Source organism: Sorex araneus, chromosome 3 (genome assembly GCF_027595985.1).
Source record: "Sorex araneus isolate mSorAra2 chromosome 3, mSorAra2.pri, whole genome shotgun sequence".
Taxonomy (NCBI): Eukaryota; Metazoa; Chordata; class Mammalia; order Eulipotyphla; family Soricidae; genus Sorex; species Sorex araneus.
This window is the reverse complement of record NC_073304.1, coordinates 7,206,505-7,278,040: the sequence shown is the minus strand read 5'-3', so window position 1 is coordinate 7,278,040 and position 71,536 is coordinate 7,206,505. Positions and strand designations below refer to the sequence as shown.

The following is a 71,536-nucleotide window of genomic DNA, read 5'->3' as shown; positions in this document are numbered from 1 at the left end:
GACCAAGTTGATATTTTTTTATAAAGTTATTCATCATGATGTAGTACATTCAATATTCCCAACACCAATCGCACCACCATTGTTACCTTCCCTCTACCATTACTTTCAATTTTCCCAACCACCCCTCAAGCCTGCCCCTATAGCAGGCCCTGAATAATTTATTTTATTTTGCTTGTAATAAATAATTCACTAAAAAATTAAAAAATAAAATAAAATAAAATGTTTCCCTCTAAACGGACATGTTCTCCCGTTAAAGCCCACTTGCCAGTGCCTAAAATCTGGTTCACAGTGTTATCAACTTGTTTTGTGTGTTTTAATTCTAGTAAATTTCTCAATCTCTTCTCTCCACCAAAATTTAAATTGTACATATTGAGAATTTTCTAATACTGCCTTTGCAAGAGTTTGCCAATCAAGAGGAATTACAGTATTAGCTTCTGCAAAATTTTCAAGAAGGGCTAGCACATAGTTAGAAGTAACACCATAGGTGGTCACCGCTTGCTTAATTGAGAAAAGAAACTTAAAAGGAACAGGCTCATATTCCCCTGCCTGTCTTTTTCTTTGCACATCAAGATTACAAACGACTGGAAAAGCCACAAACTGACAGGCTGTTGGTTCAATTTTGCTTTATATAAAGGAGCTTCAGATTTTTGCATCAGAGAATGCAACTCAGGAGTAAACATAAAATGGCAACACAGAGATTCCTCTTCCCTATTCTTACATAAGCAAGGGGAAGGAAGTGCCAAAGGGTCAGGATCAGTGATACCCTGTAGAGCAGGCATTATCCTTCTTTCAGAAGGGTGGTGCATCTCAAGGTCCTTCATTTGTCTAATTTATCTAATTTTTTGTTAACTTTTCTCAATTCTTGGGCGCTTACAACCTCTTTTGAAACTGAATTTTCTGTGTCTGACTTGACGCTGTCAGACTCAGACCGGGCAGGTGAATCATCAATTTGATATGAATCACCATATCAGATGCTGTGCTAAGCCAACAGCAATACAGATGCTGTTGGCTTAGCACAAAATTTTGGCAATATCAAAGATTCTTCCCCACTCTTCTCCTCTAACACAGGAGGTTTCTCTGTAAGTTGCTTTGAAAACCTGTGCATGATGCAACTTTTCCCCTATTCTTTCCATAGTTTTAAATTAAATTGTTCTCTGTCTTTTGACTTAAACCAATGGCAATACCTTTTTACCCTCTCAAGGAGGAGTGGCTTTATCTGTTCCTTTAAAGGCAGACCAGCTGCTTTTGTTTTGTGTCAACATAGGCATCCTGCTGAGACTTTACAGAATTACCCTTTTTCCTTTTTTTCTTCCATTATTTATTCTTTATTTCTTTCTCCCTTTCTTTCTCCTTTTCTTCTTTTCCCTTTCTTTCTTACTATATTTCTTTATTTCCTTTCTTTCTTTTTCTTCTTCCTTTATTTCTATTTCTTTTCTTCTTTCTTTTCTTCCTTTCTTTCTTTTTTCTTTCTTTACTTCTTTCTTTCTATATTTCTTCTTTCTCCCTTTCTCTTTTTCTTCTTTCTATCTATATTTCTTTATTCCCTTTCTTTCTCTTTTTCTTCTTCTTTCCTTCCTTCCTTTCTATCTATATGTTTTTATTTCTTTCTCTTTCTTCTCTCTCTTTCTATTTATTTCTTTCTCCCTTTCTCTTTTTCTTTTTCCTTCTTTCTTTCTGTATATATTTCTTTGCTCCCTTTTTCTTCCTCCTTCCTTCCTTTCTATCTCTTACTTTATCTTCTTTTTTCTTCTTTCTCTCTCTCTTTCTCTCTTCTTTCTTTCTCTCTTCTTTCTTTCTTTCTTTCTATCTTTCTTTCTTTCTTTCTTTCTTTCTTTCTTTTTTTCTAGCTCTCTTTATTCTCTTTGTTTACCTCTCCCTTTCTCTATTTCTTCCATACCAGGTCTTTATCTTGGAGCCTCCCATTGGGCGCCATATTTTGCAACATATGTTGCAGTAAGGTTTGGTTAGACAGTCTGTGGCATTAAAATATGCACCGTAGAAGTACTTTTCTGGGAGGATCACATAACTGTCTCTGGAGTTGTTGCTGTGGCATGCCGGAGAGCAGCCTGTTCAGTCCCCTTTTATTAACTAGCTTGATGTTCTAACCAATGATATTCAGCCACATAGGCAGAATATGCAAATTAACTTAGTCAACCGAAACAGTATCAAAGTCAGTTACATAACCGGAAGTATAGTCCGTTAAAGTAAGAGTAACAGAAAAACAATATTTACATCTAAGCCTAGCTAGACCTGAGATTATGGGATGTTGTACACCAACAATACATATATATATAAGAGATTTCTGATTGCATGCTGCATGATTGTAAAGTTCTAACTTGAGTTGTTTTTAGCCAATCAGATATTGTCTATAAATAATGCTGTTCTGGAATACATTATGTGATTCTCACAATTTTTACTTAGTAGAATAATGAACAGATGCAGTTCTTCAGTGACCTAAAAATAATATTTTTTTGTTTGTCAGGTGATTTTACTAAGAACTGAATGTCTCAAACATGACATTCCATTGACTGTAAGTTTCAAATTACAGTGAAGAGAAGTCTGGGTTTGTTTATTTATTTGTCTTTCACACCCTAAGGTGCTAAGGACTATATCATGGAGCATTATGCATGGTGTCCCCAGATTGTGGCTCTAGAAATTGGCTAATTGGCTGACATATGTAGAAGTAAAGAACTAGAGATGATAAGTTACATATTCATCCACATAAATGGAAATTTCTGATCATGATGACAGTATCTGAGTGCAGAAATTATGGAAATTGTGTCACATTTTCAATAAGTTAGTAAATATTACAAAAAAGACTTATTATCGGAATTATTGCAGTGACTTGAAGTGCTGATATAACAACTAGTGATTGGCATAATTATTTTTTAGAGGGAATGAGAGTAAATTTTTGAGGCTTTTAGATGACGTGTATCCCTAGTATTTTCCCCACCTGCCTTAGAGAGAAAATAACCAAGCATGGAGGATGGTCAATAAAACTTTATAAGAAACAGGTGGCACCTTTACTTTCAGCTGAAATAGATGGACCTTGCTGTTCCCTTTTACTATTTTCCCAGGAACATATGAATATCATTCAACTCCCAAGTAAAACTTTCATCTTGACTTCAAGTAAACCGTGTGCTTTGTTTAGATTAATTTGGCATCTGGGCTCAATGCCAACACCCTGATGGTGCTGGTAAATTCTATCTACATCCATGGTGGGGGTCAACTGCTGATGCTTTATCTCCTCTCTCCCATAAACATGATGGCTAATTAAATTAAGGAAAGGGACATGCATGAATTAGATCAGTTTGGGAATTTTGGGGGGCATTTGGGCCACACCCAGTGATACTCAGGGTATATTTTGGATAGGCACCCAGGAATAACTCCTGGCTGTGATCAGGGGATCATGGGATGCCAGAGATCAAACCCAGATCAGCGTATGCATGGCAAACTCTATACTGTACTATCTCTCTGGACCCATGCAGAGATCAGATTCAACAGGCACTGGGCATCATCTGAATATGTAATGTTAGCCTGTCAGAAGAGTGGACAGTTGAGTTAGGTTCCCATTATTTTGCCCCTTAGACATATTTTCTTTCTTTTTCTTTTTTTAAAGTACTAAGTTATTTATTTTATTTATTTATTTGGCTTTGGGGTCACACCTTACTATGCTCAGGAGTTACTCCTAGTTCTGCAATCATAAATTACTCTTGGTGGTGCTTGGGAGACCGGGGATATAGGATGCCGGGGATCAAACCCTGGTCAGCCGTGTGCAAGGCAAACACCCTACCAGCAATATGATCGTTCTGACCCCTAGACATATTTTCTGACTGATCTCTTTTTTTTTCTTTTTGGGTCACACCCAGCGATGCACAGGGGTTACTCCTGGCTCTGCACTCAGGAATTACTCCCGGCGGTGCTCAGGGGACCATATGGGATGCTGGGATTTGAACCCGGGTCGGCCGCGTGCAAGGCAAACGCCCTACCCGCTGTGCTATCGCTCCAGCCCCCTTCTGACTGATCTCTGAATGTGTGAGTGCAATGAAGTATATGATAGTTTGATCTCATGATTATCACAAGGATTCCTGGATTTGTCTCCAAGCTCTGCCACCAGCAGTGTAAACAAAGCAGACTGTTTGCTAAAACAGGGCAGATTGTTTAAAGTCAGGATGACTGTTTTGTTGAGAGTAATGCAATATTTGTATTTATAGAAAGGTAAAAGGGAACAGAAAGTTTGACCTATTCCAGCTAAAAGCCAAGAGACCAACTTTTACTTGTAAATAAAGTTTTATTGACACACAGCCTTGCCCAATCCCCTGTGTTTAGTTACCTTAGCTCCAAGGCAGGTGGGGTAGTTATTAGGGACAAGATGACAACTTCAATCCTTAAACACTCACTCTCTGTTCCTTCGCAAACGAAGTTTGCCAATCCCCTTTTATTATAGTTACACTTGATAATTAGTCATTGCTACGATCCCAATGATAACCTTTATTCTTTTATTTGAAGACATTTTAAAAAATATGTAACAAATACAAGAGTGGCAATAGAGATTTCCCATCATCCTACAACCTCAAGGCAACCAGTATAACAGAGATTACATTTCTTATGTAAGATAAATATTATTTAATTTATGGAAAGAAATATAAATTGTATTTTTCTAAGAATCCTTATTAATTTTATTATAGCACCGTGATTTAGAAAGCTGTTCATAATACAATTATTCCAGGTATTGAATGTTCCAACATCAGTCCCAACACCAGTGTGAAATCTTCACCAATGTTTCCAGTTTCCTATTCACCTTCCAATCCTACCCTCCTTAGCAGACCAAACTTACTTCATATTATTTGCACAACAAAATGGCAAATGGAATTATCAAACCATTGATCAATAAAAAAATTATTTTAGATCATTTTATATGTCACTATGGTGTTACTAAAGTCATCATCAGAAAATTCACTGAGCTGGTCGGTGCTAGTTGATCCTTTTGTGTTATTATTTTCACCGATTGACCTTAGTGGGCTTTTACACAAATTTCCCATCAAATTTGCTGTGCCCCAACTGGGGCATGAAATTTGTACTACAAAATTTGACTGGATATCAGTCAATGTTCCAACACCTGTCCCTTCACAAGTATACCTTTATCACCACCAATGTCCCATCCCGTCCCCACCCCATACTGTCTTCCTCTATGGCAGGCATGTTTTCTCCTTCTCCTCCTCCTCCTCATCATCATCATCATCTCTCTCTCTCTGTCTCTGTCTCTCTCTCCCTCCTCCCTTTTGGGCACTATCGTTGGCAATACAGATACTGAAAGGCCATCATGACTAACTCTTTACCTACTTTCAACACTCAGTTCTTGTCCAGAGTGATCATTTCCAACTATTATCGTCCTATTGGTCCCTTCTCTATCCTAACACCCTTGAGGCAGGCTTCCAACCATTGACTAGTCCTCTTGGGTCCTGTTTTCCCTGGCCTTGGACATTGGTCTCATAGTATTTCTCATATACCACAAATGAATGCAGTCTTTCTATGTCTAGCCCTCTATTTCTGACTCATTTCACTCTCCATGTCCATGTATTTATAAGAAATTTCATGACTTTATTTTTCTAACAGCTGCATAATATTCTACTGTGTAGATGTATCATAGTTTCTTTATCCAGTTATCTGTTCTCAGGGACTTGGATTGTTTCCAGATTCTGGCTATGGTGAACACCCACAATCCGCAATGAACATAGGAGTGCAGATGGTGATTCTGATGTGTGTTTTTGGGTCCCCAGAGTATATTCCCAAGAGTACTGCTGGGTCAAGTGGGAGCTTAATTTCTAGTTTTTTTGAGGAATGTCCATGTTGTTTTCCATAAAGCAACTGGACCAGTTAGCATTCCCACCAACAAAGAAAGAAAATCCCTTTCTCCCTGCATCTGTGTCACCACTGGTTGCTCTTGTTCTTTTGGATGTATGCCAGTCTCTGTGGTATAAGATGATACCTTATTGCTGTTTTTATTCACACCTACCTGATAATAAGTGATGTAAAGAAATTTTTTAATGATTATGTGGAGCAGGAAACCCACGGGAAAATCAAAGAGATGGTCAAGGACCCGGATGCACAGACCAGGATTGTCTTGGTCAACTGTCTCTTCTTCAAAGGTGAGGCAATGTGTGTGGGAGGGAAACGGGCGTGAGCTCTGAGCCTTTGGGCTGCTTCTGCCCTGCGCAGCCTGCTATGACATCAGTAGCCCATGCCGAAACTCAGGACTTGCCTGGAGACCAGGGTCCGAGATGGAGCCCCGAGTGGGGCCGGAAGGAGCTGTAGGGTCCCCACCTGGGCGTGGGGGCAGTTGATTGGTCTGGGAGTATCCAGAGCTCATGGGGTCCAAGAGGCAGGGGAGGGTCTGAGAGAGGACAGCAGAATGGTTATGCAGAGAATGGGACAGAAAAGAGCAGAGAACAGAGTTCCTAACCAGGGACTGGGGAGCTGAGGGGCAGGAACAGGTGGACGGGCCTGGAGACTGTGACCAGCGGGCCTCAGTCAGCTCCAAGATCTGTGTGAGAGGCAGCTATGCTGGCCTGGGGCCCAGAAATATCAGCTTTGGGTCCTGGGTGCAGAACCCACAGACGGTCCCCATCCCCGACCCTGTGCATCTGGGACCAGTCTCCCTGGAAAGGCTGGGTGATGCCACGCAAGACCCAGGGGCAGAAGTCAGTTCCCTCTGCTCTGAAGTCAGCTTCTCCAGGATAAGATCCTGGCCTGCCTGCCTGTACGGGTCCCTTGTGCTCTGTCCTGTGTCCCTGAGCTCTGCCTCTGCCCACTCACATCTCTTCCCACTTGCCCATGTGTGATTCCCATCTGCCAGGTCAGGTAAGCTCATCGCATTCCTCCTCCTACACCAGCCCCTCCTCGAGTCATTTAGGGGGACAGCAGACGTGGGTTTCCAGAGAGTTATCCCTGTGTCCCCATCCTATGATGGGGTGACAGCCCATTATTCATCCTAGGGTTCACAGGTTCCCATCTTCCCTGGCTGTGCCTGCTGCTAGCACCAAGGCTCCCCTTTCCCTGACCCCCTTCTCCCTGTACTTCCCGAGTCCCATTGGTTCTCATTCAGCATATCAGCCAGCTCTTGGCTAACTTTTATCCCATCCTACATTGTGGCGTCTCCCCATTCTTTTTTTTTAATTAATTTTATTTATTTATTTATTTTAATTTATTTTATTGAATCACCAAGTGGAAAGTTACAAAGTTCTCAGGCTTATATCTCAGTTATACAATGCTCAAACACCCATCCCTTCACCAGTGCCCATATTCCACCACCAATAAAAACAAAAACAAAACAAAAACAAAAAAAACAGTATACATCCCATCTCTCACACCCCAACCCCCCCCCCCGTGCGTGAGTGATAATTTCACTTCCTTTTCTCTTTACCTTGATTACATTCCAGATTTAAACACACAACTCACTATTGTTGTTGGAGTTTCAAAACTGACTCACTATTTTTGTTGGAATTTATCCCCCAAGAATACAGCTCTATTAACAAGGAAATATTTGATAATAAGTTTTCCACTGATGAGAATGAAGAGATAAAATTGTTTTTATCTCTTTTACAATTTCTGTATTATAGTAATTAAGTCCGTGGAGATTTAAGTTGGAAAATGAATCATTTCCCTTCCTGGAACAGCATGTAGCAAAAGTTTAGTTCACAGTCTCCATACACGGTTGCAAGCACTTGCTGGAACCCCAAATCCTAAAGCTGTCTCTGGTTCCCGCTCGTTCCACATCCACGGCTGTGCAGAGGCATGGGCACCGGGTCGAAACTCGGCCGGAGCCGAGCACCGGTCCCGGCTGGGACTGCCCCGGTATCCCATGGCTGTTTCCTCCCCATTCTTTTTTTTTTAATTTATTTATTTTTAATTAGTGAATCACCATGAGGGTACAGTTACAGATTTATACACTTTTGTGCTTATACTTCCCTCATACAAAGTTCGGGAACCCATCCCTTCATCAGTGCCCATTCTCCACCACCAGTAAACCCAGCATCCCTCCCACCCTCTCCAATCCCATCTCCCTCCCACCCCACCCTGCCACTGTGGCAGGGCATTCCCTTCTGTTCTCTCTCTATTTAGCTGCTATGGCCCGCAATAAAGGTGTTGAGTGGCCACTGTGCTCAGTCTCTAGCCCTCATTCAGCCCGCAACTCCCTTCCCCCACATGGCCTTCGACTACATTATAGTTGGTGATCCCTTTTCTGAGTTGCCCTCTCCCCAGAATGTGAGGCCAGCCTCCAAGCCATGGAGTCAACCTCCTGGTATTTATTTCTACAATTCTTGGGTGTTAGTCTCCCACTCTGTTATTCTATATACCATAGATGAGTGCAATCTTTCTATGTCTGTCTCTCTCTTTCTGACTCATTTCACTCAGCATGAAACTTTTCATGCCGATCCACTTAAATACAAAATTCATGACCTCCTTTTTTTCTGACAGCTGCATAGTATTCCATTGTATAGATGTACCAAAGTTTCCTCAACCAGTCATCCGTTCTGGGGCATTTGGGTTTTTTCCAGATTCTGGCTATTGTAAACAGTGCTGTGATGAACATACACGTGCAGATGTCGTTTCGATTATACTTTTTTGCCTCTCTGGGATATATTCCCAGCAGTGGTATTGCTGGGTCAAATGGGAGTTCAATATCTAATTTTTTGAGAATCGTCCATATTGTTTTCCAGAAGGGCTGAACCAGTCGGCATTCCCACCAGCAGTGTAGAAGGGTCCCTTTCTCCCCACATCCTCTCCAACAGCGGTTGCTTTTGTTCTTTTGAATGTGTGCTAGTCTCTGTGGTGTGAGGTGGTATCTCGTGGTTGTTTTGATCTGCATCTCTCTGATGATTAGTGAGGTAGAGCACTTTTTCATGTGCCTTTTGGCCATTCGTATTTCTTCCTTGGTAAAGTTTCTGTTCATTTCTTCGCCCCATTTTTTGATGGGGTTGGATGTTTTCTTCTTGTAGAGTTCAACCAGTGCTTTATATACCATTGATATCAACCCCTTATCTGATGGGTATTGGGTGAATATCCTTTCCCATTCTGCAGATAGTCTTTGGATTCTGGTCACTGTATCTTTTGCGGTGCAGAAGCTTTTTAGTTTAATGTAGTCCCATTTGTTGATCTCTGTTTTTACTAGATTGCTTAGTTCCGTGTCACCTTTGAAGATACCTTTATCTTCATTATCGTGGAGGGTTTTGCCGACCTTGTCTTCAATGTACCTTATGGTTTGTGGTCTAATGTTGAGGTCTTTAATCCATTTTGATCTGACTTTTGTGCACGGTGTCAGGTCAAGGTCTAAGCCCATTTTTTTTGCATGTGGTTGTCCAGTTGTGCCAGCACCATTTGTTAAAGAGGCTTTCCTTGCTCCACTTCACATCTCTTGCTCCCTTATCAAAGATTAGATGATCATACATTTGGGGTTGTGTGTAGGGATATTCCACCCTGTTTCATTGGCCTACAGCTCTGCCTTTGTTCCAGTACCATGCTGTTTTAATTGTTACTGCTTTGTAGTAAAGTTTGAGGTTGGGTAGGGTGATGCCTCCCATAGTCTTTTTCCCAAGAATTGTTTTAGCTATCCTTGGACGTTTGTTGTTCCATATGAATTTTAGGATTGCTTGATCCATTTCTTTGAAGAATGTCATGAGTATCCTTATAGGGATCGCGTTGAATCTGTATAATGCTTTGGGCGGTATTGCCATTTTGACAACATTGATTCTCCCTATCCACGAGCAGGGTATATGTTTCCATTTCCTCATGTCCTCTTTTATTTCATGGAGTAGCGTTTTTTAGTTTTCTTTGTAGAGGTCTTTTACTTCCTTGGTTAAGCTGATTCCGAGGTACTTGATTTTCTGGGTCACGATTGTGAATGGGATTGCTTTTTTCATGTCCCTTTCTTCTGCCTCATTGTTTGCGTATATGAAGGCCATGGATTTTTGGGTATTGATTTTGTAGCCTGCAACTTTACTGTATAAGTCCATTGTTTCTAAGAGTTTCTTAGTAGAGGCTTTAGGCTTCTCTAGATATAGTATCATATCGTCTGCAAATAGTGAGAGTTTGATTTCTTCCTTTCCTATCTGGATGCCCTTAATCTCTTTTTCTTGTCTAATAGTTATCGCAAGTACTTCCAGTACTATATTGAAGAGGAGTGGTGAGAGTGGGCATCCTTTTCTTGTGCCTGATCTCAGAGGAAAGTCCCTTAGTTTTTCCCCGTTGAGGATAATGCTTGCCGTAGGCTTGTGATATATGGCTTCGACTATCTTGAGGAAAGTTCCTCCAAACCCCATTTTGGCGAGGGTTTTCATCATGAAATGATGTTGGATCTTGTCAAATGCTTTCTCTGCATCTATTGATATGATCATATGGTTTTTATCTTTTCCTCCCCATTCTTAAGATGCCTTCACACACCAACTTCCGGGGTAATGGGTTGAGCACGTTCGGGACCCAGGGAGACTGGGCAGGTGTCAGCATGGGCTACCTGGACCGGCCGCTTCACCATTCTCTCTGCCTCTAGCCAAGTGGAAGATGTCCTTTGACCCTGGTTACAACTTCAATTCAACTTTCTACTTGAGCACGACCAGGTCTGTGAATGTACTCATGATGAGAGCTGAGAACAAGAAGATATTCTACTTTTGGGATGGGAGGTACTCTCTCAATACTGTGCAGCGCCCACACGCGGATGGCCGTGCCAGCACATTCCTCATCCTCCCTGACAATGGCGCCATGCCCAAGCTGGAGGCTGCACTGAACATGGACATGATTCATTTCTGGAGGAACTTGATGAGGCTGAGGTTCTGCACCCCGTCTTTGCTGGGTACACTACCACGGTCCTCATCTCCCATTCTTATCCCCAAGGACTCCCCAACTCTGGAACAGCAACAGATAACGGGGGATCAACTAGGGTTGGGGTTCCTGACTCTGGGGTTTTTATCACTCTGGGGTACCAAGTGTACCAAGGACCAGCTACCAAGGATCAGGGTGTAGGGAGGGATTGGCTTTAATCCAGCACTAACCTGCCTGTCTCCAGCAACCTTCCTAGCGCCATACACACAGAGTAGTGCCAGGCAAGGAACCCCACAGAAGAGATGAACAGAGACAACTGGATATAGACAGGCCTGCAACGTCTTTGCCCTGGCTCATGATGAATTATTCATTCATTCATTCATCCACTCATCACTCATTCATTGACTCATTCACCAACTCAGTCATTCATTCAATGATTCATTTATTCTTTTTCCACACATGATCATTCACTGGCCCCCTCATTCACTTACTAACTCTTTCTACCACTCATCTACTCACTCATTCACGTCTTTATTCTTTGCTGCCTCATTTAATGACTCAGAGGATCAGTCATTCACTCGTTCACGCAGCAGCATGGGGGATGGTAACTGAGCACTGCCAGGTCCCAGCCTCCAATCATTGCTTGAGCGGGTCCTGCACAGCTCAGTCTGCTTTTGCCCCTAGGCAGATGAGAGTGTACGCGCCCAAGTCTCTCTCTCCAGGGGCTACAACCTGGAGCAAGTCCTGCCTAAGCTGGGCATCGCCAAGGTCTTCTCCCAGGAGGCTGATTTCTTAGACCTCACCACCGCCAGGAACTTGAGACTTTCCCAGGTGAGCTGGAGCTGCGATCTGTCATCTCTGAGGAAGATGCAGTGCGGGCAGCCGGGTGTCCAGGAGGGCCCTGGAGTTTGTCGTAGCTGTGTCTCCCCTGGCTTTCCTACACCTTCAGACTCCCGGGAGTGTTGGTGTGAGAGTTGGGGGGGGTCTCAGCCTCGCGGTGGAAAGTATTCTGAGATGGGACCCAATTGTCTGGCCCAGGGATCACCCACGCCTTCCAGCCACTGCCGGCCCACCATACAGTGGGAGCTTGTACTGGTCACAGCCCAGCAGAGACAGCAGGATGGAGCTCCAGGGGTAAAGGAACCCTGTAGGCTGTGCTGAGATGGACCTTACCCGGGGGTACCCCGCACCTGTCCCAACTCCCCAGATCATGAAAATTCACTCCTTCAAGGGTGGACGGGATGATCTGGCCTGGGAGCAGGCGGCCGGGGACAGGCAGAGACAGCGGGCACAGCCCAGCCGGGAGCCAGGGCTCTGCAGGGAGCAGGAGCCCAGGGCTGTCCACTCTGCTCCAGGCGCTGTGTCAGCAGCTGCCCCACCGCAGGGGCTTCATCTAGGAGCTAAGGAAAAGAGCCCGAATTGCCTCTTCCTGCTCCCAGAGTGCGTGCTGGGGACCTTGGACACTGCCCCGGGCAGAGCAGGACACCGAGGCCCCTCTCCAGTCTCTACCCTTTTGCTCACTCCTGCCCACGGCCTGTTTGACCATCTGCGCTCTTGACTGTGCTGGCTGGGCCTTGTGTTTTGGAGGGGCCATGACTGGGGAACCCCCAGGGCCAGGACAGCTGCCCCTCGAAGAGCTCGGGCAGGCTGGCTGCCTCCTGCTATCCTACCCAGTGGTGACTGCACTGTGTCCAACAGGTGGTCCACAAGGCTGTGTTGGCTGTGGCCGAGGAAGGCACTGAAGAAGCGCCTTCCCGGGGAAAGTCCAAACCTCCTACTCCAAGACCATTGGAGAGTCTGGACTTCTGCAGGCCCTTCATAGTGGCCGTCATCTCTGAGGACACACAGAACATCCTCTTCCTGGGCGAAGTGGTAAACCCCAAGCTGGCCTGAGCTCCTGATGGAATAATGGTGCCTATCGCAAGAAGCTGGCCCTGCCCAAGACGCTGTATGCACCATCCCACCTGGGTCACCTTCCTGGTGGCTGTGTCCAGTATGGGGGACTGCGTGAGAGCAATAAACATCTTCCTCACAACACCTGACTGGGCCATGACCCAGAGGTCCTTGAGGGGCCCTTTATCTGCCTTCATCTGCCCCTGGACCTGGACCTCAGCCTTTTCCTCAGCTCTGGGCCCTCCATGCTCAGAGGCTTTTTCTGAGCTCTAAACTGGTGATCCAGATACCCAGGCAGTGGGCATCAGGGTCCTGGTTGTGTCTGACCATTCTAGCCTCTTTGTCCTCAATTAGGATCCATTTTGCCCAGGGTCCAGATGTGCCCACCTGGACCACTCAGGACCCCTTAGTCAGTGCCATGTGCAAACAGGTCACCCTAAGCCTGTAGCTGAACTGGTGACCACTGGTTGACCACTGCCTTCGAGCCCAGCTTCCCAATCTGCAGAGAATCCTTCCAACCAGGTGCCAGATGCCTGAGTGTCACCTCCTTCCTGGACAAAGTCCCATGAACAAGGGCTAGAAGGGAGGGCGGGACATCTCTAGAGCCGCAGAGCTGCCCAAGCCTCATGCATGCACCAACATTCCACCTGGGTACCAAGGCCATTGTCTCTGGCTCCCGAGGCGTGATGAAGGGCAGAATCCCAACACCTCCTGCAGGCAGGCAGCTGAACTCTTCATGTGCTGTGACCCATTCCACCTTGCCTTTACCAAGTGAATCTTTGCTGTGATTAGCACCAGAAAATGGGACACTGGGAGGTTCAGTGATTTCCCCTCAAGGCCACTGAACTGCGTGTCATGAGAGCAATTGCCACGTTAGTGAGTATAGGGAAGCCCCACCAGGCCACCAAGCATTTCCACCACCACTAGGGAGTCCCAGAAATTTGCACCCCGGGCTGTTCCACCCACCTGCAGAGGGCATCAGAACGCAGAGGTGAGGGGTGCTGTGTCCCAGCACCACCCAGTGTCCAGATGCTAGTGTGACCCCGCTGTTACTGTGCTTCTGACCGAGCGCCTAGGAACTGGGGCTCTAAGATTCCCTCTATCCCCATCAATGTGCCAGAGCAGCTCAGTTGACTCAGGACCAAGTCCTCCTGGGGACCCAAGGGCCTCATCAAGGACAGAAGGCAGGAAGGGCAATTGGGCAAGGAGCCCAGAGCAGGACGAGGGAAGCCCAGAGCTTCTCATCCTTGAGGTAAGTCCCTGACCCAAATCTCCGAGTGTCCCCCAGCCTGAGATTGCCCACAGCCCTTTGGGATTCATGTGGTTTGTTCACCAGTGTGATGCGGAGATCTCTGGGGAGTAGGAAGGGCATCCCCATCCTCTCCCCACTATCCCCCTGGAAACAAATTATGGTCCTCTGGCAATCAGCCCACCATTCCTTCTACCCTTTGACCCCTGCAAGATACACAGGCCCCCTCCAGCCCTGGCCAGCACTTAGGAAATTCAGGGCTCCTGTGTGTGGTTAAACGGACACTGAGGACGAGGACCGAGGAGGCGTGAACAAGGCAGGTTGGTCATCTGCAAGATCAAATCCACATTCCTGACACATCCCAGCCTGACCCCAGTAATGGTCACAGGCAGCTGTTCTCACCTGCTGACCACAGTGACTCACCCTGAAGAGGCTCACAGGGATGGTCCATGGACTATCTGAAGGGCAAGATAGAGGGTGACAAAAATAATCACTGTCACTGTCACTGTCATCCCGTTGTTCATCGATTTGTTCGAGCGGGCACCAGTAATGTCTCTCATTGAGAGACTTATTGTTACTGTTTTTGGCATATCCAATACACACGGGTAGCTTGACAGGCTCTGCTGTGCGTGCAAGATACTCTCGGTATTTGCCGGGCTCTCCGAGAGGGGCAGAGGAATCGAACACCGGTCAGCAGCGTGGAAGGCAAACGCCTAACCGCTGGACAAAAATGATAATTTTATGTCACTGAAGCAGGTAGATAAGGAAGGGAGCAGAAATAGTAGTGGCTGAGAGCAGACTCTCAAAATTAAGCAAAGTAAAATTGAGTGTGAAGTTAGGGAAGACTTCCCTAAGAGGTGCTGTCAGAGGAAGCATGGTGAGCATGGTGGTGAGGGTGACTGCAGGACTAGAGAAGAGAATGTTCTGGCACCAAAGAGGGATGGAAACATTGGCAAGAAGCTGAAGGAATCGGGCAGGTCTGGAGCAGGAAGGAGGATTTGCAGACAGGAAGGGGTTATGGCTGAGCTCCTATTGCTGAGATCAGGAGCTGGGAAAGTGTCTAGAATGTTCTTTCAAGCCATCAGTGGCTCCACGAATTTTGTGCGTGTTCTTGGCACCAGATTTAAGCCTGAGAATGCTATGCTGGCGGTTTTTCTTCCAGGACAGGGTAGGTGGGAGAGAACGTGGAGTTCTGTATTCATATCTACCCACCACTCAGCAAGACATCATCTGCCCATACACCATCCATCTCGGTTTAATCGATACAAACTTCCATCCACCCAGACTTCATGTACTTCCTATCCTTCAAATATTCACCCATCAACCACCCATCTACCCTCCAACAAACTGTCTATGCACCCCAGTGTGTATCCATACATCATGTCCCGACCATCCACCCAGCCAACCATAAACCCATAATCCATCCATTCTATGTTTATCATCCATCCATCCATGCATCCATCATTCATCATTCATCTTCCTTCCCACACCAACTCAATCACTACCGTCTACCATCCAACCGATAATGATCCAAGCGTCAATCCATCTCCATCATCCATCCACCCATCTCCTATCTATGAATCTTCAATTTACTAAAAAATATCATCATGCATCCATCAACAAGCCACTATTGTCCAACCACCTATACACAGATTGTTCTTACAATAGTCTATCACTATTCATTCTCCTACTCAACAATCATTCATGGTCATTATTCATTTATCCATCCATCCTTCTACCCATCTACCCATCCATCCATCCCTGCATCCATCTATGCATGCATGCATGCCTCCATCCATCCATCTATGCATGCCTCCATCCATTCATGCATGCATGCCTCCAAATAGCATGCATCCATCCATCTTGTGGTGCTCTCAGGATTTACTTACAAGGGATGTTTTCCCTTCTAATCTTGGTCATCTCAGAAGTAGAAGGGCAGTGATGGGCAGGGAAGACTGAGGACAGATAGGCAAGTAAGGTGGTTCCCAGTCAATGGCTGGAATGGCAGCCCAGGCCAAGAGGGAAGTACGCTGTTTCCTGGTCCAGCTCCAGTTCACAAGACTCCCTGTGCTCTTGTCTGAGAGCCTTTCTGGGGGAGTAGCTGCAGATGATATGGGCTATAGCACAGTGGATTCTTTAGCCTCATGCCTACTACATGATTAGCCCTGCCCGAGCTGGTGGGGGCATCCACGCAGGAAGGAGTCAGTGGGGAGACACAGTTGAGCTTCTGCATGGCCTTGAAGAATCCAGTAGGCAACTCCCAGGGGATCACAGAGGAGGTCATTGTGGGATTCCCAGAGCCTGTTCCCAATCATGCCACAGATGGTGGTGCTGGAGGCAGGAGAGATGGTGACTGAGACCCAGGAGAGGGCACAGGGCCCCTGGAGTGTTGGTGTGGAAAGCAGAGCCTGTATGGGGGTATGATAGGCCTTGAGCCCATCTGTACTACAGTGGACAAGAGTCTCAGGGTCTCAGAGCCTAATGCCCCAGTGAGGAAGAGCTGGGAGAGTGTGGGTGAGTGTAGGTAGTGTAAGTGACTGTGAGTGTGAGTGTGTGCGAGTGTATGGTGAGTGTTGGGTGAGTGTTGGGTGAGTGTAAGGTGAGTGGGGGTGAGTGTAGGTGAGTGAAAGGTGAGTGTGGGGATAGCCTGTGGGTGATTGTGGTGTGAGTGTGGGGGTGAGTGTGGGTGAGTATGGGTGAGTGGGGTGACTATGGGGTAAGTGTAGGGTGAGTGTGGGGTAAACGTATGTGAATTTCACAGAATGTGGGTAAGTGTGGGGTGAGTGGAGGTGTTAGTGTGGGGTGAGTGTGGGTTAGTGTGTGTGATTGTGGATGTTAGTCGGAGTAAGTTTAGGTGAGTGTGGGTTGACTGTGGTGTGAGTGTAGATGAGGTTAGTTGATTATGAGTGAGTGTGGGTGAGTGTGGAGTGAGTGTGGGAAGTGTAATGATGAGGGTGGGTGAGTGTAGGTGAGTATGGGGGTGATTGTGGGGTGAATATGGGTGAGTGTGGGTGAGTGTGGGTGAGTATGTGGTAAGTGTGGGTTAAATATGGAAGTGAGTGTAAGGGTGAGTATGGAGTGAGTGTGTATTCTTGTATTCATTTATTTACTCATGTGATCATTCACTGACACACTCATTCACTTATTAACTCATTCAGTCACTCATTTACTCATTCACTCCTTTTTTCTTTTTCTTTTTAATGTAGGAGTATTGCTATTTACTCAGCCATTGATAAAGCTGATTAAATTGGGCATGAACTCCACATTACTTTTCTCTTTTTCTCCTTTTCTTTTAGTGCACTACGGTTTGCAATACAGGTGCTAAGAGATTATGGTGTTTGTTCAGGGCATTTGGTATTTTTATGGGTACCATAAGACTGGAGTAGCTTACCTTCAAAAAAATGAACTCTGACCTCTGTCTAATGACAGGCACAAAAGTCAGATCACAGTGGATTAAAGACCTCAATATCAGACATGAATCTATAAGGTTCATAGAAGAAAATGACATTTTCTTATGTCATTTCAGTTCTTATGTCATTATGTCATTCAATGTTATTTAGCTCCATGACATTGAAGCTAAAAGCACCTTTAAGGATGAAACAGCACTGACCATGCAAGTGGAAGCAAACATAAACAAATGGGACTACATAAAACTAAGAAGCGTCTGCACTTCAAAAGAAACAGTGACTAAAATACAGAAAAAGCCCACAGAATGGGAAAGAATATTTACCCAAAACCCATCTGATAAGGGATTAATGTCCAGGATATACAAGACACTAGTAGAATTGTATAAGAAAAAAACCTCCAACCCCATCAAAAAATGGGGAGAAGAAATGAACAGAAATTTCCTCAGAAAAGAAATACAAATGGCCAAAAGGCACATGATAAAATGCTCCACATCGCTAGTCATCAGGGAGATGCAAATCAAAACAACAATGAGATATTATCTCACACCATAGAGACTGGCACACATTCAAAAGAACAAAAGCAACTATGTGGGGAAAAGGGATGCTCCTTCACTGTTTGTGGGAATGCCGACTAGTCCAGCCTTTCTGGAAAACAATATAAACAGTCCTTCAAAAACTAGAAATTGAGTTTCCATATGACCCCGCAATACCACTTCTGGGAATATATCCCAGGATGTAAAAAAGCACAGTAGAAATGACATCTGTACCTATATATTCATTACAGCACTGTTCTCAATGGCCAAAATCTGGAAACAGCCCGAGTGCCCTAAAATAGATAACTGGTTAAAGAAACTTTGGTACATCTACACAATAGAATGCTACGCAGCGGTTAGGAGAGATGAAGTCATGAAATTTGATTATAAATGGAGAGTATCATGCTAAGTGAAATGAGTCAGAAAGAGAGGGACAGACCTCATTTGTGGAGTATAAAATAGCATCACATGAGGCTGACACCCAAGGACAGTAGATACAAGGGCCAGGGGAATTGCCCCATAACTCGAAGCTGCTTCATGAGTGGAGGAGAGAAGGTAGATGGAATAGAGAAGGGATCACTAAGAAAATGATAGCTGGAGAAACCATTTGGGATGGGAGATGCGTGCCGAAAGTAGATAATGGACCAAATATGATGCCTCTCAGTGTCTGTGTTGCAGGCTGTAATGATCCAAAGTAGAGAGAATGGGGAATATCATCTGCCATAGAGGCAGGGGGAGGGTTGGAAAGGGGGGCATACCTGGGATATTGGTTGTGGGGAATGTGTACTGGTGGAGGGATGAGTGTTTGATCATTGTGCAATTGTAACCCAAACATGAAAGCTTGTAACTATCTCACAGTGATTCAATAAAATCTAAAAAATTGAAAAAGAAAAGACTGGAGTAGCTTTTCAATTGGGTGGCTGCTTTGGGGTGTGGATGTGACTGCCAAGGCTACCAGAAATACAGGGAAGTGGGGTGAGGTAGCCCATCCTGATCCTGAGAGAGCCTGGACATTTCAGTCACAAAACCCGCAAACCAGAATTTTTAGCAGATTATATCTTGGTGAGGTCCATCCTGAGACGGAGGAGTGAGGCCAGATTATGGCAGCTATTTTGGATTGTGGAAGCAAGCAGCTGCTGGGGGCTCTGTTTGGGCGGGCCACCAGGACAATCAGCCCTCCTCTGATTCACTCTGGTCTGTTCAGGCATGCACGGGTCTGAGCTTAACTACGGCTTTTGATCTCTTTCAAGATTTATCTATGGGTCCTGAAATAAGGCCAAAAATTAGCTTGTATAGCTGAGCTGGAGGTGGTTTGTGAGCATTGCTTCCACATACCTAACTTTTGGCTATTTAATTTCTTGGTAAACTTGGTCCCAAGTTGTTGGGGTCTGGTTAAAGTCACAGAAGCAATTTTGGGGTATCAGGAAGTCTGAAGGCACCATCACGCTGCTGATGCACCCGCCCCACAGGTAGAGGTTGACCTGCTGGCGGCACCATACCCCCTTTACTGACTCATTTATTCACTCCCAGGGTGATCACTCACTCATTCACTCACCAGCATGGGGATTGGTAACTGAAAGCTATAAGGTCCCAGGCTCCAATTCATGGATACTCCACCACCCATGGCTTCCTTCTGCTCTCACAAAGACAAGCCAGGACCTGCCCAAATCTTTCATCTCCGGGGCTCTGACCTGGAGCAAGCCCTGCCTGAGCTGGGCATCAGCGAGGTCTTCTCCCAGCAGGCAGATCTCTCAGGCCTCACCAACCACCACGAACCTAAGCCTGGCCCAGGGGAGCCTGATCGGGACCTGGGAAACAGTGCATCAGCGGGGTGGGCTGTTGTATCTGACGCCCATCACTTTGCCCCTTAGACACATTTTCTGACTGGTCTCTGAACGTGTATGAGATGTGTGTGCGGTGATGTATGTGATCAGTCTCGTGATCACCACGAGGATCCTTGGATTCGTCTCTAAGCTGTGTCACTCGCCAACCGTGTAATCTAGGCAGATTGTTTGCCTGAAGTCAGGGTGACATTTGGTTTTGGAAGTGGAATGATATTTGCATGTCCCAAAGCACAAGGGCAAAGGGAGTAGTAATGCCCATCTATCCCAACGCAAAGCCAAAAGACCACCTGTTTCACGTAAATGAAGTTTTATTGGTACGCACCCTTGTGCATAACCTGTGTTGGTTACCTTCCCTCCAAGCAGAGCAGGGCCAGGCAACATTAGAGAAAGGACAACAAATGAAAACCTCAAATATTTATTCTGTCTTGTGCAGAAGAAATTTGCCAATCCCCGATTGTTACACCAATACTCAATAATTTGAGTCATTGGAAGAGTGCCCATGATGTGCTTCTACTGACAAATAAAACAAAAAAATGTCTTATATGAAGACATTTTAATATTCAGAAAAGACATTTTTGAAGACATTTTATTTTTTGAACAATTTCAAATACATAAAAAATTACAAAAGAGTTTGAAACTTGGTTGCTAACTGTGTAAGTTTAAGTTCCACTGACCCATAAAAAGAGTCGGTGGGGGAGTGAGAGAAAAGGAAGCTGATTTGGGGTGGGGGAGAAACAGGGACACTGGTGAAGACTGTGGTGCTTTTTAGATACTATTATTAATAGTATCATAAAGCAAATGATAAATACAAAGGGAACAAGAGAAATAGCGCAGCATCCCACCACCTTTAGGTGATCAGGGTTCACTTTTGAACCCGATGCCTCCTAGTCTTGTGAGCACTGTCCTGTGAGAGCACAACTGGAGCAGAACTCAGTGCTGAGACAAGTTTGTCCTAATGATCCATCAGGTTCTGTCACAGGACAGAGCCTCCGTGAGTGTTCAGGGAAAGAACAAGAACTGGAGTTAGACCATGAGCAGCTGTGGGAGGAACTGGGCAAGTCAAGGTCTGGAGGGAGAGGGACTGGGAAAGGCCCAGCGCAGGGGGATGGTCAGGCTGCTCAGGAGCCCTTCCCCAAGCATGTGCTGTCCCCATAGGCTGGCTGTAGGGGGCGCTGTGGAGAGGCAGGTGCTGAGCACCTGTGGCTGGTGGTTGAGGGGTGGGCATGGGTGGGACTGGAGTGGGCTGGGAACTGGGGGAGAACAGGGGTGGGGGAGCAGCAGGCCCTGCCTCTCCTACCTGGTCCTCGTTCTCTGTGCCTGTGACGACCTCAGCGAGGGATGGCGCCTCCAGTGTAAGCCCCGGTCATGGCACCAGCTTGGAGCCAGATGGAAAGACAGAAGCAGCTTCCGGAAGCTCTGAGAGGAATGGATTAGCCGAGCTGTCACGCTGTGTCCTTGACGCGTCTTTTCACTTACCCTAGAAAACGTTTCTAAAAGATCCTACTACTTGTTGACAACTATAATTCCCAGGAGTTGCCTGTCAGATCCAAGGCCCTTTCCCCCGCCCCCTGGGGAGCGTCTGGTGGCCCTGCAGGAACAGACCCAGGAGAGTGACATGGACCACACTGGCCAGCAGGTTCCCGTGGTGCCACTGTCACCTGTGCTCTTGGCTGTGTGAGGGAGTGTGTGTCATTCTAGATGATGAACCCTGTTGTTTAGAGCTCCTTGGCCCTGTCTGTCTCGATTCCATGGAAGGAACATGAAAATATATTTTATGTCATTATAGTCCCAAGCCTCATCATCATCATCATCTCGTTGATTATCGAATTTCTCTAATGGTCTCAGTAACGTCTCCATTCGTCCTAGCCCTGAGATTTTAGAAGCCTCTCTTTACTCGTCCTTCCCAATGATGCCGCATTCGAGGCTATTTCAGGGTCAGGGGAATGAGACCCAGCATTGTTACTGGTTTTGGCATATGAACACACCATGGGGAATTTGAGAGGCTCTCCCATGTGGGCAGGAAACTCTTGGTAGCTTGCCAAGTTCTCCCAGAGGGAGAAGTAGGTGATAAGATGTTGCATGTTGCGCGGCTGCATTGCGGGAGCTTGGTTTTAAGTCTCTGGCCGTTGGTGGCATTACACGGCGCTGGGGGAAGTCCCTGAGTGTGACCGCCTAGCTACTGGAAAATGGGAAGTCTGGGAGGAAGAGGCCTGGTCCCGATCCGAGCATGCTTGGAGGTCTCAGCCCCAGTTCCCAGTCCCAAGCCTGGTCAGTAATAACGTGCTCCTTCCTTAGAGAGGTTGGTCTCTGGCTACTGTTTCATTTATTATATATTTTCTCACTTTTTAAAAAATACCATGGTTTATAAAGTTGAGCATAATGATTTGTCACACGCATTCAATATTCCAACTCCAACCCTCCACCACAGTCACCTTCTCTCTGCCATTGCCTCCATATTCCCAGCCACCCCTCAAGCCTGCAGTGTAAGAGGCACACAACAATTTATTTTATCGCCCTCGGTTCAGATAAGATCCGGAGCTGCTACTCGCGAAACAGACCCTCTGCTCCTAAAGACGATGATCCAAGAGGTCTTCTAACCCATTTTGGCACCCAGAGTAGCTTCTTACAGAAATGCATCTAGACTGTGAACTGAACTAAAATATCAGAAATCCAAAACCACGCGGCCGCAAGAGTGACAGCGGCCGCATGAGCTCATAGAATCTTCATACTCAGCAATAAAAAGAAATTATTAAATGATGCCTTTTCAGCAGGCCTGATTGTTGGGGGAAAATTCCAAACAATAATAGTGAGTTCTCTATTGAAATATTGAATGTATTCAAAGTACAGAGAATAAAATGAAGATCATTAGCTACTTAGGTGGGGGCTGGGTGGGAGGGGGGTATATTGGGGTTCTTGGTGGTGGAACATGTGCACTGGTGAAGGGATGGGGTTTCAATTATGATATGACTGAGACTTATACCTGAAAGCTTTGTATTTTTTCACGGTGATTCCATATAATAAAATAAAATTTAAATAATAATAATAATTTATTTTATATTGAAAATTACCACCAAATCGCAAATGGGATGATCAAAAGATATTTATGTATAAGAGAATTTAATCAGTTTAAACATCCACCTCCTATGTTAGGGGTGGCAGATCTCTGCCCAGGGGAGGCTCGGAGAAACAAAAGAACAAAACCAAGACAACTCTTTCTGCAAACGCATACCAATATAGCTATATCGCGACCTTCAACTGTGCCTGAAAAGCGGCAAAGCCAAAGGCCCCGAACTCAAAAAGCGAGCTGCTTTTATACCCTTGTGGGGGAGAAAAGTGAATCACACATATTACATCAAAGGGAAATTACACCTATTACATCAAAGGAAATCACACCTATTGGATCAAAGGGGATCACACATAGGTCACTTAATTTGCTTATCTCAACATTTGTTGACTGTTAACTGTTTCCCTGCAAATGTTTGCTTACAGTTCCTAGGGCAGTTTGTGTGGCCCATTTGGTGACAGTTTCCTGCCCAGCAGTAGGTCGAGAAAACATCTTTCAAAGCAGCCAACCAGTTACAAAGGCAATTTTAACCCTTAACCTGCCCTCCTCTTCACCTATTCATCCATACACACTTCCATCCATCCAGAATTCATATACTCCCCTCCTTCAATTATTCACCCATCAACCACCCATCTACCTTTCAACAAACTGTCTAAACACCCAAGTGCATGTCCATACATGTCCCAACCATCCACCCAACTAACTATAAACCCATCATCTATCCATTCTACATACATTTATCATTCGTCTGTCCATCCATGCATCCATCCATCCATGCATCCATCCATCTTTCATCTTCCTTCCAACACCAGCTCAATCACCACCATCCACCATCCAATTGAAAATGATCCTACCATCGATCCCTCCATCATCCATCCACCTAACTCCTATCTATGCATCTTCAATTTATTAAAAACAATCCATCACCTATCCATCAGCAGGGCACTATTGTACAACCATCCCTACACTCATCCATCTTACTACCGTCCATCATTTTTCATCCTCCTACCCAACCAGCCTCCATAGTCATCAATCATCTTTCCTTCCATCCACTCCCCATCCATCCATCCCTGCATGCATGGATGCCTATATCAATTCATCTATGCATGCCTCCATCCATCAATCTGTGCATGCCTCCATGTAGCCATGCATGCATCCTGTGGTGCAGGTGCTCTCAGAATTTACTTCACTGTATTGGGACGGACTGAGCTATCAGGGCAAGCCCATGTAGACTGTACCACATACAGGAACGTTTTCCCCCTTCAAGCTGCCTTCAGAAAATAAATCCAGTATCTTGTAAGGGGCAGTTTTCCTTTTCTCACAGAAGCCTGGCTGGTCTTTGACATGCAGATCTCAGGTGCTAGCCAGGCCTGATCTTTGACATTTGTAGATAGCAGGCTCTTGCCCAGCCTAGTCTTTGGGATGTAGATTTCAGGTGCTGCCTAGTTTGTAATTGAAATGTAGATTTCATGTGCAGCCTAGCCTTGTCTTTGGGATGTATATCCAAGTGCTTGTAGCCCAATAAAGGTTTCGGTTTGGGTTTTGTATCTTCTTTCTGGAGGCCAAAATTCCTGGCCTGAAGATGCAAGGAAACAATGCATGTTTTGCTGCCTCAATGTTCTTCCTGTAATGTCTTTTAATGCCTTTGGTGACGTCACTGTATTGTGCCCTTTAGAGGTACCATGACCAGTAAAGGAGGTGGGGGGGCTCTCTACCTTCGTCTAGGAGTCAGAGAGATCCTAGACCCTCCATGAAATACATTTCTTCCACGTTCCTTGTCTCAGCGCCTCTGACCACACGAATATTCACGCAACATCACTGTATCACTCTCATCCCGTTCATCAATTTGCTCAAACGGGCATCAGTAATGTCTCCATTGTAAGACTTGTTGTTACTGTTTTTGCCATATTGAATACGCCACGGGTAGCTTGCCAGGTTCTGCTGTGGGGGCAAGATACTCTCGGTAGCTTGCCGGGCTCTCCGAGAGGGGTGAAGGAATCAAACCCGGGTCGACTGCATGCAAGGCGAATGCCCTACCCGCTGCACTACCACTCCAGTCCGAAAATAGTGAGTGGTCACAAGGTCAACCTAAAGTCAACCTGCAGCAAACTATAAACTAAACTCCGAGATTTACTTATAAGGGAATTATTTTCCTTCAATCTGCTTATCTCAGGAGTAGAAGGCCAGTGAAGGGCAGTGATGGGCAGGGAAGACTGAGGCCAGGTAGGCAAGTAAGGTGGGTGGCAGCCAAGGGCTGGATGGCAGCCCAGGCCAAGGGGGAAGTACGCTGCTTCCTGGTCCAGCTCCAGATCGTAAGACTCCCTGTGCTCTTGTCTGAGAGCCTTTCTCGAGGAGTAGCTGCAGCTGATCTGGGCTGTAGCACAATGGATTCTGTAGCCACAAGCCTGCTAAACGATGGCCCTGCCTGAGCAGGTGAGGGCATCCATGTAGAAAGGAGGCAGTGTGGGGAATGCAGATGAGCCCCTACATCGTCTTGAAGTATCCGGGAGGCAGCTCCCAGGGGATTGCAGAGGAGGGTCAGTGTGGGATGCCCAGAGTCTGTTTCCAATCATGCCACAGGTGCGGTGCTGGAGGAAGGAGAGATGTTGGCTGAGACCCAGAAGAGGGTTCAGGGAGCCTCAGGTGCAGGTGAGTGGGACAGACCCCCTGTGAGGGTGTGAGAGGCCCTGAACCCATCTGTACCACAGTGAATAAGGGTCTCCAGCTCTCAGAGCCTGATACCCCAGTGAGGCAGAGCCTGAAGAGTGTGGGTGAGTGTGGTATGAGTCTGGGTGAGTGTATGTGAGTGTTTTTAAGGGTTATGTGAGTTTGGTGGGAGCAGGGGTGAGTGTGTGTGAGTGTGGGGTGAATGTGAATGAGTGTGAGTGAGTTTGGTGTGTTGGGGATGAATGAGGGTGAATGAGGGTGAGTGGGAATGAGTGGGGGTGAGAGGAGGTGAGTTTGGGTGAAGGTAGGTGAGTGTAGAGGGTGTGTGCTGAGAGTGGGGGAGAGTGTGGGTGAGTGTGACTGGGTGACTTTGGGATGTGGGTGCAGAGCAGCGGGTGTCGTGGGGGGCCAAGGTAAGGGTGCAGGAGTGAAGGGTGTGCTGGCAGTGTCTTCTCTAGAAGCCTCATTCCTGTGCTCAAGAGACCCTGGAATCTCGAATCTGGGCTTATTTTCCTCAGGGTTTCCCACTGGATGAGACAGGAAGCAGCTGATTCCAGCATCCTGGGGCAATGAACAGGGTCAGCAGAGTTATGGGGCCTTCCGTGTGGCCGGGCTTGTGTCATCACAGGCGGTACAGATACTAGGAAGTAAGTGACTTGGGGGATCAAATTGGGCTTCCAGAAAAGTATCCCTGAAAACATGCTCTAGGGACCTAGCAAACCTGCACCAACAGGAGTTGCTTTGAGTGCGGGTGGCAACACAGGGGTGGGGTCTGGGTGGCAAAGTGGCACCCACAGGTCACACATGTCCTATCTGGGCTTCCATGACCAGACGCCCCCAGACTGAGGGCACCAGCCACTGGGCAAGACACAAACAAAGGACTAGGGTAGGATAGGGGCATTGAATGTACCCAACTGGTCCCATCCCACAACAGGCAGTAGGGGGTTGGACTGAGCCCTGGAACGAATCACGACTGGTTGCCATCAGGGTAGAGGGAACACTTTGGGGTCCAGGTGTTCAAGGCGGAGAGAGGTGGAGAGGAGGGTCTGGGGTGATGGCTGGAATGGAAGAGCGAGGTCTCAGCAGTGGAGGAGATTCGGGGGAGGAGGAGCATACAATTCTGCAGTGGGGAGACAGCGCGCCTGCTGGGGGGAGCAGGAGGGGAGAGCCCTCTGCTGGGAAAACGGAAGTAGGAGGCGAGCGCACCTGCTGGGGAAAGGGAAGCAGGAGTGCCCTCTGCCTGGGAAAGGGAAAGGGGAGGGGAGTGCACATGCAGGGAAAAGGGAAGCAGGAGATGAGCGCCTCCTGCTGGGAAAAGGGAAGCAGGTGGGGAGCGCCCTCTGTTGGGGGGAGGTGGAAAGAAGGGTGCTTCCCTGCAAGGGAAAGGGAAGCCTGAAGCTAGTGCCCTCTGCTGGAGAAAGAGAAGCAGGTAGTGTCCCCTGCTGGGGAAAGGGAAGCAGAAGGGGAGTGCCCCTGCAGGGGGAAAGCAGAAGGGGAGTGCCCCCAGCTGGGGGGAGGGGGAGGAGGGGAGCCCCCTTACTGGAAGGAGAATAGAAGTGGTGCTGATGTGACTGGGCAGAAACAGATTCTTATGCTCAAGGTGAGAACAAGTTCAGGGTTCCACAGACACTGACTGGAAACCACCTCTTCCGGGTCCAGGGTCTCTCCGTGTGTCTGTGCCTCATCTGCTCTCCCTGCGGGTTCCCGCCACTAGGAAAGGCCCCCCATGCCCTCAGTTTTCCTCAGAGACACAGAGACCTGAGGGCCCTGGTCCATCCTGAGATTTAGGGCTTCATGTCACTGGACCTTTGGCCCCATCAGACCGTCTTAGGGCAGAGGGGGATGGGGGCTCTGGGCACAGAGAGACCCGTGTGGAAGGCCTAGAGCAACCTACGGGCACCAAGCATGATGGGGTGTGTGTGCTGGGAATCGGGGGACCCAATAACCAACACACAGGTGTTTCCAATGTCTGCTGCAGGTGAGGGGTCCCAGAGTTTAGCCCATATCTGAATTAAAGTTCCCAGTTACAGTTCCCAAGAAGCTTGCAAGCAGTTCTGGGTCAAAGTGAGACAGAGGCCAAACAGGGAACAGGCTCCAGTCTTAGCACCATGGACACGATGACAGAGGACAAGGAGGGGACACTCCCACCCCAGTAAAGGATCCCTAGGGGGGTCTTCCCTGGAGCCCTGTTTCCACTTCCGGTCTGTATCTCTTTCTCTCCCTGTTGTAGTTATCCCTTCTGGAACGTGTCCTGAGCCCTTACACCCGAAAGCTTTCCCAATCTCAGCAGGGGCACACAACATGATGTTGCCTTGGGGTGTGGGGTGTCTTGCGTGTGGTGTGTCTTGCGTGTGGGGTGTCTCTGGGCAGGTTGCTCTGCCCTCAGTCCGTTAACCCCTAGTACCATGGGTCTCTGGATCCTCCTGGGCCTGGCGCTCCTGTGCAGTGGCTCTGCGCCCTCCTTCCCTCCTGGAGGGAGAAAAAGAGTAAGACAGAGCCTGTCCCTGCAAGTGTCCCTCTTCCTAGAACACACTCTCATGTAACTACAATTCATTCACATTCATTTGCCCAATCATGTTCCTTCATCAACTAGCTTGACTTTAAGACAGAATTTTCTTTCTACTCTCCCAACACTTTTGTGCATACCTCATTGCACCATTATCTGCCCTACTTAAACAGGATAACCTCTCAGTATCTGCATTTCAAATCATAATTCCCAAAAGTAGAGAGAGTGTGGGGAATATCATCTGCCATGCAGGCAGTGGGAGGGTGGAAAAAGTGGGGTATTTTGGAGATATTGGTGGTGGGGAATGTGTACTGGGGGAGGGATGGGTGAACAGCTCCTAACAGACTTCAAAGAGGACATCACTGACAACACAATAGTAGTCGGAGACTTCAATGGTGCCTTACCACCTCTAGATAAACCGACAAGAACAAAACTCAGCAAGGATACACCGACTCTGAAAGAAGAAATTGAAGAGAGAGGCCTAATAGACCTATACAGGGCTTTACACCCCAAGAAAGAAAGAATACATATTCTTTTCCAGTGCACACGGAATATTTTCTAAAATAGATCATGTACTGGGCCCCACAACATACCTCAATAGAATCGGAAAAATAGAAATTGTATCAACCATCTTTTCAGACCACGATGCGCTGAAGATAGAAGCTAACCACTCACCGACACGGAGAACCAAATCAAACACCTCGAAATTAAACAACTCAATGTTGAACAATGAGTGAGTCAGGAAGGTAATCAAGGAAGAAATCAAAAGATACTTAGAAACAAATGAGAATGAAGACACGAGCTACCAAAACCTATGGGACGCAGCTAAAGCTGTGTTAAGGGGAAAATTTATAGCTCTCCAAGCATTCCTCAGGAAGGAAGAAAGGGCCCACACAGAGAGCTTGACTTCACGGCTAAAGACCTTAGAAAAGGACCAGAAAAAGAAACCCAAACCAGACCGAAGGAAAGAAATAATAAAAATTAGAGCAGAAATTAATGACATCGAAACCAAAAAAAAAAAAATCCGAAAGATCAATGAAACAAAGAGCTGCTTCTACGAGAAAATAAATAAGATTGATAAACCGCTAGCAAGACTCACAAAGAAAGAAAGAGAGAGAATCCTAATAAATCGAATCAGAAATGAAAAGGGGGACATCATAACAGAAACCAGTGAGATTCAAAAGATCATTAGAGACTACTTTGAAGGTCTATATGCCAGAAAACAGAAGAACCTAAAAGAAATGGATGAATTCCTTGATTCCTACAATCTCCCAAGACTGAACAAAGAAGACTTGGAATACCTGGATAGATCCATCAATGTTAAGGAAATTGAAACTGTAATTAAAAATCTCCCCAAAAACAAAAGCCCAGGCCCAGATGGTTTCACTGGTGAATTCTTCCAAACATTTAAAGAAGACCTGTTGCCAGTTCTCCTCAAGCTTTTCCAGGAAACTGAAAAAATAGAAACTCTCCCAAACAGTTTCTATGAAGCACACATCTCCCTAATACCAAAAGCAAACAAATACACCACTAAGAAAGAAAATTACAGACCAATATCCCTGATGAACAACGATGCGAGATCCTCAACAAAATTTTTGCAAATAAGATCCAACAACTCATCAAAAAGATCATACATCATGACCAAGTGGAATTCATCTCGGGAATGCAAGGATGGTTTAACATTCAGAAATCAATCAACATAATCCACCATATCAACAAAAGTAAAGATAAAAACCATAGGATCCACTTTTAGTTGTAAGACAAACTCAATAATGTATAAAAATTGAAGTTAATAAAATATAATAAAATTCCCCAGTGTTTTAAAAAAAACCATAGGATCATATCAATAGATGCAGAGAAAGCATTGGACAAGATCCAACGTCCTTTCATGATGAAAACCCTCACCAAATGGGGTTTGGAGGAACTTTCCTCAAGATAGTCGAAGCCATCTACCACAAGCCTACGGCAACCATTATCCTCAACGGGGAAAAACTGAGGGCCTTTTCTCTAAGATCAGTCACAAGAAAAGGATGCCCACTCTCACCACTTCTCTTCAATATAGTACTGGAAGTACTTGCGATAGCTATTAGACAAGAAAAAGAGATTAAGGGCATCCAGATAAGAAAGGAAGAAATCAAACTCTCACTATTTGCAGACGATATGATACTATATCTACAGAAGCCTAAAGCCTCTACTAAGAAACTCTTAGAAACACTAGACTTATACAGTAAAGTTGCAGGCTACAAAATCAATACCCAAAAATCCATGGCCTTCCTATACACAAACAATGAGGCAGAGGAAAGGGACATGAAAAAAGCAATACCATTCACAATCGTGACCCAGAAAATCAAGTACCTCGGAATCAGCTTAACCAAGGAAGTAAAAGACCTCTACAAAGAAAACTAAAAAACGCTACTCCATGAAATAAAAGAGGACATGAGGAAATGGAAACATATACCCTGCTCATGGATAGGGAGAATCAATATTGTCAAAATGGCAATAATCCCCAAAGCATTATACAGATTCAACGCGATCCCTATAAGGATACCCATGACATTCTTCAAAGAAACGGATCAAGCAATCCTAAAATTCATATGGAACAATAAACGCCCACGGATAGCTAAGACAATTCTTGGGAAAAAGACGATGGGAAGCATCACCCTCCCCAACCTCAAACTTTATTACAAAGCAGTAACAATTAAAACAGCATGGTACTGGAAAAAAGGCAGAGCCGCAGACCAATGGAACAGGGTGGAATATCCTTACACACAACCCCAAATGTATGATCATCTAATCTTTGATAAGGGAGCCAGAGAGGTGAAGTGGAGCAAGGAAAGCCTCTTAAACAAATGGTGCTGGCACAACTGGACAACCACTTGCAAAAAAATGGGCTTAGACCTCGACCTGACACCATGCACAAAAGTCAGATCAAAATGGATTAAAGACCTCAACATCAGACCACAAACCATAAGGCACATTGAAGACAAGTTTGGCAAAACCCTCCACGATATTGAAGATAAAGGTATCTTCAAAGATGACACGGAACTAAGCAATCTAGTAAAAACAGAAATCAACAAATGGGACTACATTAAACTAAAAAGCTTCTGCACCGCAAAAAATACAGTGACCAGAATACAAAGACTATCTACAGAATGGAAAAGGATATTCACCCAATACCCATCAGATAAGGGGTTGATATCAATGGTATATAAAGCACTGGTTGAACTCTACAAGAAGAAAACATCCAACCCCATCAGAAAATGGGGCAAAGAAATGAACAAAAACTTTCCCAAGGAAGAGATACGAATGGCCAAAAGGCACATGAAAAAGTGCTCTACATCACTAATCATCAGGGAGATGCAGATCAAAACAACAATGAGATACCACCTCACACCACACGAACTAGCACACATTCAAAAGAACAAAAGCAACCACTGTTGGAGAGGATGTGGGGAGAAAGGGACCCTTCTACACTGCTAGTGGGAATGCCGACTGGTTCAGCCCTTTTGGAAAACAATATGGACGATTCTCAAAAACTTAGAAATTGAGCTCCCATTTGACCCAGCAATACCACTGCTGGGAATATATCCCAGAAAAGCCAAAAAGTATAGTCGAAATGACATTTGAACTTATATGTTCATCGCAGCACTGTTTACAATAGCCAGAATCTGGAAAAAACCCGAGTGCCCTAGAACAGATGACTGGTTGAAGAAACTTTGGTACATCTACACAACGGAATACTATGCAGCTGTTAGAAAAAAGGAGGTCATGAATTTTGCATATAAGTGGATCGGCATGGAAAGTATCATGCAAAGTGAAATGAGTCAGAAAGAGAGAGACAGACATAGAAAGATTGCACTCATCTGTGGAATATAGTATAACAGAGTAGGAGACTAACACCCAAGAATAGTAGAAATAAGTACCAGGAGGTTGACTTTATGGCTTGGAGGCTAGCCTCACATTCTGGGGAGAGGGCAACTCAGAGAAGAAATCACCAAGTATAATGTGGTCGGAGGCCATGGGGGAAAGGGTGATGCGGGCCGAATTTAGACTAGAGGCTGATCACAGTGGCCACTCAACACCTTTATTGCAAACCACAACACCTAATTATAGAGAGAGAACAAAAGGGAATACCCTGCCACAGTGGCGGGGTGGGGTTGGGGGAGATGGGATTGGGGAGGGTAGGAGCGATGCTGAGTTCACTGGTGGTGGAGAATGGGCACTGGTGAAGGGATGGGTTCTCGAACTTTGTATGAGGGAAAATGAGCACAAAAATGTATAAATCTTTAACTCATAAATGTATAAATGTACCCTCACGGTGATTCACTAATTAAAAATAAATAAATTTTAAAAAAGAGTTTACAAAAAAAAAAAAAATAAAAATACTGTTTCATTGAGAGATAAAAAATGAAAGCTTGTAACTATATCTCATGGTGAATCAATAAATTTTTTTAAAAATACAGTTACCTCTACCATGTGAGTCGCGTTTCATCAATGTATACTCTTATTCACTTTTTCATTCACTCACTCATCACTGATTCATTCACTTTCTTTTATTCTCACTCACTCAGTTATTCACTCAACCAGCAGAGTCTTGATAACTGAGTACTACTCGGACCAGGCATGAATTCAGACAGGAGGTCATCCTGTTGCTGAAACCTGGTCCTCTGCCACCCTCTGTCCGGGGAAGAGTGATTCCCCTCCACACATCAGTGCTTTGGTGTCTCCGGGTGAGAACTGGGTGGGCGACTGTGGCCATTGGAGAGAATGGGGACCCTAAAATGGAGCGGTGTTGTGATTTGAAAAGGGGGGAGTGGAGGTGGGAGCTCAGGGGGGGCCAAGCGGGCTTTCCAGGGAAGAGCAGCTGGACAGAGAGTCAGCGTGCAGCAATCACAGGTGGACGGGAGATCAGTGAAGTGGAACATGTGAGCTCGAGCTCCGGCTCTACAGGGCCACTCAACCCACAGCATAAATGTCTCTTTCTCCTCTGAGAGAAGATGCCCCCCGCCCAGGCCCCACTGCTTTCCCAGGTTCTCCTGACGCACTCTGTTGGGAGCGTGGGCAGGAAGAAGGGTGCGTCCCTGCAAGGGGAAGGGAAGCAGGAAGCAAGTGCCCTCTGCTGGAGAAAGAGAAGCAGGTAGTGTCCCCTGCTGGGGAAAGGGAAGAAGAAGGGGAGCGCCCCTGCAGGGGGGAAGCAGAAGGGAAGTGCCCACTTCTAGGGGGAGAGGGGGAGGAGGGGAGCCCTCTTACTGGAAGGAGGATAGAAGTTGTGCTGATGTGACTGGGCAGAAACAGAACCTGGGAAAGCAGTGGGGCGTGGCCAGGGGACTGCCACTCATGGTTGGCTTTTGCTCCAGAAAAATAAGCCTGAACCTGCCCAAGTTCTCCATCTCTGGCGACTATGACCTGAAGCAAGTCCTGTCTCAGCTGGGCATCAGCAGCGTCTTCTCCCAGCATGCGGATTTCTCAGGCATCACCAAGGATCAGAGACTGAGCATCTCCCAAGTGAGCTGGAGCTGCGGACTCATCGCTTTGTGGGGGACGCGCTCTGAGGATCCTGGTACTCAGGGGAGGGGCGCCAGTGTCTATCATGCTGTGTCTCCCCCTCTGTACCCCCTGTTCCCCCAGGCCCCCTGGGAAAGTGGTCCTTAGTTGGAAGAAAACTACATGCCCATATTATTTTTTAAAAAGGCTGGACCATAAAATATTCCCACCAACAATTAATGAGAATCCCTTTCTCACCTCAAACACACCAGCACTGGTCGTTCTTAATCTTTTTCATGTGGTATGAAGTGATATCTCGTTGTTCTTTTCATTTGTGTGCCCCTGATGATTCATAAAGTAGAGAATTTTTTATGTGCCTTTTGGCTATTCTTCTTTGAGGATTTTTTTACTTAAAATTGTTTTTACATGAATCACTGTGAGGTTCAGTTACAGACTGACAAACTTTCATGTTTACGTTTCAGTCATACACTGATTGAGTACCCATCCCTCCACCAGTGTCTTTGAGGAATTTATATTCATTTCTTCTCCCATTTTTGGTGGGGTTTGATGACTTTTTCTCTTGTAAAGTTCTACCAGAACCTTGTATATCTTGGATATTAACTCCTTATCAGCTGGGTGTTGGGTAAATAATTTCCCCATTCTGTGGGACATCTTGTACTTTGGTGACGGTTTCTTTGAGATGCAGAAGCTTCTTAGCTTAATGTCATCCCACTTGCTTATTTTTGTTTCCACCTTATTGGCAGTGCTGTTTCACCTTTGAAGATACTTTTAGCTTCGGTGTCATGGAGAGTTTGACTCTGTTTTCCTCCATGTGCTTTATGGATTCAGGTTTGATATTGAGATCTTCATAAATTTTGATCTGTTCCTGGCTGTAGAAAGAGGTCTGAGTTCATTTATTTGTATGTAGCTGCCCAGTTTTCCCAACACTTGTTGAAGAGGCTTTCCTTGTTCCACTTCATATTTCTTGCTCCTTTATAAAATACTAAGTGATCGTATATTTGAGAGTCTGTATCAGGATACTCACCACCATTCCATTGACCTTATGGGTCTGTCTTTATTCTACTCCCATGTTGTTTTAATTCCTACCACTTTTTATTGAGAAGAACTCCACCACATTGGGACCCATGGCCTAGAATGGAAAGATCAGAGTGAGAGACTATCTGAATTCCTCATGTCGACCAAGACCATCCATGGTAACTCACAGTTCCGGAAGGCCAAATCTAAACTCTAGACATGGGAGTCTCCCGGTGGACATTCCACAATGAAATTGACCACATCATATTCAATCGAAGGTTTTGCCTGACCGATGTTGCTATTGACCCAAAATTCCAAACAGGATCAGACCATCAACTCCTTTGTGCAAAATTCTACTTCACAGAGTGGGGAGAAAGGTCTGAAAAATTTAAGTCTAAGAAGGCAACTCCCAGAATGATCACCAACTGGGAGCTCTTTGGCACTATTACAGCAATGTGGGAAGATGCCATCCTTGACAACATCGACGAGGAATACGATCGACTGCTTCAGCACCTCCATGTCTGTGCGAAGAATGCCAAGAGTGAGAAAGCCACAAACAGATGCCTGTCTTCGGAAACTCTCGAGCTCATTCATCAACGTGCTTTGGCGCAAGCCTCAGGCAACCACAAGCTAACATCCGAGCTCACAAAGTTGTGCAGAGATGAAATAAAGAAAGACCTCAAAGAGAGAAGAGCAGCAGTGTTGGCCAGTGCAGCAGAAGCCAGAAAAAGTATTTGCAACACTCGCCTGTCCTTCGCAAAGTACAAGACCAAGATGACTGCTCTCCGACGTCCCGATGGATCTATCACATCTTCCAGAAAGGCAATGAGAGAATTATTCACTACTTCTACTCGGATCTCTTTGACAGCCATGTCTACCTGCCCACGTGCCAAATTCCGCAGGATGGACATGTCGTTCCCAATGTTCTCCCTTCTGAAATCCGACATGCTATTTCATTGGTAAAGACGCGTACAGCACCTGGTCCAGACAAGTTCAGACCCGAACACCTGAAGAATCTGCCTCCAGTACTCATCAATACACTGGCTCGACTCTTCACACGCTACCTGTCTGAATGCAAGGTTCTGTCTCAGTGGAAAACTAGTAGGACCATTCTGTTATACAAGAAGGGAGACATCCACGACATCGGCAACTATTGCCCTATCTGCCTGCTGTCTGTCATCTACAAGTTCTTCACTCGTGTCATCCTGAATAGAAGAGGCAGAACACTAGAAGAAAGACAACCATGTGAGCAAGCCGGGTTCCGAAGAGGATTCAGCATGACAGACCATATCCACAGTGACCAAACTCATTGAAGTTTTTCGAGAGTTCAAGATGCCGCTCTGTGTAACGTTCATTGACTTAAAGAAGGCCTTCGATTCTGTTGAGACTGAGGTGGTCATCAAAGCCCTAACCAAACAGGGCATTCAAACTCAGTACATCAGAATCCTCTTTGAGCTGTATTGTGGATTCACCACCAGGATCTCACCATTCTACAAGGAAGTGATCATTGATGTAAAGAGAGGGGTTCAGCAGGGTGATACCATTTCACTGAAACTCTTCAGTGCCGCCCTTGAGAACATCATGCGATGACTGGAATGGGAAGGAATGGGAGTGAAGATAGACGGTCGGCAATTACACCACCTCCGCTTCGCTGATGACATTGTTCTCATAACGCCAAACATTAGCCAAGTGGCACAAATGCTGGCCAACTTCAACCACGAGTATAGAAAGGTCGGATTGCAGCTGAATCTCAAAAAAGATGATGTTCATGAAAAACGAACTGGTCCCTGAAGTTCCATTTGCTCTCAATGGAACGAACATCTCCGAATGCAGCAGCTATGTGTACCTGGTTCGAGAAATCAACATGACGACCGACTTGGGGCCAGAACTGAGCAGGAGGAAGAGAGCAGCATGGAATGCATTCAAGAGCGTTGAAGAAGTGGTTAAGAGGACGAAGAACCTCTGACTCCAGGCACATCTTTTCGATTCCACCATTCTTCCTGCACTAACATATGCCTCAGAGACCTGGGCCCTATGCAAACAGGATGAGAACGCTATTAGTGTATCCCAAAGAGGAATCGAAAGAGCAATTCTCACTCAAGTGAGAGAAGAAATCCAGAGTTCTGACCTTCAAGTTCTGACCTTGATTCTTGTCGACGGTCAAGAATGAAGGACACTGTCTCGTTTGCCAAGGCATCAAAATTCAGATGGGCCGGTCATGTAATGTGATTCAGAGACGACCGCAGGACTAGAGCTATTACAGACTAGATTCCACGGGACGTCAGAAGACCTCATGGCCGCCCACCAACTAGATGGTCAGATTTCATTGTCAAACCCCTGAATGAACGATTTGAGGCTCTTCCTGTTCCTGGAGCAAGCAGATATCATTGGGCTGCACTAGCACCTGACAGGGACAAATGGAGATGTTACTGGCGCCCGCTCGAGCAAATCAAAGATCAATGGGACAACAAGTGATACAAGTGATTTTAATTGGACTGGAGCGATAGCACAGTGGGTAGGGCGTTTGCCTTGCACATAGCCAACCCAGGTTCAATTCCTCTGTCCCTCTCAGAGACCAGCAAGCTACCGAGAGTATCTCGCCCTCACGGCAAAGCCTGGCAAGCTACCCGTGGCATATTCGATATGCCAAAAACAGTAACAACAAGTCGCATAATGGAGACATTTCTGGTGCCTGCCGGAGCAAATAGACAACAATGGGATGATAGAGCTACAGTGCTATTTTAATTGAATAGCAATGAGATACACTGTTCCAAAGTTTTTCATGGTTGAATTTCAGTCATATCATGGTGCAACACTCATCCCTTCACTAGTGTACATTTCCCAACATCAATGTCCTAAGTTTCCCTCCCACTCTCGGCCCTGCCTCTATTGCATGCACTGTTCTCTCTCTCTCTTCTTTCTCTCTCTCTTTCTCTCTTGCTCTCTCTATCTCACTCTTGCTCTCTCTCCTCTCTCCTTTTGGGCATTATAGCTTACAATACAGGTACTGAAGGGTAATCATATATATCCCTTTACCTACTTGCAACATTCAGTTCTCTTTATTTCTTTATGAGCATTGTTATTTTTTGTTGATCATACTTATTTTTTACAAAATAATGTGCCCTTGGCTTAATTAGTCTTTTAGATTGTTTATTTAATTCAAGTTGGTTATTTTCTTTTTTAAAACTAATTTTCAATTGAATCACTGTAAAATACTAAGTAATAAAGATATTTATGATTGAATTTTAGGTGTACATTGTTTCAACACCAGTCCCTTCAGCCTTGTCCACTACATCCAACAGGGTCCCCAGTTTCCCTCTCACCACAATCTCCCAGTCTCCCTCTGTCGCAGACACTTTCCCCTCCACCATTGTCCTTGTGTTCCCTTCCCTAAGTAGACCCTGCCCCATCCCAGTGACAAGCTTCCTACTGAAGAGCAGTTCTCCTGCTCTTTGTATGTACTGACCTTGGGTATTATTATTTCCCCCTTTCTGCCTGCTTTGAGTCCTTTTGTTGGTCCTTTACTAGTTTCTTCACTATGCAGTTAGGCCATTTACACAAGCCTCTTCTTTCTCGCTAGTGAATGCTTGCATCAATATCAACTTTCCTCTTAACACTGCTTTTGCTGTGGCCCAAAGTCTGGCCGATCATGTCTTCTTTTTTATTTTTTCCAGGAATCTTTTGATTTCCTCTTTGACACACTGATTGCTAAGTAGTGAGCTGCACTTATTTATTCTTTCACTATGCATTAATCTCATTCATGTATTTATGAACACACTCGTTCACTTACTATTTTATTCATTCATTTTTTCTTTTACTCACTTTCTTACTCATCCATTTATTCACTCAATCAGCCTGGGTTGCAGGTAGCTTATTCAGTTATTCACTTTTTCATTCACTCATTCATCACTGATTCATTCACTTTCTTTTATTCTCACTCACTCATTTATTCACTCACTCATCCAGCCGGGGTGTTGGTAACTGAGCACTACTCGACCCAGGCATGAATTCAGACAGCAGGGGATCCTGCTGCTGAAACCTGGTCCTCTGCCACCCTCTGTCCAGGGGAGAGTGATTCCCCTCCACACATCAGTGGTTTGGTGTCTTGAGGGTGAGGACTGGATGCCCACTGAGGGCAATGGAGGGAATGGGGACCCTGGACCAGAAGGGGGTATTGTGATTTGAGAAGGGGGTGCGGGAGGTGGGAACTCAGGTGGGGCCCATGGGGGCTTTCCATGGAAGAGCAGCTGGACAGAGGGTCAGCAGGCAGTAGTCACAGGCGGGTCAGGAGAGTGGGAGGTCAGTGGAGGGGCGTGTGTGAGCTTGGGCTCCAGATCTACAGGGAAACCACAGTATCAGTGTCTCTTCCTCCTCTGGGAGAAAATGATCAAATTCAGGAAATAAGTCTTTCACTGTAGCTGGATCAGGGAGTCAGGAAATGGGAGGGCAGGGGGGAGATGGGGAGAGCAGCAGAGCTGCCCTGAGCCTCATTCCACCTGGACACCAGGACTGGTGTCGCCAAGCCCTGAGGTTTGATGATGGGCTGAAGCCCGATGGACACCTCCTGCAGGCAGTCCACTGAGATCTCCGTGTGCAGTGACCCATTGGATCTTGCCATCTCCATGTGACTTCGATGCAGTTATTAGTCCTGGGAATGGTGGACAGAGAGGTTCAGTCATTCTCAACAAGGTCACTGAATTGGGGGTTCAGAGATCAATTGCCACAATCGGAAGCAGGAAACTCCCACAGACCACCAAGCATTTTCAACACCTCTTGGGAGTCCCAGAACTCTACTCCGGGCTGTCCCACCCACCTGCAGAGGGCGCCAGAGCGCAGAGGTGAGTGGCGCGGTATCCCAGCACCACCAGTGCCCAGATGCTGGTGTGACCAAGCTGTTACTGTGCCTCTGACCTAGTACCTAGGAACTGGGGCTCCATGAGCCCCCTTCAGCCTCGTTAATGTTACAGAGCAGCTCAGCGGACTCAGGATTGAGTCCACCTGGGGCCCTGGGCCTCACCAAGGACATAAGGTAGGAAGGGCAGCTAGGAGAGGAGCCAGGGGCAGATCGAGGGAAGCTCAGAGAACCCTTTACTCTAGGTGAGTCCCTGCCCCAAATCTCCATGTGTCTCCAGCTTGGGAGCACCCGCAGTTCTTTGGGATTTGTGTGGTTTCTTCACCAGTGTGATGGGGAAATTCCTGGGGAGGAAGGTAGCGGCAGCTTACCCTCTCCCCACTAGCCCCCAGAGGACTATGATGATCCTCTGGCTGTGGATCCACCTTTCCTCTGCTTTCTTTATCCCTTACATGCTTACACACACACACACACACACACACACACAAACACACCAGCACCCTCCAACGCTCGCCTGTCCTTTGCCAACTACAAGACCAAGATGACTGCCCTCCAACATCCTGATGGATCTTTCACATCTTCCAGAAGGGCAATGGAGAGGATTATTCATGACTTCTACTCGGATCTCTTTGACAGCCACATCCACCTGCCCACATACCAAATTCCGCAGGATGGATATGTCATTCCCAACGTCCTCCGTTCCAAAATCCGACATGCCATTTTTTTTTTTTTGGTAAAGATGAATACAGCACCTAGTCCAGACGAGGTCAGACCTGAACACCTGAAGAATCTGCCTCCAGTACTCGTCAATACACTGGCTTGGCTCTTCACATGCTACCTGTCCAAATGCAAGATTCCATCCCAATGGAAAACCAGCAGGACCGTTCTATTCTATAAGAAGGGAGACATTCACGACATAGGCAACTATTGTCAAATCTGCCTGTTGTCCGCCGTCTGCAAGTTGTTCACTCGAGCCATCCTGAATAGTACAGACAGAACACTAGATGAAGGATAACCATGTGAACAAGCCGGGTTCTGAAAAGGATTCAGCATGATCGACCATGTGCACAGTGACCAAATTCATTGAATTTTTGCGGGAGTTCAAGATGCCGCTCTGTCTAACATTCATCAATTTAAAGAAGGCCTTCGATTCTGTTGAGACTGAAGTGGTCATCGAAGCCCTAGCCAAAAAGGGCGTTCAAACTCAGTACACCAGGATCCCTTGCGAGCTGTATTATTGATTCACCACCAGGATCTCAGCATTCTACAAGGAAGTGATCATTGACATAAAGAGAGGCGTACAGCAGGGTGATACCATTTCACCGAAACTCTTCAGTGCCACCCTCAAGAACATCATGCGATGACTGGAATGGGAATGAATGGGAGTGAAGATAGGCAGTTGGCAACTACACCACCTCCGCTTCGCTGATGACATCATTCTCATAACGCCAAACATTAGCCAAGTGGCACAAATGCTGGCCGACTTTGACCAAGAGTGTGGAAAGGTCAGGCTTCAGCTGAATCTCAGCAAAATAATGTTCATGAAAAACAAACTGGTCCCTGAAGCTCCATTTGCTCTAAATGGAATGAATATCTCTGAATGCAGCAGCTATGTGTACCTGGGTCGAGAACTCAACATGATGAACGACTTGCTGCTAGAACTATGCAAGAGGAAGAGAGCAGCGTGGAACGCCTTCAAGAGCATCAAAGAAGTGGTTAGGAAGACAAAGAACCTCCGGCTCTGGGCATATCTTTTTGACTCCATCATTTTTCCTGCACTAACATATGCCTCAGAGACCTGGGTCCTACAAAAACAGGATGAGGAAGCTATTCACATATCCCAAATAGGAGTCGAAAGAGCCATGCTTTACGTTTCATTCAAGTGAGAGAAGGAATCTGGAGTTCCGACCTCCATCAATGGTCAAAAATCAAGGACGCTGTCTCATTTGCCACGGCGTCAAAAATGAGATGGGCCAGACACATATTGAGATCCAGAGACAACCGCTGGACTAGAGCTGTTACTGACTGGATTCCACGGGACATCAAAAGACCACATGGCTGCCCACCAATGAGATGGTCAGACTTCTTCGTCAAAACCCTTAATAAACAGTTTGAGGCTCTTCCTGTTCCTGGAGAAAGCAGATATCATTGGGCTACACTCGCATGCGACAGGGACGAATGGAGACATTACTGGTGCCCACTTGAGCAAATTGAAGATCACTGGGATGACAAGTGATAAGTTAAGAGCACGTTCATGGACAAATTCTGTTATGACCCAATAAGTAGTAATTGAATAAGGACCCTGCTGGGGTTGTCAATTGTCAAGGAAAGTCTAACCTGGCCTGAGGACTATGGCATGGAACATATAGGGAGATGTCCCCAGGAAGAACCAAACTTTAAGTTTAATATCTCTTTTACTGTGCTCATACAGAATGACATTGCTAGAGCTATCATAATAAATAAATTTACAATGACTGTTTAAATGGATTAATAGCTGAGGAAAGGAGAAAGTAATACACCTCGGATGGAATCTCGCCCTTGGGTGGATCTCCTTTTAATCTGCAATGCTGAATCTTCAGATGAGGTTTTGTCCTTGAGTTAATCTCCTGAAGGAGAGGCTTTGCATCACTTTGTTGTTATGATCGTGTTTGACCCCAGCTTTGCATCCCCACCCTTCATGATTTCTATATAACCATGCTGTAAGGGGTAAGAAAAAGCTAGACTCTGGAAACAGACGTTGGAGAAGAACAGAACTACTCTGGGATGAGACTCTGGGACTGGACTCTGGGAGGAGATGCTAAGAAGGAGATGCGGAGACCGAGATGAAGACGAGACGCTGGGACTGGATGTTGGAAATGATAAATTCTGGACTTGACTGACTGACGGAGTCAGCTGAAGACTGACTCTGAGGACTGGATGCTGAGTACATATGTGAAAGACAAGGAGACTTGGATGATGGAACTCTGATTACAGGGACTAAGACCAAAACTATGACTACGAGTGCACAATAATAGGAGAGATCCGACCACGCTGGGGAGGAGAGAGAAATGAACCAAATGATAACCAGCCTGGAGCCCGGTTCCTGTGTCTCCATTCCCCTCGTCCATTCACCCATCGTCTGGCCTGGGGAGGCAGCTTTCAGTCATTGAACTCTCAAGCCCCCCGCATGCGTGGGCCCACCGTCCTTTTATTGAAACGTACACCCTGCCCTGAGTCTTTCCCAGTCTCTCTTCCTCTACACCTTGACTTGCCCGGTAACTCGCACAGCTACGCAAGGTCTAACTCTGGCTCTCGTTCCTTCCCTGAACACTCACGGAGGTTCTGTCCCATGATGGAACATGATGGATCGCCAGGACAAACCTGTCCCAGCACTGAGCTCTGCCTCATTTGTGCTGTCACAGGACAGTGCTCACAAGACTAGAAGGCATCAGTTTCAAACTGAACCCTGGTTACCTCGAGGTGCACTGTTTACAATAGCCAAAATCTGGAAAAAACCGGAATTCCCCAAAACAGATGACTGGTTAAAGAAACTTTGGTACATCTACACAATGGAATACTATGCAGCTGTTAGAAAAGATGAGTCACGACCTTTGCATATAAGTGGATCAACATGGAAAGTATCAGGTTAAGTGAAATGAGTCAGAAAGAGAGAGACAGACATAGAAAAACCGCACTCATCTGTGGAATATAAAGTTACAGATTGGGCGACTAACACCCAAAAGTAGTAGAGATAAGGACCCGAAAGTCTGCCCACAGCTTGGAAACTGGCCTCACATGCTGGGGGAAAAGGCAGCTGAGATAGAGAAGGGAATACCAAACAGGATGTTGGGAGGACCCATTCGGGTTGAAAGATGCGTGCCAAAAGTAGACTATAGACTGAACATGATGGCCACTCAATACCTCTATTGCAAACTGCAACACCCAAAAGGACAGAGAACAAAAGGGAATGCCCTGCAGCAGAGGCAGGGTGGGGTGGTGGGGGGTGGAGTTGGGGTGGTGGGAGGGATACTGGGAACATTGGTGGAGGAGAATGGGCACTGGTGGAGAGATGGGTAAATGATCACTGTATAACTGAAACGCAAACACGAAAGTTCATAAGTTTGTAACTGTACCTCACGGTGATTCACTAATAAAAAGTTTTTTAAAAAGCAATCTCTATGTTTAGCTATTTTCCCTCTAAGGCAGGTGAGGCAAATTCCAGGGACAAATGTCATCTAAAAGCCTCAAAAGTTTACTCTGTCTTTCTAAAAAAATAGTTATGCTGATCCCTGGTAGTTATATCAATACTAAATTTTTTAGAAACAGGTAGCACCTTTACTTTTGGCTGAAATAGATGACCCTTACTGTTCCCTTTTACTATTTTCCCAGGAACACATGAATATCATTCAACTCTCAAGCAAAACATTTATCCTGACTTCAAGTAAACCGTGTGCTTTGTTTAGATTAATTTGGCATCTGGTCTCAATGCCCACACCTTGATGGTGCTGGAAAATTATATCTACTTCCATGGTAGGGGCCAACTACTGATGCTCTACTTTTATCTCCCATAAACATGCTGGTTAATTAAATTAAGGAAAAAGACGTGCATGAGTCAGATCGTTTTGGGGAATTTTTAAGGGGGGGTGTTTAGTCACACCCAATGATATTCAGGGCTTACTATTGGATCTGCACCCAGGAATCACTCCTGGCTATGATCAGGGGATCTTGGGGTGCCAGGGATCAACCCCAGATCAGTTTATGCATGGAAAACTACTTACTATACTATCTCTCTGGACCCATGCACAGGTCAGATTCAACGGGGGCTGGGAATACTCTGAAGATGTAATGATAGTGTGTCAGAAGGGTGGACAGTTGAGTCAGGTTCCCATCATTTTGCCCCACAGACATATTTAATTTCTTTTTCTTTTTTAAAAATGATAAGTTTTATTTCATTCATTTATATTTGGCTTTTTAGGTCACACCTGAAAAGTTCAGAGTTTACTCCTGGATCTGCACTCAGAAATTGCTCCTGGTGGTGCTTGGGGGGCCATAAGGAATGCTGGAGATTGAATCCACGTTGGCCATGTACAAGGCAAACGCCCTCCCTGTTATATGATCGTTTTGGCCCCTCGACGTATTTTCTCACTGATCTCTGAATATGTGTGTGTACAATGAAGTATATGATGAGTTCGATCTCATGATTACCATAAGGATTCCTGGATTCATCTCTAAGCTCTGCCACCAGCAACACAAACAAGACAGACTGTTTGCTTAAACAGGACAGTTGTTTGTTTGAAGTCATGATGACTATTTTGTTGAGAGTAAAGCAATATTTATATTTATATGAAGGTAAAAGGGAACAGAAAGTTTCATCTGTTCCAGATAAAAGCCAAGAGACCACCTGTTTCTTGCAAATAAAGTTTTATAGACACACAGCCCTGCCCACTTCCCTGTGTTTGGTTACCTTCACTCCAAGGCAGTTGGGGCAGTTATTAGGGACAAGATGACAGCTGAAAGCCTTAAACATTTACTCTGTGTTCCTTTGTAAAGAAGTTTTCCAATCATCATTTGTTATATTTACACTTAATAATTAGTCATTGCAATGATCCCAATGATAACTTTTATTCTTTTATTTGAAGACTTTTAAAAAAATGCATAACAAATACAAGAGTAGCAATAGAGATTTCCCATCATCCTACAACCTCAAGGGAAACCAGTTTAACAGTGATTACATTTCTTCACTGTCACTGTCACTGTCATCGATTTGCTCGAGCAGGCACCAGTAACATCTCCATTGTGAGATTTGTTGTTACTGTGTTTGGCGTATTGGATACACGACGGGGAGCTTGCCAGCTCTGCCGTGTGAGGAAGATACTCTCGGTAGCTTGCCGGGCTCTCCGAGAGGGGAGGAGGAATCGAACCCGGATCGGCTGCATGCAAGGCAAACGCCTTACTGCTGTGCTATATCTCCAACCCAATTATATTTCTTACATAAGATAAATATTATTTAAGTTATGGAAAAAATATAAATTGTATGTATGTTCTAACAATCCTTATTATTTTTATCATATCACTGTGATTTATAAAATTCTTCATAATACAATCATTCCAGGTATTCAATGTTCCACCACCATTGTGAACTTTTCACCAATGTTTCCAGTTTCCTACCTACCTTCCAATCCTACCCACCTTAGAAGACACACATTTACTTCATATTCCTTGTTACAACAAAATGGCAAATGGAATTATCAAGAAATTGATCAATAAAGGATTATTTTAGATCATTTCTCTATGAAACAATGGTGCTACTAAAGTCATCATCAGAAAATTCACTGAGCTGGTTGGTGCAAGTTGATCCTTTTGTTATTATTTTCACCTATTGGCCTTATCGGGATTCTATGCAAATTTCCCATCAAATTTGTTGTACCCCTACTGGGCTGTCAATACTATGAAATTTGATTGGATCTCAGGCATACATGTTCCAATACCTGTCCCTTCACCAGTGTACCATTTCTCACCACCAATGTCCCCTCCTAACCCCATTCATACTGTCTTCCTCTATGGCAGGCACGTTTCCTCCTCCTCCTCCTCATTTCTCTCTGTCTCTGTCTCTCTCTCCTTCCTCCCTTTTGGGCACTATGTTTGGCAATACAGATACTGAAAGGTCATCATGTCTATCTCTTTACCTACTTTCAACACTCAGTTCTTGTCCAGAGTAATCTTTTCCAACTATTATCGTCCTATTGGTCCCAAATCTATCCTAACACACTTGCAACAAGCTTCCAACTATTGACCTCTTGGCTCCGGTTTTCCCTGGCCTTGGATATTGCTCTCGTAGTATTTCTAATATACTACAAATGAATGCAGTCATTCTATGTCTATCCCTCTCTCTGACTCATTTCACTCATCATAATACTCTCCATGTCCTTCTATTTATAAAAAATTTCATGACTTCACTTTTACTAACAGCTGCATAGTATTCTATTGTACAGATATGTCATAATTTCTTTACCCAGTTGTCTGTTCTCAGAGATTGGATTGTTTCCAGATTCAGGCTCTGATGAAAACTGCTGCGATGAACATAGGAGTGCAGATGGTGTTTCTGCTGTGTGTTTTGGGGCCTCCAGGATATATTCCTGGGTCAAATGGGAACTCAGTTCCTAGTTTTAAAAAATGCGTTCATGTTTCCCATATATATGGACCAGTAAGCATTCCCATCTACAATGAAAGAGAGTCCCTTGATCCCTGCATCCGCGTCGGCACTGGTTGCTCTCGTTCTTTAGGATGTTTGCCAGTCTCTGGTGTGAGATGATATCTCATTGTTTTCATTTGAACCTACCTGACAATAAGTGATGTATACACATTTTTTAATTGAAGATTAAGATTGTATCACTTGTATCACATGTAGTCCAGTTGATCTTCGATTTCCTCTAGTGGGTGCCAGTAATGTCTCTATTTGTCCCTGTCGCATGCTAGTGCAACCCAATGATACCTACTCACTCCAGGAACAGGAAGAGCCTCAAATCGTTAATTCATTCAGGGATTTGACGATGAAATCTGACCATCAAGTTGGTGGGCGGCCACGAGGTCTTCGGACGTCCCGTGGAATCCAGTTGGTAACAGCTCTAGTCCAGTGGTCGTCTCTGAATCTCATTACATGGCCGGCCCATCTGATTTTTAATGCCTTGGCAAATGAGACAGCATCCCTGATTTTTGACCGTCCATGGAGGTCACAACTCCGGATTCCTTCTCTCACTTGAGTGAGACATGATATTCCCAGCATAGCTCTTTCGATTCCTCTTTGGTATACCCGAATAGCACTCTCATCCTGTTTGTGTAGGGCCCAGGTCTCTGAGGCATATGTTAGTGCAGGAAGAAAGGTGGAATCGAAAATATGTGCCCAGAGTCAGAGGTTCTTCTACCTCTTAACCACTTCTTCAACACCCTTCAATGCATTCCACACTGCTCTCTTCCTCCTGCGCAGATCTGGCACCAAGTCGTTCCTCATGTTGAGTTCTCAATCCAGGTACACATAGCTGCTGCATTCGGAGATGTTCATTCCATTGAGAGCAAATGGAACTTCAGGGACCAGTTTGTTTCCCATGAACATTGTCTTGTTGAGATTCAGCTGCAATCCGACCTTTCCACACTCGAGGTCAAAGTTGGCCAGCATTTGTGCCGCAGGGCTAATGTTTGGCGTTATGAGAACGATGTTATCAGTGAAGCAGACGTGGTGTAATTGCCGACAGTCTATCTTCACTCCCATTCCTTCCCATTCCAGTCGTCACATGATGTTCTCGAGGGTGCACTGAAGAGTTCCGGTGAAGTGGTATCACCCTGCCACACTCCTCTCTTTACATCAATGATCAATTCCTTGTAGAATGGTGAGATCCTGGTGGTGAATCCACAATACAGCTCAAGGAGGATTTTGATATCCTGAGTTTGAATGCCCTGTTTGGCCAGGGCTTCGATGACCACCACAGTCTCAACAGAATTGAAGGCCTTCTTTAAGTCAATGAACATTAGACAGAGCGGCATCTTGAACTCTCGCGAAACTTCAATGAGTTTGGTCACTGTGTGGATATGGTCTACCGTGCTGAATCCTTTTCGGAATCCAGCTTACTTACATGGTTGTGCTTCATCTAGTGTTCTGCCTATTCTATTCAGGATGACACGAGTGAACAACTTGCAGACGATGGACAATGGGCAGATTGGGCGATAGTTGCTGATGTCGTGAATGTCTCCCTTCTTGTAAAACAGAACAGTCCTACTGGTTTTCCACTGAGACAGAACCTTGCATTCAGACAGGTAGTGAGTAAAGAGTCGAGCCAGTGTATTGATGAGTACAGGCGGCATATTCTTCAGGTGTTCGGGTCTGACCTTGTCTGGACCAAGTGCTGTATGCGTCTTTACCAAGGAAATGGCATGTTGGATTTAAGAAGGGAGAACGTTGGGAACGACATATCCATCCTGTGGAATTTGGTACGTGGGCAGGTGGACATGGCTATCAAAGAGATCCGAGTGGAAGTCGTGAATAATCCTCTCCATTGCCATTCTGGAAGATGTGATAGATCCATCAGGACATCGGAGGGAAGTCACCTTGGTCCTGTAGTTGGCGAAGGACAGGCGAGCATTGCAAATACTTTTCCCGACTTCTGCTGCACTGGCCAACACTGCTGCTCTTCTCTAAGATCTTCCTTTATCGCATCTCTTCACATCTCTAGGTTCAACGAGACTTGGAAACAAGATCCTCTGTCTGCCTCCTGCAATCTCTGGCATCTGAGGGAGGGGACCAACCCAGACACCCTACCCTACCCAAGCCAGATAAATACCTCAGTGGCCGACCCCACTACATCTACTACCCAGCCAGCGCCATGCTCCAGGCCGCCTCGGGAGGACACTTGAGCCGAACCTCAAGCAGGAGTGAAACCCCGCAAAGCCAGGTAAGTAGAACTTTGCGACCTTGAACTGTAGGTTCAACGAGACCTGGAAATAAGATCCTCTGTCTGCCTCTTCCAATCTCCGGCTTCTGAGGGAGGGGTCCAACCCAGATGTCCCACTCTACCCAAGCCAGATAAATACCTCACTAGCTGACCCCCACTACATCCACTACCCAGCCACCACCACGCTCCAGGCCACTCTCGAGACCACGCGGCCACAAAGCAGCTGCATGACACACCATAAAACACTTAATACCTATTATTCCCGCACCATATTTGATAGGGTTCAAATTTGGTGTGAACTATGGTAACACCTCTAAGGTCAATTGGAGGCCGTCCTAAAAGCCTCTGTCCGTCTCAGAGAGCCAGGCAAGCTACCGAGAGTATCCCGCCCGCACGGCAGAGCCTAGCAAGCTACCCGTCACGTATTCGATATGCCAACAACAAAAACAACAATTGGCCTCATTCACCTGTCACCGAAAGAGCCCCTGATACGGCAGCGTTAAGAAAGATGAGCAAAGGAGGCTGAAAAAATCTCAGGGACGAACTAGACTGCCAAAACGAAGCAAGACTTAAATGATTGTCTGTACTTTCAATTGCACGGACACTGGCATCAGAAGCACTCATCAAGGACCTGATGGTGCAAACGCAGAAGATCAAGTACGACATCATTTGTCTGACCGAAACAAGGAGACATCAATCACTTCATGCCATTTTCAACACTGGAGAAGAATTGTTCCTTGGAACATGTGACAACAGAGGTGTTGGTGGCATTGGTGTCCTTGTCAACACAAACTTGGCCATAAGCATCGATTCATTCGAATGCCTAACAACCCGAATTGGATGATTACGCTTGAATAGATGTGGCTCACTGCCTGCAGTTTCTATCTTCATCGTCTACACACCAACTTCCAACTACGATGAAGAAGAAATTGAGAGGTTCTACATGGAACTGGAGAAGTTCTATAAAGAAGACCACACCTTCTTCAAGATCATTGTTGGTGATTTTAATGCCAAGATAGGTACGAAAAGGTTGCCTGAAGAATTCCACATTGGGACACATAGCCTAGAATGGAACGATCAGGGTGAAAGACTGTCTGAATTCATCATGTCGACCAAGACCATCCAAGGTAACACACAGTTACAGAAGGCCAAATCTAAACGCTGGACATGGGAGTCTCCCAGTGGACACTCCACAACGAAATTGACCACATCATATTCAATCAAAGGTTTTGCCTGACCGATGTCGCTGTTGTCCCAAAATTTCAAACGGGATCGGATCACCGTCTCTTTCGTGCAAAATTCTACTTCACAGAGTGGGGAGAAAAGTCTGCAAAATTTAAGTCTAAGAAGACAACTCCTAGAATGACCACCAACTGGGAGCTCTTTGGCACTATTGCAGCAACGTGGGCAGATGCCATCCTTGGCAACATCGACGAGGAATACTATCAACTGGTTCAGCACCTCCATGACTGTGCGAAGAATGCCAAGAGTGAGAAAGCCACAAAGAGACGCTTGTCTTCGGAAACTCTCGAACTCATTCGTCAACGTGATTTGGCACGAGCCTCAGGCAACCACAAGCTAACGTCTGAGCTCACAAAGCTGTGCAGAGATGCGATAAAAATTAAAATTAAAAAAATTAATTTTTCATGTGTCTTTTAGTCATTTGGGTTCCTTTTTTGAGGAAGTTTCGGTTCATTTCTTCTCCCCATTTTGGATGTCTTTTTCTTGTAAAGTTCTACCAGTATATTATATATCTTTATTATTAACCCCTGATCTGATAGGTATTGCATAAACAATTTTTCCCATTCCTTGTGCTTTCTTTGCATCTTGGTCACCATTTCTTTTTTATTATTATTATTAGTGAATCAACGTGAGGTACATTTACAGACTTACAAATTGTTGTGCTTGTGTTTCAGTCATACAATGCTTGAGTACCCATCCCTCCACCAGTGCCCATTCTCCACCACCAATGATCCCAGTATTCCTCCCACCCTCTTTGATTATACAGAGAAAGGTTCCTTCGCCTCCAATTTTGTTGAGCGTTTTTATCATGAACGGGTGCTGGATCTTGTCAATGCTTTTTCTGCATCTATTGATATGATCCAATGGGTTTTATTTTTCTTTTATTTATAGTTGTATTATGTTGACTCAGGCACAGCCTGACAAGCTACCTGTGGCATATCCAATAATATGCCAAAAACAGTAACAACAAGTCTCACAATAGAGACGTGACTGGTGTCCGCTCAAGTAAATTGATGAGCAATGGGATGACAGTGACAGTGACAATTATGTCGACCGACTTGTGAATGTTAAACAATCCTTGCGTTCTTGCGGTGAATGCCAGTTGTTCAAGGTGTATGATCTTTCTGATGAATCACTGGATTCTATTTGCTAATATTTTGTTGAGTATCTTTGCATCCGGGATATCAACCTGTAGTTCTCTTTATTGTGATGCTTCTTTCTGCTTTTGATATCAGGGTGATCTTTGTTCCTAGAAACAGATTGGCAGTGTTTCTGTTTCTTTAATTTGCTGGAAAAGTCTGAAAAATATTGGCAGTAGTTCCTCTTTAAAAGTTTGGAAGCATTCACTAGTGAATCCATCTAGGACTGGGCTTTTTCTTTGGGGAATCTTTCTATTACTATTTCTATTTCCTTGAAATTGATAGATCTGTTTAGGTATTAGAAGTCTTCTTCAGTCTTGGGAGATTATGGGGATGCATTATTTTATCCATTTCTTCTAAGTTCCCTTGTTTCAGAGAATACAAATTCACAAAGTAACCTTCGATGATCTTTTGAATTTCTGTAGTTTCTGTTGTGAGATCCCTCCTTTCATTTCTAATTAGGTTTATTACAGTTCTCTTTCTCTTTCTTTGTGACTGTGGTTTATCAATATTTCTTATTTTTATTCAAAGAAACTGCTCTTTGTTTCACTGATCTTTTTGATCATTTTCTGGGATTTCAGTTCATTAATTTCTGCTCTAAGTTTTGTGATTTTGTTCCTTCTGCCTGTTTTGTGCTCCTTTTGTTGGTCTTTTTCTAAGCTCTTCAACTGTGAATTCAAGTTGTTAATGTGGGCCATATTTTTCTTCCTGATGAAAGCTTGCAGAACTGTAAACTTTCCCCTTAACCACTGCTTTAACTGTGTCCCACAAGTTCTGGTAACTCGTGACCTCATTCTTGTTTGTTTCTAAAAATCTGGTTTCATCTGATTTCCTCTCTAACCCACTAATTGATCATAGTGAGCTGCTTAATTTCCAAGTGTTTGATTTTATTCTCTGTTTCTGAGTGCAATTAACTTCTATATTCAGTGCATCATGGACTAGAACAATAGTTGACACAGAACTATGAAATTTGGAGGCCATGACCTCCAGGAGCTGTGGAACTGGAAGGAATTAGTGGCTTGGTGGCTTGATGAGAATCAGTAGTAGAACTGGGCTGTTTCTATGTCAGAGGATGTTGGATGTGGGTAGGAGCTGGGGCTTCCAGTCGGATAGTGGTGTTTTGAATCGCCCACACAGATGCTGAGATTTAAAGTTCTCACCCCAGAGACGAATTCATCTGTAACAATTCTACATTATATTTCTGGTGTTCTGTTTCCCTTGTTCAAATTTGAACCTGAGGACTCCTAGTCTTGTGAGTACTGTCCTGTGAGAGCACAAGTGATGCAGAGCTCAGTGCTGGTATAGGATTGTCCTGGTGGTCCATCAGGTTCCATCACGTGACAGAGCCTCTGTGAGAGTTCAGGGAAGAAATGAGATCTGGAGTTAGACCTTGCACAGCTGTGGGAGGAACTGGGCAAGTCAAGGTCTCAAGGAAGAGGGATTGAGAAAGCCCCTGGGCAGGGGGAAGGTTGGAGCTGCTCAAGAGCCCCCCCTCAAGCTTATGCTCTCACAGAGTGGCTGGCTGTAGGGGGCACTGTGGAGAGGCTGGTGCTGAGCAGCCTCTTCCTGGAGACCTTGACTGGCCCAGTTCCTCCCACAGCAGTGCAAGTTCTCCTGGGCTGTAAGTTGACTGTGGGACAGAGTGTCATGGATGTAAGAGCTGGGCCAGAGGAGAGGAGAAGGTGAAGGTTTCCCAGCTGAGCTCCCAGGTTTGGCTGCAGCCTGGCTGGGGGCTGGGAGATAGATGACAGGACAGAACAGGACAGTACAGGACAGGACAGGGCAGGGCAGGTAGGGGCGGGCAAGGCAGGAGATTGGAGGCGGGTCCTGCTGGGATAAATGAGCACTACGGAAGCCTTCTGAGCAGTCTCCGACCTACACAGCCTGACGGTCCTTTGTCTCTGCTCTGCTCAGGGACAGTAAGTACAGCGACTGGATGGTTTGGGCAGTGGGCATGCGAGAGGGACAGAGATGGGCAGACAGAGAATGGAGGTCCTAGGCTTGAGGGCACGAGGGAGGGTCCAGGGGTGGGCCAGTGTCCTGGGATTTGCAGAGACATGAAGCTTTGTGGGTGGCCTGGCCAGGCAGGAAAACTCTCTACAGAGGAAGGAGGAGCCCGTGCATGAACAGCTGAGGTGCGCCCCTCTCTGTGCCCAGGCCAGACCCTCAGTGCTCAAGCCTCAGTGCCCCTGCAAGTCGCTATGACACCCTTTGTCTGCAGCACTCTTTAGGGGCAGCTTCTTTGGCGCCAGTGGGCCGACCTGCACTGCTGACGTGGGACTGGCGTCAGGGACCCTCGACGGGGTGCCCCAGGTCCACATACAGGTCAGCCCAGGAACACAAATATGGGAGCAGACAGATCCTGGGAACTCGAGAGCTCGGGAACCCCAGCTCCGCCGTGCCCTGTGCGTGCTACTATCAGGAAACCCTGAGAGATGCTTTTCCTTCCAGACTGAGGGAGGAGGCATGTCTCTTCGGCTGGCTCTACTCCTCGCGGCTGCCGTCTGTCTCCGTGTCTCCTGCAGCATTTCGCACATCCAAGAGCTAAGGGTGAAGATGCAGAAAATATACCATGGCCCCCCCGTGGATATCTCCAGACAAGTCCACAGAAACAATGAATTCACCTTCAACCTCTACAGGCTCTTGGCTGCCCGAGATCCCTCGATCAACATCATCTTCTCCCCACTCAGCGTCTCCATGGCTCTGGCCTTCTTGGCACTTGGGACCGGTGGCCACACCAAGACCGAGATCCTCCAGGGCCTAAAGTTCAACTTCAACGAGACACCTGAGGCCGACATCTACTGGGGCTTTCATCTGGCGAGGAGCCTCCTGAACATGACCAGGAACATCCTGCAGCTGAACATGACCACCACCTTGTTTGTGGACCAGCAGCTGGTGCTGAAGAAGGATTTCCAGAAAAAAGCTCAGGCCCTGTATGGAGCCAAAGCCACCTCTGTAGACTTCCAAAATCTCACCACCACCGTGAAGCTCATCAATGACTATGTGGAGCAGAAAACAAACGGGAAAATCCTGGACGTGGTACTAGACTTAAACAAACAGACCAAGATGCTTTTGGTGAACTCCCTCCTCTTCAAAGGTGAGGTCACGCATGTGGGAGGGAACCGGGGCTCACCAGTCCCATTTGTCCTTGACTGTAACTGCTCCCAGCAACCCTGACCTCTTCCCCATCCCCTACTCCCATTTCCCTGTACTCCTGAAGTCCCACTGGTTCTCAGTCAGCACATCAGCCAGCTCTTGGCTACCTTGTCCCCCATTCTACATTTGTGGGGTCTCCCCGTTCTTAAAATGCCTTCACAAATCAAGCCTAGACACCCCACAGGGTCTGGGGTGGGCTGAGGGTATTTCAGGACTCAGGGACTCAGGGACCATGTGCAGAGCACACAGGATGCACTACCCCCCATGATTTCCATCATTCTCTCTGCCTCTAGCCAAGTGGATGACGCCCTTTGACCCCACTAACACCTTCATGTCATATTTCTACGAGAGCGACATCACCGTGCTGAAGACTCCCATGATGAGAGCTGATAACCTGGAGGTGTTCTACTTCCGGGACGAGGAGCTCTCCAGCACCTTGGTTCAGCTCCCATACACGAGTAGTGTTGCCTTAGCTCTCCTCATCCTCCCTGACCAGGGTAACATGTCCAGGGTGGAGGCTGCACTGCTCCCAGACACGCTCCAACGCTGGAGGAAGTCGCTGAAAATAAGGTACCACAACCCATCTCTGCTGGCTCCTCCTCCATGGTCCTCTCTTCCCCATCCACCAACACCACGGACACCACCAACCCCAGAACAGTAACATCCCTCAGGGGGAAACCACTAGGTTTGGGGCTCCCCAGCTCTGGGGCCTATATCACTCCTGAGTGTCAGGGAGACCAGTTGCCTCTGAGAGGCAAATGGTCAAGGTGTGGGGTGAGGACTCTCAACCAACCTGGCACTCACCTGCCTCTCTCCAACACCCACCCCAGCATAGTGCCAAGCAGAGGATAAACAAAGACAACTGGGGTTAGACAGGCTTGGGGACAGCTTCACACCAGCTCAGATAGGACCATTTACTCACATGTTGACTTACTTACCCATATACTCTTTTTTATTCTACTTTTTATTCTTTTTCTTTAAATTGAATCACCATGAGCTACAGTTACAAAACTTTTATGTTTGAGATTCAGTCTCCCAACGATTGAATACCCATCCCTCCTCCAGTGCACATTTTCTACCACCAATGTCCCCAATATCTTTCCCCCCACTGCCCCACCAATCCCCCAGTATCTATGGCAGACAATTTCCCCCATACTCTCTCTCTCTTCTTTGGGACATTATGGTTTGCAATACAGATACTGAGAGGCTATCATTTTTGGTTCTTTATCTACTTTCAGCACACATATCCAATCCGAGCGGTTCCAACAACTATCATTGACTAAGTGATCCCTTCTCTATTCCAGCTGCCTTCTCTCCCATCTCATAAGGCAGGCTTCCATCTATGGAACAATCTTCCTGGCCTTTGTCTCAAATGTAATTCGGTGCCAGTCTCATATTATGATATTTTATATTCCACAAATGAGTGCAGTCATTCTATGTCTGTCCCTCTCTTTCTGACTCATTTCACTTAGCATGATACTCTCCATGACCTTCCAATTATAATCAGATTTTATGACTCTGTCTTTCATAACAGCTGCATAGTATTTCATTGTGTAGATGTAGCAAAGTTTCTTTAACCACTCATCTGTTCTCAGGCACTTGGGTTATTTCTAGATTCTGGCTATTGTGAACATACAGGTGCAGATGTCATTTCTTCCACTACCTAATGATTTATTATTTACTCACATTTATTCACTTGTTCATTCACTCACTGATTATTCTCTTACTCATTTATTTACTCATTTCTTTATTTTTTTGCTACCTCATTTATTAAATCAAGGATCAGTCACGTTCACTCAGCAGCTCAGTACGGTAACTGAGCACTGCTAGGTCCAGCCTCCACTCTGTACTTGAGGGGAGCCTGCACAGGCCAGTCTGCTTCTGCTCCTAGGACGGCAAGCTTGTACCTGCCCAGGTTCTCCCTCTCCGAGGTCTATGACTTGGAAGAAGTCCTGCCTAAGCTGGGCATCGCCAAGGTCTTCTCCCAGGAGGCGGATTTCTCAGGCCTCACCCCCGCCAGGAACGCGAGCCTTTCCAGGGTGAGCCGGAGCTGCGGACCTGCCGTCTCTGAGAAGACAGGGTGCATCAGCTGGGTGTCCGGAGGGCCCCCGAGTCGGTCATAGCTGTGTCTCCTCTGGCATCCCTGCACTCCCAGACTCCCGGCAGTGTTGGTGTGTGATTGGGGGTCCCATCCCCGCGGTGGAAAAGTGTCTGAGTTGAGACCCATATTGTGCTGCCTCAGGGCCACTCAAGCCCTCCAGCCTCTGCTGGCCCACCAGAGAGTGGGGGCTCGGTACTGGTCACTGGCCCAGCAGGGAACAGCAGGGAGCAGCTCGCGGGGTAAAGGATCCTATAGGCTGTGCTGAGATGGACCTCAGCCAGGGGGGACACCTTACCTGCTCTGACTCCCCAGTGCGTGAAATTTCATTCCTTCCAGGGTGGTCGGGCTGATCTGGCCTGGGAGCTGGCAGCCAGGGGACAGGCAGAGATCACGGGCACGGCCCAGCCAGGAGGCAGGGAGCAGAAAGCCGGGACTGTCCACTCTGCTCCAGGTGCTCTGTCAGCAACTGCCCCACCCACAGGGGCTCCTTCTAGGAGCAAAGGAAAAGCCCCTGAGTTGCCTCTTCCTCCTCCCAGGATGCGTGTTGGGGACCTCAGGCACTGTCCCAGGCAGAGCAGGACACCGAGGCCCCTCTCTCGTCTCCACACCTGAGCTCACTCTTGCCCACGGCCTGTTCCACCTGAGCTCACTCCTGGCCCTCGAACCATTTGCCCATCTGTGCTGGCTCACCGCTGGGATCTGGGGGGAACCATGATAGATAACCCCCCAGGCCGGAACAGCTGCCCCTCATGGGGCTCTGGCAGGCTGGCTGCTTCTGCTCGTCCTGCCCAGTGGTGACAGCTCTGTTTCCCCAGGTGGTCCACACAGCTCTGCTGGATGTGTCCGAGAATGGCTCTGAAGGAACTGAAGGAGATGCCACCACAGGAAATGAACCTAATCCTCTTGGCACAAGTCCAAATATTATAACTGTGAACTTCAACAGGCCCTTCTTGGTGGCCGTCATCTCAGAGGACACACAGGGCATCCTCTTCCTGGGCAAAGTGGCCAACCCGACCCTGCCTGGAGCAAGTGTGCCGTATGTAAGGGAATAATGGGACCTATCACGAGAAGCTGGCACTGCCCAGGACCCTCACACCCCGGCCCACCTGGGTCACCTTCCTGGTGGCTGTGTCCAGTGGGGGGGGGGGGGCTGCGTGAGAACAATAAACATCTTCCTCACCACACATGACCCAGAGGTCCCTGAGGGACCCTTTATCTGCCTCCGCTGGCCCCTGTTCCTGGACCTCAGCCCTGTCCCTCAGCTCTGGGCAGTCCATGTTCAGGGGCGCAGACCTGGGGAATCTAGCTGCTTCCATCTCCTTGGCTCTTTCTGCTCAATTTGGGTGTACTCGGCCCAGGACCAAGACTGTCCGACTGGACCCCTCAGAGCACCCGAGTCAGGGCCTCAGCTGAGCTGGCACCCCTGCTAGGACGCTAGCCCTGGCTCCAGCAGCCCAGTTTGGGAGAAAATTTTCAACCAGGTTCAGCTGGAGCCCCTCAGTTCCTCAGGGTCCCCCTCCTTCCTGGACAGAAGCCCCTGACCCAGCAGCAGAAATGAAGGCGGGGGCACCGCGGGAGAGCAGCAGAGCTGAACTGAGCCTGGTCCCTGCATCCTCAGGTCACCCGGGCACCAGAACAGGTGTCTCTCTCCCTCAAGGTGTGATGATGGATGGAAGCCTGCACCTCCTACAGGCAGTCTGCTGAGATCTCTCAGGACATGCCCATTTTCAGTCTTGCTGTCACCATGTGACATCGGTGCTGTCATTAGTCCCGGGATCTGGGGAGCAGAGAGAATCAATCATTCCCCACAAGGCCACTGATTTGGGTGTCTAGAGAGCCAGTTCTGAGGGCAGGGAGCCCCCCCACCAGGAGATTAAGCATTTCGACCACCATTAAGGAGACCCAGAATTCAACTCAGGGCTGACGCTATGCATCTACAGTGTGGGCATGGGGTGGGGTCCTGCACTGTGGGGAGGGTCGGGGGTCCCCACAGTGTGGGGAGTGGGTGAGGACCCTGCAGGTCAGCTGCAGGGCACAAACATGTCATCACCACAGTGGGTCCCCCTGTGTGCTGGGCCATGAGTCAATGGGAGCTTGAGGGTCAAGGGTGCAGGGACCCAGAAAGGCTGGAATTGGAGACAACACAATGAGGGGACCCCAGGTAGAGACTGGAGTGACCCTGCAGGGGTGACAAGGGAGAGAAGAGACAGGTGAAGGCACCTAGAGGCAGCCCAGATAATGTGCCCAACACCAGGCCCCACTCAAATTCTGGGACTTCGGGTGATTCTGCACCAAATATGGATACCCAAACCACATAAAAAAAAGATCCCTGAGTACCGCCCAGTTGGCCCCAAAACAAACAGCAACAGCAAAAGAGCCCAGGGTATTTGCACCAAATTTTGGATGAGATTCAATTCATGTACACACGCTGTTAAAATAGTCGTTGACAAAGTAAACAAAATGCCTTGTTTATTTCTGGTATAACAAGGCCTTTGGGTCATCCATAAACCAAATAGAAGCGAAGAGGGAAACTTGGGAATTTGATTTGGGGGTGGCAGGAAGGTCGCTGTGGAGAAAGAGTGAGCTGGACTGCTCCTTAAAGATGGACCCAGATTCTGGATGATTCCTGGTTTCAGAAGAGATCAAGAGGGCCAGGCCAGGCTGGGCACAGAGCTCTGGGCACGTGTGACCAGCAGGGGGCAGAGTAGGGAGCTTATAGAAAGCCTGAGTGTAGAAGGAGCACTTGGCTCTATAGGGGTGTGTGTGTGTGTGTGTGTGTGTGTGTGCGCGCGCACGCACGGACCTTTGTCTCTGTCTCTCTGTCTCTGTCTCTGTCTCTGTCTCTCTCTTTCTGTCCCAGGGTCTCTATCCATATCTCTGACATTACTAATCCTTGGCTGTTCCATGCTGGGAGTGTGCTTGGGAGGGGCCTTGGTTGGGGTCCCAGAGCCCGGGGGCACAGAGGGCGCTCCGAGACCTGAGCCTCTGCAGGGCGCCCAGTGGGGTGAGTGTCCCTGAAGGGGGAGTTTCTGTCCCACAGGGGTGAGGCTCATGTCTGCCTCGGTGGACCATAACTGGGCATCCCTGCAGCTGGGCACCCACAAGTGGGTCCCCCATGCTGCTGACACCCCATAGAGCCGGGCACACTGTGCAGATGACACCCCATACAGCTGCCAGGACCTGCAGGTTCACAACTTCCCAGGTCAGGAGGGGCCCTGCAGGCCGAGCAGTGAACTCTCAGCAGTGTTGACTGTTTCCGGATTCCCCTGAGTGGAGAAACAGACACCCCGAGTTCTCAGCACTGACGGGCTGCAGAGGTGACCAAAGCAACACAGACACCCACCTACCACCAACGGTCAAACAGATGAGCCCTTTCTCTTGTGCTGATGTGACAGGAAAGGGATAAGAAACAACGATCTGACGGGAAACATGTGTGACTGCAAAGAGACGGTTGCATCGGCCCGAGAATAAATAAAGCGTTGAGCCCTGGGAGGAGGCGAGGGTGAAGGTCTGGGCAATCTCAGGCAGCTCTTCAGGGTTCACAGACTCGGGGAGAAAGCCCAGGCTCACGGGTGTAGGGGCCCCAGGGGACACTGTGGCAGAGGGGAGGCGGCTCAACCTGAGAGCTGCTCAGCCTTCCAGACTGAGGACGGAGGCATGTCTGTCCTGCAGGCCCTGCGCCAGGTCCTCAGCCTCCCGGAGGGCACCACCACCGAGCCAGAGACGGTGACCCAGGAAGACAGAGTCAACAGCAACCTGATGGGCGCCCTCAGTCTAGCCCGCAGCAACACCGACTTCGCCTTCAGCCTCTACAAGCTCTTGGCTGCCCAGAGTCCCGAAACCAACGTCATCTTCTCCCCGCTCAGCGTCTCCATGGCCTTGGCCTTCCTGGCACTGGGGGCCCGCGGCCACACCCAGACCGAGATCCTAGAGGGCCTTAAGTTCAACCTCACCGAGACCCCCGAGGCCAACATCCACCGGGGCTTCCAGCAGCTACTGAGACATCTGAGCCGGCCCGGGATGCCCCTTCAACTGGACGTGAACACAGCCATGTTCCTGGACCAGCAGCTGGACCTGAAGGAGGGCTTCCAGGAGGAGGCCCGAGAGTTGTACGCCGCCGACGCTCTCTCCACAGACTTTCAGGATACCACCGCCGCCAAGAAGTTCATCAACGACTACGTGGAGCTGAAAACCTGGGGGAAGATCAAGGAGTTGGTCAAGGGCCTGGACGCAGAGACCCAGATGGTCTTGGTGAACTGCCTCTTCTTCAAAGGTGAGGCTGCATGTGTGGGAGGGAAACGGGCATGAGCTCTGAGCCTTTGGCCTGCTTCTGCCCTGCACAGCCTGCTGTGACCCCAAGAGCCCCTGACAAGATTCGGCCACCTGCCTGGAGACCAGGGGCTGAGCAGGAGCTCAGTGGGGGCCAGGAAGGAGCTGTAGGGTCCCGCCTGTGGGTGGGGCCTGGGGAAGGGTCAAGGAACACCCAGAGATGGTGGAGTCCAGGAGACAGGTCAGGGTCCGAGAGAGAGCAGCAGGCTGGCCATGCCGAGGAGGAGACCGAGGAGGGCAGAGGACAGGGGTGCTGGGCACAGGCTGGGCGGCTGCGGGCAGGAGCAGGAGGAAGGACCTGTGGGATAGGGGGGCTGCGGGCCTCATTCAATGCCCAGGGCTGCGTCACAGCCGCTCTGCTGGCCTGAGCCCCACGAGACAAGCTGAGGGTCCTGGGTGCAGAGACTTGGGCAGTCCCCATCCCCCACCCTGTGCCATGTGGGGAGCAGGGACCAGGCTTCCTGTGAGGCGGGCAGACACTCTCTCACCCATGGCCCACAGTGCTCAGGAGCCTGTTCCCTGAGCTCAGCACAAACAGCTTCTCTGGGCCCCATTTCCTGCTCGCCCAGGTGACCCCAGGTCCAGAAACTACCTAGACAGCGTACAAGGTGGCCATTCCCTGTCAGGCGCTCAGCATTCTCTCTGCCTACAGCCCAGTGGAAGACGCCCTTCGACCCCCACGACACGCTCCCATCAGATTTCCATGTGAGCAAGAGCAGGAAGGTGGAGGTGCCCATGATGAACGCTAGGGTCATCCGGGTGCCCTACTTCCGGGACAAGGCGCTTGGCTGCACCGTGGTGCAGCTCCCGTACAAGGCCAGCAGCGCCTGTGCCATCCTCGTCCTCCCTGACGAGGGCCACATGGCCGAGGTGGAGGCCGCACTGCTCCCAGGCACGCTCCAGCGCTGGAGGGACTCACTGAAGATGAGGTACCCCACCCTGTCTCTGCACCTCCCCTTCCTCACCCTCACCTCCCCATCCCCACCAGTGGGACCCTCCACCTAGGGTCAACAACGGGACCCCTGGGTGGGTGCAGCGATGTGGTCGGGGGCTCCCAGGCTCTGGGCATCTGCCCCACCTTGGGGTACCACGGGAAGCAGAGGTCCAGCTGCCTCTGACAAGCACAGGCTCGGGGTATGGCATGAGCAGCCCGAACCCCCAGGACTCACATGCCTACGCCCCACCCCTGTCTCCATGTCATGAGGCCGGGACAGAGGACAGGACCTCTGAGGGCTGGGAGAGACGGGCCTGGGACAGCTGTGCCCTGGCTCACAGTGGAACCGCTCTGGGCCGAGAGAATACGGAGGGTGAGAACTTGCCTGCAGTGGTTGATTTTGGCTCCACCCCTGGCACCCGGACCCCTCAGAGTGATCCCTGCGCCAGATCTAGGTGTAAGCCCTGAGTACCATTGGGGGTGACAGGAAGAATTCAATTCACGCTCCCATCATTCACTCACTCATTCACTCACTCATTCACAGATTCATTCACTTTCTTTTATTCTTTCACTCACTCATTCATTCACTCACCCAGCCTGGGGTGTGATAACTGAGCACTACTTGCACCCAACATGAATTCAGCAAGAGGGGATCCTGCTGTTGAAACCTGGTCCTCTGCCACCCTCTGTCCTGTGGAGAGTGACCCCCTCAGCACGCCAGTGGTTTTCTGTCCCCAGGGTGAGGACTGGATGGACGACTGGGGATACTGGAGGGAACACGGGGACCCTGGACCAGGGTGCGTGTGTGAGAAAGGGGTGTGGATGTGGGAGCTCAGAGGTAGAGCCATGGGGGGATTTCCAGGGAAGAGCAGCTGTGCAGAGGGTGAGCAGGCAGCAGTCACGGGCAGGTGGCAGCCAGCAGGTCAGACTCTGTCTTAATTCATGCCCGGGTCCGAGTAGTGCTCAGTTGCAGCACCCAGGCTGAGTGAGCGAATGAGTGAGTGAGAGTCACAGGTGAAGGTAAGCTCAGTGGAGGCCAGTGTGTGAGTGTGGGGGCAGGGTCACGCACCCGCGGGGTCAGTGTCTCTCCCTGGATCAGGTTCGGGGCCTGAGTCCAGAGGGCCCAGAGGGCAGCTGGGCAGAGGGCCAGGGTCGCGCTGCTCACAGTTTCCTTCTGCTCCCAGGACCATCACCCTGAGGCTGCCCAAGTTCTCCGTCTCCGGGGACTACGACCTGAAGCAAGTCCTGGCTGACCTGGGCCTCAGAAGCGTCTTCTCCAGGGACGCGGATCTCTCAGGCATCACCCAGGCCAGGAACCTGAGCGTCTCCGAGGTGAGGGGACCTGCGGACCTGCACCTCCGAGGGGGACGCGTTCCAGAACCCTGGGAGCACAGAGGGGCCCTGAGTCTGTCGTAGCTGTATCTGCTCGTCTGACCCCTGCCCAAGGCTCCCTGGGAGAGTGGTCCTAGTTGGGGGGCGTGGGGGTCCCAGCCCCGCTGTGGAAAGGGCCCTGAGTGAGCTGGGACCCAGCTTCTCCTGCCCAGGGGTCACCAAGGGGTCACCAGGCCCTCCAGCCTCTACTGGCCCACCATACAGTGGGGGCTCGGGACTGGTCACGGCCCAGCAGGCCCAGCAGCTCGAGGGGTAAAGGAGACCTGTGGGCTGCGCTGAGATGGATCTAACCCAGGGGACCCCACCCTGCCCCGGCTCCCCAAAGCATGGAAGATCATTCCTACAAGGGCGGTCGGGCGAATCTGGCCTGGGAGCAGGCGGCCGGGGACAGGCAGAGACAGCGGGCACAGCCCAGCCGGGAGCCAGGGCCCTGCAGGGAGCAGCAGGCCAGGGCTGTCCACTCTGCTCCAGGCACTGTGTCACCTGCTGCCCCACCCACAGGGGCTTCATCTAGGAGCTAAGGAAAAGCACCCGAGTTGCCCCTTCCTGCTCCCAGAGTGTGTGTTGGGGACCTTGGACACTGCCCCGGGCAGAGCAGGACACCGAGGCCCCTCTCCCGTCTCCACACCTGAGTTCACTCCTGTCCATGGTCTGTCCGACCATCTGTGCTCTGGACTGTGCTGAGTAGGCCCTGGGTTCTGGAGGGGCCATGACTGGGGACCCCCAGAGCAGGGACAGATGCCCCTCAAGGAGCTAGGCTGGCTGCCTTCTGCTAGTCCTGCCCAGTGGTGACAGCTCTGTGTCCCCCAGGTGATCCACAAGGCGGTGATGGACGTGGCGGAGGAAGGCACTGAGGCAGCAGCAGCCACAGGAATCAAGATTGTCCCTCTCTCCGGAAGGTTGTATAATACCATCGTGAACTTCAACAGGCCCTTCCTGGTGGTCCTCCTCTCTGAGGACACAAAGAGCATCCTCTTCCTGGGCAAAGTGGCAGACCCCCAGCAGGCCTGAGCTCCCCCTGGAATGGGACCTGGCCTGAGGAGTCGGCCCTGCCCCAGGTGCCTGCCTGCCCTGCCCCACCTGGGCCCCCTTGCTGGTGGCAGACTCCGTGCACGGAGCTTTGTGAGAGCAATAAAACGTCTTCAAAGGTGCGGATAGTACAATGGGCTGGGCATTTGCCTTGCATACAGCCGACAGGGCTCAACCCTGGCACCCCATATAAGTACTATTAGGGACTCGAAGGGCTGTCCCACCAACCGGCAGAGGAGGAAAGATCGCAGAGTTGAGGGGCGCTGTCTCCCAGCACCACCCAGTGCCCAGGTGCTAATGTGACCCGCTGTTACTGTGCCTCTGACCGAGTGTCTAGGAACTGGGACTTCATGACCCGCCCCCCCAGCTTCATTAATGTGCCAAAGCAGCTCAGAGGACTCAGGATAGAGTTCTCCTGGGGCCCCGTGGCCTCACCAAGGACAGAAAGCAGGAAGGGCAGCTGGACGAGGAGCTGGGGACAGGTCGGGGGAAGCCTGGAACACCCAGTACTCTACGTGAGCTCCTGCCCCAAATCTCTGTGTGTTCCCCAGTTGGGGAGCACCTGCAGCACTTTGGGATTTGTGGGTTTGTTCACCAGTGTGACAGGGAGATCCCTGGGCAGAGGGAGGGGCACTCCCATCCTCTCCCCACTAGCTCCCTGGAAACAAATGGCGGTCCTCTGGCAATTAGCCCAACTTTCCTCTTTCCTTTGAGCCCTGCACATACACCAGGCCCCTCTGGCCCTCTCGGCACTTAGGAAATTCAGGGCTCCTGTGTGTGGTGACACAGACACTAAGTGAAGACCAAGGACACGCGAGCAAGGCAGGTTAGCCATCTGCAAGATCAAGTCCCGGCTCCTGACACATCCCAGCCCGGCCCCAGTAAGGGCCACAGGCGGTCTGTTCCCCACCTGCTGACCACAGTGACTCGCCCTGAGGAGGCTCACAGGGATGGTCCATGGACTATCTGAAGGGCAAAATAGAGGCTGAAAATAAAGCAATATTTTTAAAATATTGAATTAAGTAAATAATGTAAATAAAGTAAATTAGTAAATAATGAAGGTGGCAGATGAGAGCAGGTTCTGGAAGATCAGTGAAGTTAAGCTGAGTGTCCAGTCAGCCAAGATTTTCTCAAGGAGGTGCTGTCAGAGGAAGCGGGGGAGGGGCGGCGCTACGGGAGGTGCAGTGACTGCAGCTCTAGAGAAGAGCAAGTTCGACACCAAAGAGTGATGGAGACATTGGCAAGAGTCGGAAGAATGGGGTGGGTCTGGAGCAGGAAGAGGGACTGCAGAGGGACGACCTATGTAGCTCATCTCCTGTTGCTGAGATCAGGGGCTTAGTAAGGTGTCTAGAATATTCAGCCACTGATTCCATCAGTGACTCCAAGAATTTTGTGCAGATTTGCTGGCACTAGATTTTAACTTGAGAAAATGAGATTGGTGGCTTTTCTGCCCAGAACAGAGTGGGTGGGAAGAACTTAAATTTCTGTTTGTATTCCACCCACCCATCTACCATCCATCAGTACAATCATCCATCCACCACCTATCTCCACCATATACCATATACCATCCATCAATCCGTCCATCCAACCATCCCTCCATCCAGAATTCATCCACTTACCCATTTTCCCAACCAATATGCACTCATTCATCATCCATCCAACCAAACATCCACCCACCCAACATCCATCCAACTATCTATATTCTCACTTATTATACCATCCACCTATCATCATGACCAATCTACCACCCAGCCCATCATCACCAATCATCATCCAAACATCCAACCACCCATCCATCCATCCATTTAGCCGTATGTCCTTCCTGGTTTGTAGAGAGACACAGGTCTCCCTGCCAAAGGACCCCCGTCCTTCAGATCTTTGCTTATCTTAGGAGGGAAGGGCAGTGGTGGACATCAGGAAGCAAGGCTTGAGAGGGAAGAAGGCCAGGGGTAGGTGGACATGGATGGACTGAGGAGCACAACCTTCCTGATAGGGCCCCAGCTTATGAGCTTTGCTGTCCCTCTGCTCTTGTCTGAGAGCCTTTCTGGGGAAGTAGCTGCAGGTGGTCTGCAGAGAAGCACAATGCTTTCTTCAGCCGCAAACCCACTGCAGAGATGGCCCTGCCTGAGCAGGAGGGCACCTCCATGCAGGACGGAGCCAGTGGGAGACACAGATGAGTCCCCACATGGCCTTGAAGTGTCCGGGAAGCAGCTCCCAGGAGAGCCCAGAGGTCAGTGTGGGATGCTCAGAGCATGTTTCCAACCATGCCACAGGTGGTGGTGCATCCTGGGACCACCAGCCTGGAAACACTGCAGGAGAGATGGTGGCTGAGACCCAGGAGAGGGCCAGAGACCCTGGGGTGCAGGTGAGGGGGACGGAGCCTGAGTGAGGGTGTGAGAGGCCCTGAGCCCATCTGTGCAACAGTGAACAAGTGTCTTGGGCTCTCAGCTCCTTGTTCCCTAGTGAGGAAGAGCCCGGAGAATGTGAATGAGTGTGAGTGTGGATGAGTGTGGGGGTGAGTCTGGGTGAGTTTGGGGTGAATGTGGGGTGAGTGTGAGGGTGAGTGTGAGGGTGAGTTTGGGGTGAGTGTGGGTGAGTGTGGGTGAGTGTGGGTGAGTGTGGGTGAGTGTGGGTGAGTGTAGGTGAGTGTGGGTGAGTGTAGGTGAGTGTGGGGTGAGTGAGGGGTGAGTGTGGGTGAGTGTAGCTGAGTGTGGGGTGAGTGTGAGGGTGAGTGTGGGGTGAACGTGGGTGAGTGTAGGTGAGTGTGGGGTGAGTGAGGGGTGAGTGTGGGTGAGTGTGGGGTGAGTGTGGGTGAGTGTGGGGTGAGTGAGGGGTGAGTGTGGGTGAGTGTGGGTGAGTGTGGGGTGAGTGTGGGTGAGTGTGGGGTGAGTGAGGGGTGAGTGTGGGTGAGTGTAGCTGAGTGTGGGGTGAGTGTGGGGTGAGTGTGGGTGAGTGTGGGTGAGTGTGGGTGAGTGAGGGGTGAGTGTGGGTGAGTGTAGGTGAGTGTGGGGTGAGTGAGGGGTGAGTGTGGGTGAGTGTGAGGGTGAGTGTGAATGAGTATGGGTGAGTGTGGGGTGAGTGTGAGGGTGAGTGTGGGTGAGTGTGGGGTGAGTGTGAGGGTGAGTGTGGATGAGTATGGGTGAGTGTGGGGTGAGTGTGAGGGTGAGTGTGGATGAGTATGGGTGAGTGTGGGGTGAGTGTGAGGGTGAGTGTGGGTGAGTGTGGGGTGAGTGTGAGGGTGAGTGTGGATGAGTATGGGTGAGTGTGGGGTGAGTGAGGGGTGAGTGTGGGTGAGTGTGAGGGTGAGTGTGAATGAGTATGGGTGAGTGTGGGGTGAGTGTGGGGTGAGTGTGAGGGTGAGTGTGGGTGAGTGTGGGGTGAGTGTGAGGGTGAGTGTGGATGAGTATGGGTGAGTGTGGGGTGAGTGTGAGGGTGAGTGTGGGTGAGTGTGGGGTGAGTGTGAGGGTGAGTGTGGATGAGTGTGGGGTGAGTGTGGGGTGAGTGTGCCTGAGTGTGGGGTGAGTGTGTGTGAGAGCATTTGGGTGAGTCTGGGTGTGTCTCTGGGGGTGCCACATGTGTGGGGTGCAGATTGCTCAGCCCTGGGTGCCCCTCTCTCCCAGGCAGCCTCATGGAGCTCTGGCTCCTTCTGAGCCTGGTGTTTCTGTGCCACCTGGTGGCCGCCCCCACGGCCACCAAGCTAGGAGGAATATGTAGGGCAAGGCTCAGCCTGTGCCCAAAGTGTCCCCTGCTTGGCCCCGAACTTTATCTTGGGCCTCTGCCAGGAGCGGGCAGAGAGGAGAGCAATCAGGGCACCCACGCAAGATGGAGGGGCTCGGAGAGGAAGGAGGAGAGAGGACAGAGCAGGAAACCCTCTCCTGCTGGCTCCAGCCCTAGGTTTGGCTGTCCCTGATACCGTCATGGTGTCAGGGTCCCTGCTGGGACCCATCCCTAAGCTGCAGACACTCTGTGCCTAACAAGGTCACGGGACCCGGGAGGTCTACACGGGACCAATAAACCACGTTCAAATACTCACCTGTGGGAGGGTCACCCTCGCGCGCAGACAGCTGCCCTCCTCGTCCCGCCCCAGCACGGGCGGTGGCTGGAAGGACGGCTCAGCCTGGAAACACTGCACAAGGGGCTCTGGCTGCTGACGAAGAGGCGCCCGCAAACACGCTGTCCCCCCTCCCCCACCCCTACCCCCCCCACACACACACACTGTCCCAGGATGCTGAGAAAGAGGCGCCTGTACACAAGCTATCCTCTGCCACTGCCCCAGAGCCACCGCCCAGGACTACAGCATGACCATGGCAACCCTAGCAGGCACCTGGGGTGCTGGGCTGGAAGGTTGGTGTCCTGTGGGTGAAGGAGATCAGCAGGTAGGACCCCAAACCCTTCACGAGGGCTTGTGGCCCCCGAGGAGGGAGGCGATCCCTAGCTGAGGCTCCCGAAGAGGATGAGAAGGTCCTTGTGTCTCCAGGGACCTTGAGTTGGTCCTGCCCCAGTTCTCCATCGAGGGCCCCTCCCAGCTGGGGAAGTCCGTCTCGACTGGGCATCCGTGACCTCTTTGCCTCCTGGGTCCACCTGTCCACCACCAACCGCTCCAACATTTCTGTCCCTGAGGTGAGTCCTACAGTCTCTTGTTCTGTCCTTGTTCTGTCATGGCCTAAACTATCCTGTCCTGTCCTGTCCTGTCCTGTCTCATCCCATGCTGTCCCTTCCTGTCTGGTTCTGTTCTGTCCTGTCCCATCCCGTGCTACCCTGTCCAGTTCTTTCCTGTCCCATCCAGGTCTGTTCTGTCCTAGCCTGTGCTGTCCTGTCCAGTTCTGCTCCAATGTACTGAGAGGTCCTTGGGCACTGGCTAAGGACAGAGCAGGACACACTCTAATAACGTCATCGCTACTTTCCCTGTCTGTCAGCGTTACCTGGGCCTGGCCAGTGTGAAGATGGGAGCGTCAGGTCAGCTGAGTGAGGCAGAGCAGGCCTCGATAGGAGTCTCCTGGCAGGAAGGAGTCCATGCCCCCCTCTCCAGCACTGGAGACGTCCTGGTCTCCAGGAGCCTTCTTGCTGCTGACAGCAGGCCCCGGGCTGTGGTCAGTCATTGCAGATCTGCACATTCCTCATTTTCCACAGCAGATATTTCCAGTGGGTCCTTGAGCTGGTCTGCCTTCAGGGTCTCTCTGAGCTTAGGAGACACACTAAGGCACTTGCAACGGGTTACAAGTAACAGAAACTTGTAACAGTACCTGTTATTGCAAGACCTGCTCCTGGCATTTACCCTTAGAACTGCATCCATGCAAAAGGGTTTGTGGGGTCCCCTAGCTGGCTTTGAGATTCCCTGTCTTGTCGGGGCTGGACGGGGCCATCAGCGTGAGCCCATGTAGACTGCACCATACAACGGGCAGGAACAAATGAAGAGGAGGGCAAGTTAAGAGTCAAGAACTGAAGGGCAGGTTAAGGGTTAACTGCTGACGTTGCCGTTTGTAACTACTTGACTGCTTTGAAAGATGTCTTCAGGACCTTTCGCTGGGCAGGACTCTGTCACCAAATGGGCCAACAAACTGCCCCGAGGAACTGTAAACAAACATCTGCTTGGAATGGTCAACAAATGTTGAAATTAGCATATTAAGTGAAATAGGTGTGGTTTTCCCTTTTGCGTGGTTTTCCTATGGTTTCCTATGGTTTTCCTATTGATGCAATATCTGTGATTTTCTTTGATATGTATGATTCTCCTTTGATTCAATACATGTAATTTCCCCCCAATACATGTAATTTTCCCCCAATATATCCCCTTTGATATATAGATGTGATTCCCTTTGATATGTGAGATTTTCATTTGTCAACAAATGTTTAGATATGCAAATTAAGTGACCTACGTGATTCCCTTTGATATGTGAGATTTTCATTTCTCCCCCAAAAGGGTATAAATACAGCCTGCTTTTTGGAGGTCGGGGCCTTCAGTTATGCCACGCTATTAAGGCACAATTGAAGGTCCCAATATAGCTATATTGGCTTAAATAAACCCCATGCATTTGCAGAAAGAGTTGTCTTGGTTTTGTTCTTTTGTCTCTCCGAGCCTCCCCCGGGCAGAGATCTGCCGCCCCTAACAAAGGGACCCATGAAAATGGGCGAGATTTCTCATGTGTCCTGACTGGTTTGGATGAAGCTGAACATCTTTTTCCTTCAAGCTGCCTTCAGTAAATAATTTCATAAATTTCAGTATATTGAAAGAGTCAGTTTTTTCCTTCTCCCAAAGAAACCCAGGCTGATCTTTGACATGTAGATTCCGGGTTCTGGCCCTGCCTAGTCTTTGGGATGCAAATTTCAAATGTGTTCACAATTGTTTTGGAAATGTAGATTTCAGGTGCCTGGTCCAGCCTTGTCTTTGGGATGTAAACCCAAGTACTTGTAGCCTGTGAAAGGTTTCAGTTTTGGTTTTGTATCTTCTTTCCAGAGGCCAAAATTACTGGCCTGCAGACACAAGGAAACAATGCATGTTTTGCTGCCTCAATGATATTTCTGTAGCTTCTTTTGATGATGTCACTGTATTGAGCCCTTTAGAGGTACCATGATCTGTTGGGGCTGGACTGAGCTACCAGGGCGAGCCCACGTATACTGTACCGTACTACGGACAGGAACATAGGGACCCATGATAATGGGCGAGACTTCTCGTGTGTCCTGACTGGTTTGGATGAAGCTGAACATTTTCCCCCTTCAAGCTGCCTTCAGAAAAATAATTTCAGCATACTGAACAGAGCAGTTTTTCCTTCTCTCACAGAAGCCTGGCTGGTCTTTGACATGCAAATAATGTTAGCAAGGCCTGACCTTTGACATTGTAAAATGTAGGCTCTGGCCCAGCCTAGTCTTTGGGATGCAGATTTCAGGTGCCTGCCCAGTTTGTATTCGAAGTGGCAAGCACAGCCTAGTCTTTGGGATGTAAATCCAGGTGCCTGAAGAAGGTTTCAGTTTTGGTTTTGTATCCAGGTGCCTGTAGAAGGTTTCAGTTTCGATTTTGTATCTTTCCCTTCTCAGTTCTGTATTCTTTTCCCCAGGCTATAGGCCTACCCATACAAGGAAACAATATGTTTCCATTTTCTCAATGTTCTCCCTGTAACATTTTTGATGCCTTTGGTGACGTCACTATACTGCATCCTTTAGAGCTACCATGATCAATAAAAGGAGGTCCACGAGGCCCTCTACCTTTGCTAAGAGCCAGAGCAAGCCTTAGTCCTCCAATCAATGCATTTCTTCCCCTTTCCTATCTCAGCGCCTCCAATTGCATGAAAGTTCACGCAACAATGATCAATACAAGGAGATTTCGGGGCTCTCTATCTTTGTCACAGGTCTGAGAGAACCTGGGCCCTCCATGACATAAATTTCTTTTGTGTTCCTTGTCTCAGCGCCTCCGACTGAACAAAAATTCATGCAACACTGTCTGTAGGAAGA

General features: G+C 48.2%; 2 protein-coding genes across 2 annotated transcripts; both read left to right on the top strand.

Annotated features, from left to right (window-relative positions):
• Window positions 1-33,315: 33,315 nt before the first annotated feature.
• LOC129403342 (serpin A3-8-like) lies at window positions 33,316-59,544 on the top strand. The gene is made up of 7 exons (XM_055130264.1): window positions 33,316-33,483; window positions 39,465-39,526; window positions 53,678-54,249; window positions 54,602-54,878; window positions 56,200-56,347; window positions 57,225-57,438; window positions 59,450-59,544. Exons 1-7 carry the CDS (start codon window positions 33,316-33,318, stop codon window positions 59,542-59,544), a joined length of 1,536 nt encoding a protein of 511 aa, XP_054986239.1.
• A 522-nt stretch (window positions 59,545-60,066) lies between these two features.
• LOC101537333 (serpin A3-8-like) lies at window positions 60,067-64,075 on the top strand. The gene is made up of 4 exons (XM_055130262.1): window positions 60,067-60,682; window positions 61,391-61,667; window positions 62,857-63,004; window positions 63,875-64,075. The coding sequence occupies exons 1-4, from the start codon at window positions 60,067-60,069 to the stop codon at window positions 64,073-64,075; spliced, it is 1,242 nt and encodes a 413-aa protein (XP_054986237.1).
• The last annotated feature ends 7,461 nt before the right edge of the window (window positions 64,076-71,536 follow it).

Excerpts from the sequence above, each read along its gene's own strand:
- LOC101537333 (XM_055130262.1), top strand. The coding sequence starts at position 60,067 with ATGTCTGTCCTGCAGGCCCTGCGCCAGGTCCTCAGCCTCCCGGAGGGC. Across the intron at positions 60,683-61,390 it reads GAACTGCCTCTTCTTCAAAG|CCCAGTGGAAGACGCCCTTC; the intron begins GTGAGGCTGCAT and ends CTCTGCCTACAG. Across the intron at positions 63,005-63,874 it reads GGAACCTGAGCGTCTCCGAG|GTGATCCACAAGGCGGTGAT; the intron begins GTGAGGGGACCT and ends TGTGTCCCCCAG.
- LOC129403342 (XM_055130264.1), top strand. The coding sequence starts at position 33,316 with ATGGTTGGCTTTTGCTCCAGAAAAATAAGCCTGAACCTGCCCAAGTTC. Across the intron at positions 54,879-56,199 it reads AGGAAGTCGCTGAAAATAAG|GACGGCAAGCTTGTACCTGC; the intron begins GTACCACAACCC and ends TTCTGCTCCTAG. Across the intron at positions 56,348-57,224 it reads GGAACGCGAGCCTTTCCAGG|GTGGTCCACACAGCTCTGCT; the intron begins GTGAGCCGGAGC and ends CTGTTTCCCCAG.